Here is a 72,089-nt window from a genome sequence, read left to right as displayed (position 1 = left end):
GTGCATGAGCGATGCACGTGTGAGGTGCATGCGCATGGGTTGGTTCCCACCCAAACTTCTACGTTCAAATCGGACTCAGTGTGGTTCCGCTGTGAGCGAGTCAGCTCAAAATGGACTTGGTGTCTAAGATGGTAGACACGCGCACACATGTTTGGTTGATGAACACTCCAAAGTATCACTGAGGGGGAGTGTTGCGAGGTAGCAATTGCGTTTGTGCAATGCTACATTGATATGGGTGATGGATGATGGGTGAGTTGTGGAACACCTCGATTAAGAGGGGGTGTTGAGAGATGCAATCGCGGTGTTGTGTGTATGTGGGAAAGCACCCTAAAGGTGCAAGATATTGTGGCAAGATAGGAATGCCACATGTAATATTGAATGGTGTGTGAGTGTTGACCAAAAGAGTGGAAAAGGAGTTGCCACATGGATGATGATGTGTAAAGTGGGATAAGGCTAGAAGCTTATATCATTGTATGGTTCATTTGAGATATGCAATAGAATTGAGTGTTGAGTGTGCAATCTCTCTCTCTCTCTTAGGGAGTTCTTAGTGTGGTATAATCCACCTTAATTATGTTGAGTGTTGAGTATGCAATCTCTCTCTCTCTCTCTTAGGGAGTTCTTAGTGTGGTATAATCCACCTTAATTATGTTGCTTAATCTATGTCTATCACCATGATCAATCCCATTTTAGGAATCTTAACATCTCCTTCATTGGGTTTGTTGTAGGAGTCTCTAGCTATACGTCCTGGCTTCCCACAGTCGTTGGCAAGTGAAGGTCCTTCCTCCTCCCCTGCCTCTTCCTCTTCCTTGTCCTCATCCTCGTGAGAATCCTCCTCGCGTGTAGAATGCTCTCTCCTCTCCATTTGTAGGGTATGTTGAGATATCGAGCTCATCTAGTGAGGCGGACACTGATGACCCGCCTGGGGGATAGGCCCCATACTTACACCACTGGCATGGTTGGTGAGATCATTCTACATATGTGGCCAGTGGGATGACAAGCTGTGTGACAACCATTTTAGAGACGGCATAGTTATAGCGCCACCTCAATTAGTTAGGTTCACACTATAGAGAACCCTAGTATATATTTGGTTGAGTACCTTTTCATATGTGTGTACTCTTATCTTTGTATATGGTGTGTTGAGTGTTGAGTGTTGAGTGAAGAAGAAGAAGATTTTTAGCCTCTCACCTTGTGTGTTCTCTTTTAGGGTTTTGTGAGTGTGTGTGTGCTTGCAAGAGCTCAAGATCTCTTCTCCCCTGCATATTTTCATGGTAGTAGAGCCTGGTTTATGCTAAGGGCTGAGCTGCAAGCAAGAGAATCACAAGAAGCGGTACGAGGGTAAGAGCTTCAACTACTCTTTCCTATTTGTGTTGGCAACTACACCCTTGTCGGGAGCTCTACGGGAGGCATTGGAAAACGATCTCTGATTGAGGAGCTTTCTTCACAGGAGTAAAGCTATAAGGCAACTATGACGTCCTATCGGACAAATTTTTTCTAGCCGAAAACGCGTTTCGGGTGCGTTACAACCTCCGTTTTTTTTCAAAAAGCAGGCTATTTCGAGCACTGCGAGACGGGTAAGTAATCAGTTCTCTGCAGAACTCTGTTTTAAGAACTGCAGGAAGACAAATTGGTTGTATAGACAACATTGTGTGTGCTGCAAGGAGGTCAACAGTTGCCATTGGGTGTATGTATGCACATTGAGGTCACTGGTTGTGACATTTGAGTGTACTACAGTACCGCTACAGAAAATACAACAGTTTGTGCTGCAGAACAAAACCAGAGTGCTGTTTCTAGTAAACTTGTGTCTCTGGCAAGATGTCAAATGATGTCATAAACCAGATTTGTGCTGAGAAGCTTGATAAGAACAACTTCCATGCTTGGAGGTTCAGGTTGACGAATTTCCTGATGGTGGGAAAGGGTTATTGGGACTACATAGAAGGTGAGCATGAAGAGACACCGGAGATCAATCCGACTGCTCTGCAGATGTGAAGAAAGAGTTCAAGGATTGGAACCAAGGAGCCAGAAAAGTTATGTATTGGCTCTCTATCAACATACAGGCACCATGATTGGGCACATATAGGATGCCAAGTCCCCCAAGGAGGCGTGGGACACCTTGGTAAAACTCTATGAACGAATACCAAGGCACGAAAGATACAGTTGAAGAATGAACTTCATATTGTGGAGAAAAAGAGTATGTCTGCTCTGTGAATGACTATGCATTGAAGATCAAGGGTATTGTGGAATCCCTTGCATCTATTGGTGTTTCAGTAGATGATGGATGATAAGGTGGAAGTCTGTCTACATGGTCTCGGGCCACAATACAAGGCATTCAAGACTTCTATTCAGACTCGGGAAAACATTCTTAATTTCACAGATTTGGTGTCTATGTTGATTATAGAAGAGAAGAGCTTGGGTGAAGACCAACAGCCTTCACAAAATAAAAACAGTTCAAAGCAGCAGGCCTTCTGCACAAGTTCAGGAAGAGGTCGAGGCAGAGAAGGCCGTGGATGCGGCCAAGGAGGCAGGTAATCAAAATTATGGCCAGCAGCAGTAACAACAACAGACCCAGAATTCATAACAACAACAACACGCAGGTGGAAGAGGCCAATTCAGAGGCAAGGGGAGTCAAAGAGGTTGTGGAAATTGGCAAAGGTAGTATAATGATACATGTGGATGCTTTTATTATGGTAATTCTGGACATGTGCAGGCAGATTGTTATAAGAAGCAGGAGACTAATATGCAAAATAGAAAATTGCAGCAAAACAACTATGCATCCTTGAGTAGAAACAATGAGGATATTGAAAGGTTGTTTGTTATGTAGCATGTCGTTAATGCCATGTCTGAAAATGTTGAAGCAGCACATAAAGATGATGTATGGTACGTTGATCCAGGTGCTTCGAACCACATGACAAGTCATGGGGAGTGGTTCAAGGAGCTGAAAAACCTTAAAAGACCAGGTTTTGTGGAAACAGGGGATGACACTGCTCATCCAATTACCCATGTTGGAGATATGCCATTGTCTATGCAAGATGGCAAAGTGAAGTACCTTGCAGATGTACTTCATGTTCCGAACATAACAAAGAATTTGGTTTTAGTTGGCCAGATGATTGAGCAAGGTTTGCAGGTTATGTTGAAGACTTTAAAGACAAGTGTAGGTTGGTTGCAAAAGGCAACAGAGTGGGTAGAATGTTTCCATTGAATGTAAACATGCCTGAAGTGAGTGCTGTGATGTTTGCAAATGGTTCAGGAATTGTTGCAGACACAGACATTTGGCATAAAAGAATTGGACATATGAATGTGCAGAGAATGAATTCTATGCAGACTAAAGGAATTGTGATAGGGCTGCCAAAGTTTTATTGCCATATATATAGGCAGTGATGTGTGTGAACACACTTAGGACCGTCGGGGCACTTTTTCCCTCTTTAGGAGGTTTTTCCCCGAGCTTGTATATATGCCCACATCATTCTAGGGCTAACTTATCTTTTGTACATTGACACAATCTAACATTTTGTGTTGTGTGCATTCTTGCTTCTTCTTCTTCAAGCTTTGTGTGCTTTCTTGTAACCCTAATTCCAACAATTGGTATTAGAGCAGGCATCGGCTCCCAGGGCTAAGCCGCCAGCATCCTCCGACTCACGTTCTCTGATTGAGCTGAGATTTCATGAGCGCTTGCAGGTCCCTATACTCTGTAAATGAACTCGTAGGGCTTTGCGTTCTCAGAAATTGCATCTGAGGTCGTTTTGGGCTCCGTTTTTGCATTTCAAGTTTTGCACAGGTGTTTTCGTCATTTTGTGTAGAAATTTTGACAGTGCAGTTTTTTGCAAAACAGGCATACGTATTCTATTGTGGACCATGCCACATAGCACGAGTTATTTTCTGTTCAGTCTTTGCTTCATTACAGGTAGCTTTTGCATCAGTTTCAGTCAGTGGCCATGGCTGATAATAGCAATGATGTATTTCGCATGTTGTCTACTGATGACAAACTGGATGGCGACAGCAACCACCCACTTTGGGCATACATGATGCAGCATGTTTTGGTTGCAAAAGGAGTGTGGAACATTGTGCAGGGTATGGATGTACATCCAGGTTCTGTGGATGTGTGATCTGTTGAGGATGTTGCAGATTCTAGCAGCTCTACTGTTGCTGCTATTTTACCCACTGCTGAACAAGCTCGTTGGGATGGTAAAGATGCGCAGGCTCATGTCTTGATTGCACTTTCTGTCAAACGTAACATCACCCCACATATTCGTTCAGCTAAAACAACAAAACAGGCTTGGGATATTCTAGCTGGTTTGTATAACGAGGCAAAAATCTCTTACCTGCGTAAAGAGCTAGAATCGAAGATTATGCAGGAAGATGATGACATGAATGTTTTTCTTTGCTGAGATTAAAGATCTCAAGGAACAGTTGATTTCTGCAGGTGAGATTATTCCTGATCATTCTCTTGTGCAGACTGTTCTTGATGCTTTACCTGAGTCATATCAGACTTTTGCTTCCATGTGGAGACTTGTTATTCTGAGGACAGACCTGATGTTGTCAAGTATGATACTTTAGTCAACAAGCTCTTGCAAGAAGCACAGTCCAGGTAAAACAGGGCTAGGCAGTGTGCAGTTGATCAGGCATTTATTGCTACCAAACAGAGAAGAACTGGTAAGGCAATCCCTTCCACTGTTTCTTCTCCTATTAATAGGTCTACAACTTCTTCACCTTCCACAGGTAGCAATAATAAGTCTAAGCAAGCTCTTGATAAAGGCAAGAAAAAGACCAGGTGCAGCTATTATAAGGTAACTGATCATGTCATTAAGAATTGCCCTAAGCTTAAGACTAAAGAGGCAAAGAAGAAAGAGTCAAATGTAGCCACAATAGCGGATACTTCTACAAATGCAGATTCTGTAAATGTTGTGCAGGATCCAGAATGGGCGTTTAGCGTGTATTGCCAGTGTGACCCATCTGTACATGATGCATGTTTGGTAGTTTCTGTTGACTCTAATGTATGGTATTTTGATAGTGGTGCTACAAAGCACATTACCTCACATCGTGATATGTTCACTTGCTATCCCTAATGGGAATACTGTCACATGTGCCAATAATGCTTCTTACCCAGTGAAGGGCATTGGTAAAATTATGCTTATTGCTGCAAATGGCAGCGCTTTCATACTTTCAGATGCTTTGTATGTGTCAGGGATAAAGAAGAATCTATTGTCTGTCTCTGCGCTTGCTAAGACTTGGACTTGTAATCAAATTTGTGGATGGCAGATATACTATTCATGATTTGACTTCTGGTGATACGATTATTGTATCTGGCACCTTGTCTCGTGGGCTATATAGGCTCAATTCTTATGACAAGTGTGTGGAAGATTCAGCAAATGCAGTTTCTGATGAAAAGGCAGTTTCAGATGCAAAACTATGGCATGCTCGTTTTGGTCATCTGAACTTTGCTAGTTTGCTGCGTTTGCAGAAATTTGATATGGTTGCTTCATTGCCCCCTCTTGAGGCACCATTGAAACATGTTTGTGAAGGCTGTATTTTGGACAAAATGCAGTGTTCTGCATTTCCAAAGGATAGTTCTATGCGGGCCACTCGCAAATTGTAACTTGTACATAGTGATGTATGTGGGCCTATGCAAACTCCGTCATTTGGTAAACACTTGTACTTCATGACTTTCATTGATGATTACTCAAGGCATGCATGGGTATATCCACTGAAGGCAAAGTTCGAAGTGTTTTTGTGCTTCAATGCTTATGGTTGAAAATGTATCCAATTGTACTGTGGGCACCCTCCGTTCTGATTGAGGGGGGGAGTACATGTCTAAAGAGTTTGATGCATTTCTGGCTAGTCGGGATAAAACACCCATGTACAGTGCCGTATACCCCTCAGCAAAATGGTGTTGTTGAGAGGAAAAACAGGTCACTTATGGAGATGGCAGGATGTATGGTCAAGAGCCAAGCTTTGCCACATGCGTTTTGGCTTGAGGTTGTCATGTGTGCTGCATATGTACTCAATAGGTGTCCCACTAAGGCCTTGCAGTCTATTACTCCATACGAAGCTTGGCATGGCAGGAAGCCTTCTATTGGTCACTTGTGTGTCTTTGGTTGCTTGGCCTATTCTTTAGTGCCTGTGCAACAATGCAAAAAATTGGATGATAAGGCTGTCAAATGCATTTTTGTTGGTTACAATGCTAAGAGCAAGGGTTATAGATTGTATCATCCACAGTCAAAGCGTATCTTCATTAGTCGAGATGTTGTTTTTGTGGAAGATGCTGTGCAGCCTTTGTTATCATGTACCAAAGAGACAGGTGTGAGCTCACGGGATGTATTTGATACGTTGTTGCCTCTATTTACAAGTGTGAATTCAAATGTAAGTCCTAATGAGGCAAATACTCAGCCTATGCAGATTTCAATGTACATCATAGATCAGCCTATTTCTGATGCAAATTTACATGATGTAATTCATGAGGATAGGGCTAAAAATGAGCGGGCTAGAGGTATCCCTAAATGGCTGGTGCAAACCTTGTGTGATAGTAAAATTGATGCACCTATGTCTAGTCGTACTCGTTCAGGTTTTCAGCATGCCTCTTATGCATCAGATTGTTATGCTTTGGCTGTGTCTAGTATGTGTGAAGAGGAAGAACCTCTTTCATTTGATGAGGTATGCCTATCAAAAAATTGGTTGGCTGCAATGCAAAGTGAATATGATGCTATAATGAAGAATGGTACATGGTCTTTGTGTGATTTGCCTATTGGTAAGAAGGCCATTGGATGTAAGTGGGTTTTTAAAGCAGAAGGGTGATTTTCAGAATTTCAGAGTTATGGTTGAAAAGCAAACAGGGAAATATGTAAAGTGCCTAAGGTCAGATGGAGGGGGAGAGTACTTCTCCAATGAGTTCTCTGAATTTTTGAAGAAGAATGGTATTCGGAGACAGTTTACATGCAGATACACTCCGCAGCAAAATGGAGTTGCTTAGCAGAAAAACATGCACATTGCTGAGATTGCGTGAGCATTGATGGTGGAAGAAAAGAATATGCCGCATAGCTATTAGGCTGAGGCATTTTCTACAGCAGTTTACATCATGAACAGAACTCCTACTACAGCCATACATGATGTAACTCCAGAGGAGAGGTTTACTGGTAGAAAACCTGATTTGTCTCATCTGAAAGTCTTTGGATGCATTGCATATGTGCATGTGCCAGATGAGCTGAGAACTAAGCTGGATCCAAAAGCTAAAAAATGTGTGTTTATTGGATATTCCCTTGAGCAAACAGGGATACAGGTGTTATAACCTTGCTACACGTAAGTTGAGGGTAAGCAGGGATATTGTTTTTTATGAGATGAGCAGCTGGTATGCTGCTGAAAAAGAAGCTGTTGGGGCTGATGTGAGTGGAAATGTGGTTGCACAAAATGCAAGTCAACAATCACAGTCTTTAAGTGGACCAGGAGAGTCCTCATCTAGTGGTTCACTTGATAGACCATGGAGTGGCAGGATGCATCATAATACCAGTCTTGCAAATGTGATTAGTACATCACATAAAGGCAAAGAGAAAGTGGTTGAGCCCCTTAGTATGCCTGACATTTTTGCAGGGCATCCTCATGTTGATGGTGGAGAGTCTAGAGGCTCAGAGATAAGCCTTGATGAGGAGCTTGGGATACCAGCTATGAGAACACCTAGTGTAAAGAAGGCTATGGAAGCCATGAATGCAAAGCTGCAAAGATCTAGGAGAGTGAAGAATCCTGTGCAGAGGTTTATCTAAGATGGTTATGTGGCACATCACTATGCATACATGGCAAAAGTTGTGCAGGTTATAGAGCCCACATGCATTGATGAGGCTATTGGAAATGTGTGTTGGGAGAAAGCTATGGATGAGAAGAGATGCACTATATGGAAATGAGACTTGGGATTTAGTGCAATTGCCTGAAGGCAAGAAAGCCATTGGATGCAAGTGGGTGTACAAAGTAAAACATAACAGTGATGGAAGCATAAGCAAGTACAAGGCTAGATCGGTAGCCAAAGGATATGCACAAACATATAGCATTGATTATGAGGAAACTTTCAGCCCAGTTGCCAAGATGGCAATAGTGAGAGTTATGATAGCAGTGGCTCTGTCAAAGCAATGGTCTTTACATCAGATGGATGTAAAGAATGCATTCTTGCATGGGGATTTGTAGGAAGAGGTGTATATGTTGCAGTGATAGCAGTGGCTCCATCAAAGCAATGCTCTTTACATCAAATGGATGTAAAGAATGCATTCTTGCATGGGGATTTGTAGGAAGAGGTGTATATGTTGCAGCCACCTGGTTATGAGGATGTGAGTCACCCCGAGCATGTTTGCAGGTTGAAGAAAGCCTTGTATGGCTTAAAACAAGCACCAAGAGCATGGTCTGACAAGATTTCTAAATATCTTGTCACAATTTGCTTTCATGTAGCCAATGCAGATTTCTCGCTGTATGTGAGACACGGTGATAGAGGGGTTGTGCTTGTTGTCATCTATGTAGATGACTTTATCATTACGGGGGACCATGATGCAGAGATCTTTGATGTAAAGATCTTGCTTTCATGTAGCCAATGCAGATTTCTCGCTGTATGTGAGACACGGTGATAGAGGGGTTGTGCTTGTTGTCATCTATGTAGATGACTTGATCATTACGGGGGACCATGATGCAGAGATCTTTGATGTAAAGATCTTGCTTAGACAGAAGTTTGAGATAAAGGATCTAGGGGAGCTTAGATATTTCTTGGGCATTGAGGTGATTAGGTCACCACATGGTACTAGATTACTGCAGAGACAGTATGGCTTCGATATGTTGTCCAAGTATGGTATGATAGGCTGTAAGCCTATCTTAGTGCCATTGGATCAGAATGGCAAGTTAAGTACAGATTCATGAGAGATTTTGGAGGATGGTACTATGTATCTGCGCATAGTAGGAAGCTTGATCTACATGATGATCACTAGGCCAGATTTGAGCTATGCTGTTGGGTTGGTGAGTCAGTTTATGTAGGTTCCACGGAAGCCGCATTTGGATGCATTGAGACGCATATTGAGATATGTGATGTCTACTTTGCATTGTGGACTATTTTATGAAACTAGGACACAGATATGTGTACATGGGTACACAGATTATGCTGATTGGGCTGGTAGTATCTCAGATAGGAGATCTACTAGTGGCTTCATGTTTTCTTTGGGGAGCTACTATGACTTAGAGCAGCAAGATGTACCCTATGGTTGCTCTATCCAACCAGTACTATAGAGGCCGAGTACAGAGGTGCTGCTATGGCAGCATCTGAGGTAGCTTAGTTGAGAAAGCTACTTACACATTTGGGTCTATTCGTGGATAGACAAGTTTCATTTTCTATGACAACATTAGTAGTATACAGTTGGCCAGGAACCCAGTTTTTCATGCTCGCATGAAGCATATAGAGGTCCACTACCATTTTGTCAGAGAGAAGGTTTTGGCAAGAGACGTTGACCTTGTTTATGTCAGCACACAGGATCAGGTCACTGACATCTTCACCAAAGCATTGGGTACAGAGAAGCTTCGCAGATTCAAGGCTTCGCTTGGTGCCTGGGGGATAGGCCCCACACTTACACCACTGGCATGGTTGGTGAGATTATGGGTGATATGCGGCCAGCGGGATGACAGGCTGTGTGACAGCAGCCATTCTAGAGACTGCTGGCATAGTTATAGCACCAACTCATTTAGTTAGGTTCACACTATAGAGAACCCTAGTATGTATTTGGTTGAGTACCTTTTCATATGTGTGTACTCTTATCTTTGTATACTTGGTTGAGTACCTTTTCATATGTGTGTACTCTTATCTTTGTATATGGTGTGTTGAGTGTTGAGTGAAGAAGAAGAAGATTTTCAGCCTCTCACCTTGTGTGTTCTCTTTTAGGGTTTTGTGAGTGTCTGTGTGCTTGCAAGAGCTCAAGCTCTCTTCTCCCTTGCATCTTTTCAGGGTCCAACCCTTTCTTCTCTTTGACCTTGGTCTCTTGCTCTAATAGAGCTCCTTCTATCTCATGCAACTTCAATTAAGGTACATTCTTTAAGGTTGCCATAATGTTTTCATATTCTTCTTTGTCCACACTCTTCAAAAGCACTCCTAGTGCCTCATCATCCTCTACCTTCTTATCAATGGCTGCAAGTTGTTGCTTAATGTTTTTGTATTTGTTCAAGTGTGTGGTTAGAGGTTCACTTTCCTTCATGTCACGTTTGTAGAATTGCAATAGCATATTTATCTTTGAATTTTTTTCTTGAGTGCCAAATAATTTATTGAATTCATCCCATGCATGTTTAGCCCATTGTGTCCCTGTGATGTGGTGAATGATTTCATCATTTAAACTGAGTGCAATGAGTCTTAAAGCTTTCTCATTCATGCTCTTCAACTCATTCTCCCCAATCTCCTCTGGACAGTCATCTCTTCCCTCAACTAACCCCCATAGATTTTCCCTCATGAGCAAATACATAGTCTTTGTTTGCCATGTATGAAACTGCTCTCCATTAAATTTAGTTATTCTTATGACGTGCTCATGAGATGATGTGAAGGGGGTCTTACCTCTTGATCTAATTCAAGATTCAAGGGTAGTGTCTACCCTTTTACAACTCAAATCTGGTGTTAAATGATGATTACAACATATTTATCAGCATAAATTGACCAAAAATTACATAAAGCCAAGTGTAGCTGATCTGTACTGAATGCTTGGAGTATCAAACCATCTCCAAGTTGTAATCTAAAGTGATAGGGATCTATATAAGGTACCCAATGGTAAAATTTAAACATCAATTGCACCAAAAAATAGGGTGATTAGTGTTAAATAATCATTGATTATTAGTGAAATAATCTCCTATTTTGTGTGTAGAAAATAGAGTGTGAGGGGAGGCCAAATCTGGTGCCTTAGAGTTCAAATGAGCTTAGATCCTCTCAAGGGCATCAATAGCAGTTAGTCTAGTAGAGGATTAAGCCAAGAAACAAAATATTGGACAAAACATTGAATGCTTAATCTCTGTTTTACCATACTCACTTGTGAAGATTTGATGTAGAGCTTGATGCCACTTCTCCTTGAGGAAATTCTCAAATCTGAGATCACTAGCATGTAGAGCACCCTTGAAAACCCCTAGGGCTAAGAGGCATTAGACCAATTCTTCTTGTGTAAGAGTAGATCTTCAAATTACCTCAGAAACATGGTGCTGGCGAATTCGCGTTTTTTTGCACTCCTGTGTGTGGCGGTTTGACGGGTTGATGAGGTGGGCTGAAGCGTGGAGAGTTCACCTAACTATGGCTAAGAGCATTGGGCCTATTGTTAAGGCTGGAGTGAGAGGGAGCTCCTCCACCAAATGGGGGTACATTAACTAGTTGAAAATAGACTTAAAAATTGATTATCTCCTAATTATGATTAATAAGGTGATTAGCAAGATAATTAGGCTCAAAAATCAGATGAATCCTAGCTTGGCTCTGATACCATGTTAGATTTGTAGCAATGTGATGAGCTATGGTGGGTCAAAAGCAAGAATCAACATAATTAGCAAGTGATTAGATGATGATTAAGACGAGATTAGTGCACAATTAACTAATAGCTTAATGTAGGCATGGATACTCAAAAACCAGCAAATACTCATAAGTCCAATGCCTCAATTTATAGGGTTTACATCCACAAGATGCCAAGCATCTAATCCCACCACTGATTTCTCCTTGATTTGTGCCACCTCCCCTACATCTGGGGGCACCTTTTCCTAGAATCTTTCCACACCCCTATATTCACTCATGCTACCCTTGATTCTCTTATCAGTAGATACCTCTCACCTTTTCACTACTACCCACTTAATTACAGACTCTCTTTTAGAGCCTCTTACTAAGGGATTATTCCCGCACACACCCATTCACTTGCATATTTCAACACCTCCCCTCAAGTGAATAATCATGGCACACCTGGACCCTGTACCAAGTTTCCCTCTTACTTGGTAGCCCACCTAGTGCCGCAAGTCCCTAACTCATAGTCCTCCACTCTCTCTGTCTCTATGTGTCCAAGACTACTACAAGTGCCCGTGACCTTGACTAAAGTGCTCACACATACATCTACCACATGGCCTACATCATCGCTGGCTCTCAGAGGTCGTTTTACTCTGTTGGGGAAAGTTACATTGGGCTGTGGGGTTTCTCTCTCTTTCTCTCTCAAAAAAGATGTCCTGACTCCTCTTCCTTAGGAGCCTCCATGAAATTTGCCGATGTTGATCCTTCTTCATTGGGTTTGTTGTAGCAGTCTCTAGCTATATGTCCTGGCTTCCCACAGTTGTGGTGGCAAGTGAAGTGAAGGTCCTTCCTCCTCCCCTGCCTCTTCCTCTTCCTCGTCCTCGTCCTCTTCCTGATCCTCGTGAAGAGAATCCTCCTCGTGTTTAGAATGCTCTCTCCTCTCCAGTTGTATCCGAGTCTCTCCTCTTTGTATGTTGGTCTCTTGCTCTAGTAGAGCTCCTTCTATCTCATCATGCAGCTTCAATTCAAGTACATTCTTTAAGGTTGCCACAATGTTTTCATATTCTCCTTTGTCCACACTCTTCAAAAGCATTGCTAGTGCCTCATCATCCTCTACCTTCTTACCAATGGCTGCCAGTTGTTGTTGCTTAATGCTTTTGTATTTGTTCAAGTGTATGGTTAGAGGTTCAGTTTCCTTCATGTTAAGTCTGTAAAATTGCATTAGCATATGTATCTTTGAATTTTTTTCTTGAGTGCCAAATAATTTATTGAATTCATCCCATGCATCTTTAGCCCGTTGTGTCCCTGTGATGTGGTGAATGATTTCATCATTTAAACTGAGTGCAATGAGTCCTAAAGCTTTCTCATTCCTTCTCTCCCACTCATTCTCCCCAATCTCCTTTGGACATTCATCTCTTCCCTCAACTATCCCCCACAGATTTTTCCTCATGAGCAAATACATAGTCTTTGTTTGCCATGTATGAAATTGCTCTCCATTAAATTTAGTCATTAATTGTGCCGTGCTGATGATGATGTGAAGGGGGTCTTACCTCTTGATCTAATTCAAGATTCAAGGGCAGTGTCTACCCTTTTACAACTCAAATCTAGTGTTAAATGATGATTAGAACATATTTATCAGCGTAAATTGACCCCAAAAATTACATAAAGCCAAGTGTAGCTGATCTGTACTGAATGCTTGGAGTATCAAACCATCTCCAACTTGCAATCTGAAGTGATAGGGATCTATATAAGGTACCCAATGGTAAATTTTAAACATCAATTGCACCAAAAAATTAGTGATTAGTGCTAAGTAATCATTGATTAGTGAAATAATCTCCTACTTTGTGTGCAAAAAATAAAGTGTGCGGGGAGGCCAGATCTGGTGCCTTAGAGTTCAAATGAGCTTAGATCCTCTCAAGGGCATCAATAGTAGTTAGTCTATTAGAGGATCAAACCAAGAAACAAAATATTAGACAAAACATTGAATGCTTAATCTCTGTTTTACCAGTCACTTGTGAAGATTTGATGCAGAGCTTGATGCCACTTCTCCTTGAGGAATTTCTCAAATCTGAGATCACCAGCATGTAGAGCACCCTTGAAAACCCCTGGGGCTAAAAGGAATTAGACTAATTCTTCTTGTGTAAGAGTAGATCTTCAAATTACCTCAGAAACATGGCGCCGACAAATTCGTGTTTTTTTGCACTCTTGCCTGTGGCGGTTTGACGGGTTGATGAGCTAGGCTAAAGCGTGGAGAGTTCACCTAACTATGGCTAAGAGCATTGGGCCTATTTTTAAGGCTGGAGTGAGAGGGAGATCCTCCACCACATGGGGGTACATAAACTAGTTGAAAATAGACTTAAAAAGTGATTATCTCCTAATTATGCTTAATAGGGTGATTAGCAAGATAATTAGGCTCAAAAATCAGATGAATCCTAAGCTTGGCTCTGATACCATGTTAGATTTGTAGCAACGTGATGAGCTATGGTGGGTCAAAAGCAAGAATCAACATAATTAGTAAGTGATTAGATGATGATTAAGATGAGATTAGTGCATAATTAACTAATAGCTTAATGTAGGCATGGATACTCAAAAACCAGCGAATACTCATTAGGCAGAATCCTCAATTTATAGGGTTTACATCCACAAGATGACAAGCATCTAATCCCACCACTGATTTCTCCTTGATTTGTGCCACCTCCCCTACATCTGGGGGCACCTTTTCCTATAATCTTTCCATACCCCTATATTCACTCATGCTACCCTTGATTCTCTCATCAGTAGATACCTCTCACCTTTCCACTGCTACCCACTTAATTACAAACTCTCTTTTATAGCCTCTTGCTAAGGGATTGTTCCCGCACACACCCATTCACTTGCATATTTCAACACCTCCCCTCAAGTGAATAATCATGGCACACCTGGACCCTGTACCAAGTTTCCCTCTTACTTGGTATCCTACCCAGTGCCGCAAGTCCCTAACTCATAGTCTTTCAGTCTCTCTCTCTATGTGTCCAAGACTACTACAAGTGCCTGTGACCTTGACTAAAGTGCTCACACATACATCTACCACATGGTCTACATCATCGCTGGCTCTCAAAGGTGGTTTTACTCTGTTGGGGAAAGTTACATTGGGTTGTGGGGTTTATCTCTCGTTCTCTCTCAAAAAAGATGTCCTGACTCCTCTTCCTTACGATTCTCCATGAAATTTGTCGATGTTGATCCTTCTTTATTGGGTTTGTTGTAGCAATCTCTAGCTATGCGTGTTGGCTTCCCACCGTTGTTGCAAGTGAAGGTCCTTCCTCCTCCCCTGCCTCTTCCTTTTCCCTCTTTTTTCAACTAGTCTCTGCACCCCTAGCCAGTGGAGGAGCTCCCTCTCCTTGCACACTTTAAATTAGCCCAAACTCTTCTAGCCCAACATAGCCAGCCTCTCCACAATCCAGCCCATGAAGAAAGAAGCGCAAACCGCCAGTGGATGCAGGAGAAATCGCATCTTTTGCAGGCACCTATTTTTGGGAGAAAAACTCAAATCTCTACTTCATCCAATCAAATGGGTCTAATTCCTCTTAGCCCCAAGTGTTTTAAAGCATGCTCTACAAGCTGGTGAAGTCAGAATTCAATTTGATCAAGTCTACAGTGAGATCCAAACTCTTCATCAAATTTGCAGGTGACTTTGGTAAAACAGAGATTAAGCATTCAATGTTTGGTCAAATCTTGTGTTTCTTGGCTTAATCCTCTACTAGACTGATTGCTTCGTCCTTGTCCTCATCCTCGTGAAGAGAATCCTCCTCACGTGTAGAATGCTCTCTCCTCTCCAGTTGTATCTTGGTCTCTTCTCTCCAGTTGTATCTTGGTCTCTTGCTCTGGTAGAGCTCCTTCAATCTCATCATGCAGCTTTGATTCAAGTACATTCTTTAAGGTTGCCACAATGTTTTCATATTCTCCTTTGTCCACACTCTTCAAAAGCACTACTAGTGCCTCATCATCCTCTACCTTCTTTTACCAATGGCTTCCAGATGTTGCTTAATGCTTTTGTATTTGTTCAAGTGTGTGGTTAGAGGTTCACTTTCCTTCATGTCAAGTTTGTAAAATTGCATTAGCATATTTATCTTTGAATTTTCTTCTTGAGTGCCAAATAATTTATTGAATTCATCCCATGCATCTTTAGCCCATTGTGTCCCTGTGATGTGGTGAATGATTTCATCATTTAAAACTGAGTGCAGTGAGTCCTAAAGCTTTCTCATTCCTTCTCTCCCACTCATTCTCCCCAATCTCCTCTGGACATTCATCTCTTCCCTCAACTATCCCCCACAGATTTTTCCTCATGAGCAAATACATAGTGTTTGTTTGGCATGTATTAAATTTCTCTCCATTAAATTTAGTTATTTATTGTGCCGTGCTCATGATGATGTAAAGGGGGTCTTACCTCTTGATCTAATTCAAGATTCAAGGGTAGTGTCTACCCTTTTACAACTCAAATGTGGTGTTAAATGATGATTACAACATATTTATCAGTATAAATTGACCAAAAATTACATAAAGCCAAGTGTAGCTGATCTGTACTGAATGCTTGGAGTATCAAACCATCTCCAACTTGCAATCTGAAGTCATAGGGACCTATATAAGTACCCAATGGTAAATTTTCAAACATCAATTGCACCAAAAAATTAGTGATTAGTGCTAATTAATCATTGATTATTGAAATAATCTCCTACTTAGTGTGCAAAAAATAGAATGTGCAGGGAGGCCAGATCTGGTGCCTTAGAGTTCAAATGAGCTTAGATCCTCTCAAGGGCATCAATAGCAGTTAGTCTAGTAGAGGATCAAGCCAAGAAACAAAATATTGGACAAAACATTGAATGCTTAATCTCTATTTTACCATAGTCACTTGTGAAGATTTGATGCAGAGCTTGATGCCAATTCTCCTTGAGGAATTTCTCAAATCTGAGATCACCAGCATGTAGAGCACCCTTGAAAACCCCTGGGGCTAAGAGGAATTAGACCAATTCTTCTTGTGTAAGAGTAGATCTTCAAATTACCTCAGAAACATGGAGCCGGCGAATTCACATTTTTTTGCACTCCTGCATGTGGCGGTTTGACGGGTTGATGAGCTAGGCTAAAGCATGGAGAGTTCACCTAACTATGGCTAAGAGCATTGGGCCTATTTTTAAGGCTGGAGTGAGAGGGAGCTCCTCCACCACATGGGGGTACATAAACTAGTTGAAAATAGACTTAAAAAGTGATTATCTCCTAATTATGGTTAATAAGGTGATTAGCAAGATAATTAGGCTCAAAAATCAGATGAATCCTAAGCTTGGTCTTTATACCATGTTAGATTTGTAGCAATGTGATGAGCTATGGTGGGTCAAAAGCAAGAATCAACATAATTAGCAAGTGATTAGATGATGATTAAGATGAGATTAGTGCACAATTAACTAATAGCTTAATGTAGGCATGGATACTCAAAAACCAGCAAATACTCATTATTCCAATGGCACAATTTAAATGGTTTACATCCACAAGATGACAAGCATCTAATCCCACCATTGATTTCTCCTTGATTTGTGCCACCTCCCCTACATCTGGGGGCACCTTTTCCTAGAATCTTTCCACATCCCTATATTCATTTATGCTACCCTTGATTCTCTTATCAGTAGATACCTCTCACCTTTTCACTACTACCCACTTAATTACAGACTCTCTTTTACAACCTCTTGCTAAGGGATTGTTCCCGCACACACCCATTCACTTGCATATTTCAACACCTCCCCTCAAGTGAATAATCATGGTACACCTGGACCCTGTACCAAGTTTCCCTCTTACTTGGTAGCCCGCCGAGTGCCGCAAGTCCCTAACTCATAGTCCTTCACTCTCTCTCTCTATGTGTCCAAGACTACTACAAGTGCCCGTGACCTTGACTAAAGTGCTCACTCACACATACATCTACCACATGGCCTACATCATCACTGGCTCTCAGAGGTGGTTTTACTCTGTTGGGGAAAGTTACATTGGGTTGTGGGGTTTCTCTCTTTCTCTCTCAAAAAAGATGTCCTGACTCCTTTTCCTTAGGAGTCCCCATGAAGTTTGCCGATGTTAATCCTTCTTCATTGGGTTTGTTGTAGCAGTCTCTAGCTATACGTCCTGGCCTCCCATAGTTGTGGGAAGTGAAGGTCCTTCCAACTCCCCTGCCTCTTCCTGTTCCTCGTTCTTGTCCTCGTCCTCGTCTCGTGAAGAGAATCCTCCTAGCGTGTAGAATGCTCTCTCCTCTCCAGTTGTATCTTGGTCTCTCCTCTCGAGTTGTATCTTGGTCTCTCCTCTCCAGTTGTATCTTGGTCTCTTGCTCTAGTAGAGCTCCTTCTATCTCATCATGCAGCTTCAATTCAAGTACATTCTTTAAGGTTGCCACAATGTTTTCATATTCTCCTTTCTCCACACTCTTCAAAAGCACTGCTAGTGCCTCATCATCCTCTACCTTCTTACCAATGGCTGCCAATTGTTGCTTAATGCTTTTGTATTTGTTCAAGTGTGTGGTTAGAGGTTCCTTCATGTCAAGTTTGTAAAATTGCATTAGCATATTTATCTTTGAATTTTCTTCTTGAGTGCCAAATAATTTATTGAATTCATCCCATGCATCTTTAGCCCGTTGTGTCCCTGTGATGTGGTGAATGATTTCATCATTTAAACTGAGTGCAATGAGTCCTAAAGCTTTCTCATTCCTTCTCTCCCACTCATTCTCCCCAATCTCCTCTGGACATTCATCTCTCCCCTCAACTATCCCCCATAGATTTTTCCTCATGAGCAAATACATAGTCTTTGTTTGTCACGTATGAAATTGCTCTCCATTAAATTTAGTTATTTATTGTGCCGTGCTCATGATGATGTGAAGGGGGTCTTACCTCTTGATCTAATTCAAGATTCAAGGGTAGTGTCTACACTTTTACAACTCAAATCTGGTGTTAAATGATGATTACAACATATTTATCAGCATAAATTGACCAAAAATTACATAAACCCAAGTGTAGGTGATCTGTATAGAATGCTTGGAGTATCAAACCATCTCCAACTTGCAATCTGAAGTGATAGGGATCTATATAAGTGCACAATGGTAAATTCTCAAACATCAATTGCACCAAAAAATTAGCGATTAGTGCTAATTAATCATTGATTATTGAAATAATCTCTTACTTAGTGTGCAAAAAATAGAGTGTGTGGGGAGGCCAGATCTGGTGCCTTAGAGTTCAAATGAGCTTAGATCCTCTCAAGGGCATCAATAGCAGTTAGTCTAGTAGAGGATCAAGCCAAGAAACAAAATATTGGACAAAACTTTGAATGCTTAATCTCTGTTTTACCATAGTCACCTGTGAAGATTTGATGCAGAGCTTGATGCTACTTCTCCTTGAGGAATTTCTCAAATCTGAGATCACCAGCATGTAGAGCACCCTTGAAAACCCCTAGGGCTAAGAGGAATTAGACCAATTCTTCTTGTGTAAGAGTAGATCTTCAAATTACCTCAGAAACATGGCGCCGACGAATTCGCATTTTTCTGCACTCCTGCATGTGGCGGTTTGACGGGTTGATGAGCTAGGCTAAAGCGTGGAGAGTTCACCTAACTATGGCTAAGAGCATTGGGCCTATTGTTAAGGCTGGAGTGAGAGGGAGCTCCTCAACTAGATGGGGGTACATAAACTAGTTGAAAATAGACTTAAAAAGTGATAATCTCTTAATTATGATTAATAGGGTGATTAGCAAGATAATTAGGCTCAAAAATCAGATGAATCCTAAGCTTGGCTCTGATATCATGTTAGATTTGTAGCAATGTGATGAGCTATGGTGGGTCAAAAGCAAGAATCAACATAATTAGCAAGTGATTAGATGATGAGACGAGATTAGTGCACAATTAGCTAATAGCTTAATGTAGGCATGGATACTCAAAAACCAGCAAATACTCATTAGTCCAATGCCTCAATTTATAGGGTTTACATCCACAAGATGACAAGCATCTAATCCCACCACTGATTTCTCCTTTATTTGTGCCACCTCCTGGGGGCACCTTTTCCTAGAATCTTTCCACATCCCTATATTCACTCATGCTACCCTTGATTCTCTTATCAGTAGATACCTCTCACCTTTTCACTGCTACCCACTTAATTACAGACTCTCTTTTATAACCTCTTGCTAAGGGATTGTTCCCGCACACACCCATTCACTTGCATACTTCAACACCTCCCCTCAAGTGAATAATCATGGCACACCTGGACCTTGTACCAAGTTTCCCTCTTACTTGGTAGCCCGCCCAGTGCCGCAAGTCCCTAACTTATAGTGCTTCACTCTCTCTCTCTATGTGTCCAAGACTACTACAAGTGCCCATGACCTTGACTAAAGTGCTCACACATACATCCACCACATGGCCTACATCGCTGGCTCTCTTAGAGGTAGTTTTACTCTGTTGGGGAAAGTTACATTGGGCTGTGGGGTTTCTCTCTCTTTCTCTCTCAAAAAAGATGTCCTCACTCTCCATGAAGTTTGCCGATGTTGATTCTTCTTTATTGGGTTTGTTGTAGCAGTCTCTAGTTATACGTCCTGGCTTCCCACAGTTGTGGCAAGTGAAGGTCCTTCCTCCTCCCCTGGCTCTTCCTCTTCCTCGTCCTCGTCCTCATCCTCGTGAAGAGAATCCTCCTCGCGTGTAGAATTCTCTCTCCTCTCCACTTGTATCTTGGTCTCTCCTCTCCAGTTGTATCTTGGTCTCTTGCTCTAGTAGAGATCCTTCAATCTCATCATGCAGCTTCGATTCAAGTACATTCTTTAAGGTTGCCACAATGTTTTCATATTCTCCTTTGTCCACACGCTTCAAAAGCACTGCTAGTGCTTCATCATCCTCTACCTTCTTACCAATGGCTTCCAGATGTTGCTTAATGCTTTTGTATTTGTTCAAGTGTGTGGTTAGAGGTTCACTTTCCTTCATGTCAAGTTTGTAAGATTGCATTAGCATATTTATCTTTGAATTTTTTTCTTGAGTGCCAAATAATTTATTGAATTCATCCCATGCATCTTTAGCCCATTGTGTCCTTGTGATGTGGTGAATGATATCATCATTTAAACTGAGTGCAATGAGTCCTAAAGCTTTCTCATTCCTTCTCTCCCACTCATTCTCCCCAATCTCCTTTGGACATTCATCTCTTCCCTCAACTATCCCCCATAGATTTTTCCTCATGAGCAAATACATAGTCTTTGTTTGCCATGAAATTACCCTCCTTTAAATTTAGTTATTTATTGTGTCGTGCTCATGATGATGTGAAGGGGGTTTTACCTCTTGATCTAATTCAAGATTCAAGGGTAGTGTCTACCCTTTTACAACTCAAATGTGGTGTTAAATGATGATTACAATATATTTATCAGTATAAATTGACCAAAAATTACATAAAGCCAAGTGTAGCTGATGTATATTGAATACTTAGAGTATCAAACCATCTCCAACTTGCAATCTGAAGTGATAGGGATCTATATAAGGTACCCAATGGTAAATTTCAAACATCAATTGCACCAAAAAATAGTGTGATTAGTGCTAATTAATCATTGGTTATTGAAATAATCGCTACTTTGTGTGCAAATAGAGTGTGCGGGGAGGCCAGATCTGGTGCCTTAGAGTTCAAATGAGCTTAGATCCTCTCAAGGGCATCAATAGCAGTTAGTCTAGTAGAGGATCAAGCCAAAAAACAAAATATTGGACAAAACATTGAATGCTTAATCTCTGTTTTACCATAGTCACTTGTAAAGATTTGATGCAGAGCTTGATGCCACTTCTCCTTGAGGAATTTCTCAAATATGAGATCACCAGCATGTAGAGCACCCTTGAAAACCCCTGGGGCTAAGAGGAATTAGACCAATTCTTCTTGTGTAAAAGTAGATCTTCAAATTACCTCAGAAACATGGCACCGACGAATTCGCGTTTTTTTGCACTCCTGCATGTGGCGGTTTGACACGGGTTGATGAGCTAGGCTGAAGCGTGGAGAGATCACCTAACTATGGCTAAGAGCATTGGGCTTGTTGTTAAGGCTGGAGTGAGAGGGAGATCCTCCACCATATGGGGGTACATAAACTAGTTGAAAACAGACTTAAAAAGTGATTCTCTCCTAATTATGATTAATAGGTGATTAGCAAGATAATTAGGCTCAAAAATCAGATGAATCCTAAGCTTGGCTCCGATACCATGTTAGATTTGTAGCAATGTGATGAGCTATGGTGGGTCAAAAGCAAGAATCGACATAATTAGCAATGATGATTAAGATGAGATTAGTGCACAATTAACTAATAGCTTAATGTAGGCATGGATACTCAAAAACCAGCAAATACTCATTAGTCCAAGGCCTCAATTTATAGGGTTTACATCCACAAGATGACAAGCATCTAATCCCACCACTGATTTCTCCTTGATTTGTGCCACCTCCCCTACATCTGGGGGCACCTTTTTCTAGAATCTTTCCACATCCCTATATTCACTCATGCTACCCTTGATTCTCTTATTAGTAGATACCTCTCACCTTTTCACTACTACCCACTTAATTACAGACTCTCTTTTACAACCTCTTGTTAAGGGATTGTTCCCGCACACACCCATTCACTTGCATATTTCAACACCTCCCCTCAAGTGAATAATCGTGGCACACACTTGGACCCTGTACCAAGTTTCCCTCTTACTTGGTAGCCCGCCCAGTGCCGCAAGTCCCTAAGTCATAGTCCTTCACTCTCTCTCTCTCTCTATGTGTCCAAGACTACTACAAGTGCCCGTGACCTTGACTAAAGTGCTCACTCACACATACATCTACCACATGGCCTACATCATCACTGGCTCTCAGAGGTGGTTTTACTCTGTTGGGGAAAGTTACATTGGGTTATGGGGTTTCTCTCTCTTTCTCTCTCAAAAAGATGTCCTGACTCCTCGTCCTTAGGAGTCTCCATGAAGTTTGCCGATGTTGATCCTTCTTCATTGGGTTTGTTGTAGAAGTCTCTAGCTATATGTCTTGGCTTCCCTTAGTTGTGGGAAGTGAAGGTCCTTCCAACTCCCCTGCCTCTTCCTCTTCCTCGTCCTTGTCCTCGTCCTCGTGAAGAGAATCCTCCTCGCGTGTAGAATGCTCTCTCCTCTCCAGTTATATCTTGGTCTCTCCTCTCCAATTGTATCTTGGTCTCTTGCTCTAGTAGAGCTCCTTCTATCTCATCATGCAGCTTCGATTCAAGTACATTCTTTAAGGTTGCCACAATGTTTTCATATTCTCCTTTGTCCACACTCTTCAAAAGCACTGCTAGTGCCTCATCATCCTCTACCTTCTTACCAATGGCTGCCAGTTGTTGCTTAATGCTTTTGTATTTGTTCAAGTGTGTGGTTAGAGGTTCACTTTCCTTCATGTCAAGTTTGTAAGACTGCATTAGCATATTTATCTTTGAATTTTCTTCTTCAGTTCCAAATAATTTATTAAATTCATCCCATGCATCTTTAGCCCGTTGTGTCCCTGTGATGTGGTGAATGATTTCATCATTTAAACTGAGTGTAATGATGAATGATTTCATCATTTAAACTGAGTGCAATGAGTCCTAAAGCTTTCATCATTTAAACTGAGTGCAATGAGTCCTAAAGCTTTCTCATTCCTTCTCTCCCACTCATTCTCCCCAATCTCCTCTGGACATTCATCTCTTCCCTCAACTATCCCCCATAGATTTTCCCTGATGAGCAAATATATAGTCTTTGTTTGCCATGTATGAAATTGCTCTCCATTAAATTTAGTTATTTATTGTGCTGTGCTCATGATGATGTGAAGGGGGTCTTACCTCGATCTAATTCAAGATTCAAGGGTAGTGTACCCTTTTACAACTCAAATCTGGTGTTAAATGATGATTACAACATATTTATCAGCATAAATTGACCAAAAATTACATAAAGCTAAGTGTAGCTGATCTGTACTGAATGCTTGGAGTGTCAAATCATCTCCAACTTGCAATCTGAAGTGATAGGGATCTATATAAGTACCGATGCGAAATTTTCAAACATCAATTGCACCAAAAAATTAGTGATTAGTGCTAATTAATCATTGATTATTAAAATAATCTCCTACTTAGTGTGCAAAAAATAGAGTGTGCGGGGAGGCCAGATCTGGTGCCTTGGAGTTCAAATGAGCTTATATCCTCTCAAGGGCATCAATAGCAGTTAGTCTAGTAGAGGATCAAGCCAAGAAACAAAATATTGGACAAAACATTGAATGCTTAATCTCTGTTTTACCATAGTCACTTGTGAGGATTTGATGCAGAGCTTGATGCCACTTCTCCTTGAGGAATTTCTCAAATCTGAGATCACCAGCATGTAGAGCACCCTTGAAAACCCCTGGGGCTAAAAGGAATTAGACTAATTCTTCTTGTGTAAGAGTAGATCTTCAAATTACCTCAGAAACATGGCGCCGGCGATTTTTTTGCACTCCTGCATGTGGCAGTTTGACGGGTTGATGAGCTAGGCGGAAGCGTGGAGAGTTCACCTAACTATGGCTAAGAGCATTGGGCCTATTGTTAAGGTTGGAGTGAGAGGGAGCTCCTCCACCAGATGGGGGTACATAAACTAGTTGAAAACAAACTTAAAAAGTGATTATCTCCTAATTATAAATAATAGGGTGATTAGCAAGATAATTAGGCTCAAAAATCAGATGAATCCTAAGCTTGGCTCCGATACCATGTTAGATTTGTAGCAATGTGATGAGCTATGGCGGGTCAAAAGCAAGAATCAACATAATTAGCAAGTGATTAGATGATGATTAAGATAAGATTAGTGCACAATTAGCTAATAGCTTAATGTAGGCATGGATACTCAAAAACCAGCAAATACTCATTAGTCCAATTCCTCAATTTATAGGGTTTACATCCACAAGATGACAAGCATCTAATCCCACCACTGATTTCTCCTTGATTTGTGCCACCTCCCCTACATCTGGGGGCACCTTTTCCTAGAATCTTTCCACATCCCTATATTCACTCATGCTACCCTTGATTCTCTTATCAGTAGATACCTCTCACCTTTTCACTGCTACCCACTTAATTACATACTCTCTTTTACAACCTCTTGCTAAGGGATTGTTCCCCCACACACCCATTCACTTGCATATTTCAACACCTCCCCTCAAGGGAATAATCATGGCACACCTGGACCCTGTACCAAGTTTCCCTCTTACTTCGTAGCCTACCCAGTGCCGCAAGTCCCTAATTCATAGTCCTTCACTCTCTCTCTCTCTCTCTCTCTCTCTCTCTCTCTCTCTCTCTCTCTCTCTCTCTCTCTGTCCAAGACTACTACAAGTGCCCGTGACCTTGACTAAAGTGCTCACACATACATCTACGACATGGCCTACATCATCGCTGGCTCTCTCAGAGGTGGTTTTACTCTGTCAGGGAAAGTTACATTGGGTTGTGGGGTTTCTCTCTTTCTGTCTCAAAAAAGATGTCTTGACTCCTCTTCCTTAGGAGTCTCCATGAAGTTTGCCGATGTTGATCCTTCTTTATTGGGTTTGTTGTAGCAGTCTCTAGCTATATGTCCTGGCTTCCCATAGTTGTGGGAAGTGAAGATCCTGCCTCCTCCCCTGGCTCTTCCTCTTCCTCATCCTCGTCCTCGTCCTCGTGAAGAGAATCCTCCTCGCGTGTAGAATGCTCTCTCCTCTCCAGTTGTATCTTGGTCTCTCCTCTCCAGTTGTATCTTGGTCTCTTGCTCTAGTAGAGCTTCTTCTATCACATCATGCAGCTTCGATTCAAGTACATTCTTTAAGGTTGCTTCAATGTTTTCATATTCTCCTTTGTCCACACTCTTCAAAAGCACTGCTAGTGCCTCATCATCCTCTACCTTCTTACCAATGGCTGCCAGTTGTTGCTTCCAGTTGTTGCTTAATGCTTTTGTATTTGTTCATGTGTGGTTAGAGGTTCACTTTCCTTCATGTCAAGTTTGTAAAATTGCATTAGCATATTTATCTTTGAATTTTTTTCTTGAGTGCTAAATTTTGAATTCATCCCATGCATCTTTAGCCCGTTGTGTCCCTGTGATGTGGTGAATGATTTCATCATTTAAACTGAGTGCAATGAGTCCTAAAGCTTTCTCATTCCTTCTCTCCCACTCATTCTCCCCAATCTGAGTGCAATGAGTCCTAAAGCTTTCTCATTCCTTCTCTCCCACTCATTCTCCCCAATCTTCTTTGGACATTCATCTCTTCCCTCAACTATCCCCCACAGATTTTTCCTCATGAGCAAATACATAGTCTTTGTTTGCCACATGTATGAAATTGCTCTCCATTAAATTTAGTCATTTATTGTGCCGTGCTGATGATGATGTGAAGGGGGTCTTACCTCTTGATCTAATTCAAGATTCAAGGGCAGTGTCTACCCTTTTACAACTCAAATCTAGTGTTAAATGATGATTACAACATTTTTATCAGTGTAAATTGACCCCAAAAATTATATAAAGCCAAGTGTAGCTGATCTGTACTGAATGCTTAGAGTATCAAACCATCTCCAACTTGCAATCTGAAGTGATAGGGATCTATATAAGGTACCCAATGGTAAATGTTAAACATCAATTGCACCAAAAAATTAGTGATTAGTGCTAATTAATCATTGATTAGTGAAATAATCTCCTACTTTGTGTGCAAAAAAAAAGGTGTGTGCGGGGAGGCCAGATCTTGTGCCTTAGAGTTCAAATGAGCTTAGATCCTTTCAAGGGCATCAATAGCAGTTAGTCTAGTAGAGGATCAAGCCAAGAAACAAAATATTGGACAAAACATTGAATGCTTAATCTCTATTTTACCATAGTCACTTGTGAAGATTTGATGCAGAGCTTGATGCCACTTCTCCTTGAGGAATTTCTCAAATCTGAGATCACCAACATGTAGAGCACCTTTAAAAACCCATGGGGCTAAGAGGAATTAGACCAATTCTTCTTGTGTACGAGTAGATCTTAAAATTACCTCAGAAACTTTGCACCGGCGAATTTGTGTTTTTCTGCACTCCTACGTGTGGCGGTTTGACGGGTTGATGAGCTAGGCTGAAGCGTGGAGAGTTCACCTAACTATGGCTAAGAGCATTGGGCCTATTGTTAAGGTTGGAGTGAGAGGGAGCTCCTCCACCAAATGGGGGTACATAAACTAGTTGAAAATAGACTTAAAAAGTGATTATCTCTTAATTATGCTTAATAGGGTGATTAGCAAGATAATTAGGCTCAAAATTTAGATGAATCCTAAGCTTGGCTCTGATACCATGTTAGATTTGTAGCAATGTGATGAGCTATGGTGGGTCAAAAGCAAGAATCAACATAATTAGCAAGTGATTAGATGATGATTAAGATGAGATTAGTGCATAATTAACTAATAGCTTAATGTAGGCATGGATACTCAAAAACCAACGAATACTCATAGGCAGAATCCTCAATTTATAGGGTTTACATCCACAAGATGACAAGCATCTAATCCCACCACTGATTTCTCCTTGATTTGTGCCACCTCCCCTACTGGGGGCACCTTTTCCTATAATCTTTCCATACCCCTATATTCACTCATGCTACCCTTGATTCTCTCATCAGTAGATACCTCTCACCTTTTCACTGCTACCCACTTACTTACAGACTCTCTTTTATAGCCTCTTGCTAAGGGATTGTTCTCGCACACACCCATTCACTTGCATATTTCAACACCTCCCCTCAAGTGAATAATCATGGCACACCTGGACCCTGTACCAAGTTTCCCTCTTACTTGGTAGCCCGCAACCAGTGCCACAAGTCCCTAACTCATAGTCCTTGTTGACGCTCTCTCTCTATGTGTCCAAGGCTACTACAAGTGCCCGTGACCTTGACTAAAGTGCTCACACATACATCTACCACATGACCTACATCATTGATTGCTCAGAGGTGGTTTTACTTTGTTGGGGAAAGTTACATTGGGTTGTGGGGTTTCTCTCTCTTTCTCACTCAAAAAAGATGTCCTGACTCCTCTTCCTTAGGAGTCTCCATGAAGTTTGCTGATGTTGATCCTTCTTCATTGGTTTTGTTGTAGCAGTCTCTAGCTATACCTCCTGGCTTCCCATAGTTGTTGCAAGTGAAGGTCCTTCCTCCTCCCCTGCCTCTTCCTCTTCCTCGTCCTCATCCTCGTCCTCATGAGAATCCTCTAGCTATACCTCCTGGCTTCCCATAGTTGTTGCAAGTGAAGGTCCTTCCTCCTCCCCTGCCTCTTCCTCTTCCTCGTCCTCATCCTCGTCCTCATGAGAATCCTCCTCAGGTATAGAATGCTCTCTCCTCTCCAATTGTAGGGTCCAACCCTTTCTTCTCTTTAACCTTGGTCTCTTACTCTAGTAGAGCTCCTTCTATCTCATGCAGCTTCAATTCAGGTACATTCTTTAAGGTGATCCTTTCAAGGGCATCAATAGCAGTTAGTCTAGTAGAGGATCAAGCCAAGAAACAAAAGATTGGATAAAACATTGAATGCTTAATCTCTGTTTTACCATAGTCACTTGTGAAGATTTGATGCAGAGCTTGATGCCACTTCTCCTTGAGGAATTTCTCAAATCTGAGATCACCAACATGTAGAGCACCCTTGAAAACCCCTCGGGCTAAGAGGAATTAGACCAATTCTTCTTGTGTAAGAGTAGATCTTAAAATTACCTCAGAACGTGGCACCGGCGAATTCGCATTTTTCTTCACTCCTGTGTGGCGGTTTGACGAGTTGATGAGCTACGCTCAAGCGTGGAGAGTTCACCTAACTATGGCTAAGAGCATTGGGCCTATTGTTAAGGCTGGAGTGAGAGGGAGCTCCTCCACCATATGGGGGTACATAAACTAGTTGAAAATAGACTTAAAAAGTGATTATCTCCTAATTATGATTAATAGGGTGATTAGCAAGATAATTAGGCTCAAAAATCAGATGAATCCTAAGCATGGCTATAATACCATGTTAGATTTGTAGCAATGTGATGAGCTATGGTGGGTCAAAATCAAGAATCAACATAATTAGCAAGTGATTAGATGATGATTAAGATGAGATTAGTATATAATTAACTAATAGCTTAATGTAGGCACGGATACTCAAAAACTAGGAAATACTTACTAGGCCAATGTCTCAATTTATAGGGTTTACATCCACAAGATGCCAAGCATCTAATCCCATCACTTCTCCTTGATTTGTGCCACCTCCCCTACATCTGCTGGGGGCACATTTTCCTAGAATCTTTCCACACCCCTAGATTCACTCATGCTACCCTTGATTCTCTCGTCAGTAGATACCTCTCATCTTTTCACTACTACCCACTTATTTATAGACTCTAGTTTACAGCCTCTTACTTAATGGATTGTTCTCGCACACACCCATTCACTTGCATATTTCAACACCTCCCCTCCTCAAGTGAATAATCATGGCACACCTGGACCCTGTACCAAGTTTCCCTCTTACTTGGTATCCGCGACCAGTGTCGCAAGTCCCTAACTCATAGTCCTTTATGCTCTCTCTCTCTCTCTATCTGTCCCAAGACTACTACAAGTGCCCGTGACCTTGACTAAAGTGCTCACACATACATCTACCACATGGCCTACATCATCGGTGGCTCAGAGGTGATTTTACTCTGTTGGGGAAAGTTACATTGGGTTGTGGGGTTTCTCTCTTTTTCTCTCTCAAAAAAGATGTCCTGACTCCTCTTCCTTTAGGAGTCTCCATGAAGTTTGCTGATGTTGATCCTTCTTCATTGGGTTGGTTGTAGCACTCTCTAGCTATATGTCCTGGCTTCCCACAGTTGTGGCAAGTGAAGGTCCCTCCTCCTCCCTTGCCTCTTCCTCTTCCTCGTCCTCGTCCTCGCCCTCGTCCTCATGAGAATCTTCCTCGCGTCGGGTAGAATGCTCTCTCCTCTCCAGTTCTAGGGTCCACCACTTTCTTCTCTTTGACCTTGGTCTCTTGCTCTGGTAGAGCTCCTTCTATCTCATGTAGCTTTAATTCATGTACAATCTTTAAGGTTGCCACAATGTTTTCATATTCTCCTTTTTCCACACTCTTCAGAAGCACTGCTAGTGCCTCATCATCCTCTACCTTCTTACCAACGGCTGCCAATTGTTGCTTAATGCTTTTGTATTTGTTCAAGTGTGTGGTTAGAGGTTCGCTTTCCTTCATGTCAAGTTTGTAGAATTGCATTAGCATATTTATCTTTGAATTTTTTTCTTGAGTGCCAAATAATTTATTGAATTCATCCCATGCATCTTTAGCTCGTTGTGTCCCTGTGATGTGGTGAATGATTTCATCATTTAAACTGAGTGCAATGTGTCCTAAAGCTTTCTCATTCCTGCTCTTCCACTCATTCTCCTCAATCTCCTCTGGACATTCATCTCTTCCCTCAACTAACCCCCACAGATTTTTCCTCATGAGCAAATACATAGTCTTTGTTTGCCATGTATGAAACTGCTCTCCATTAAATTTAGTTATTTCTTGTGCCGTGCTCATGAGATGATGTGAAGGGGGTCTTACCTCTTGATCTAATTCAAGATTCAAGGGTAGTGTCTACCGTTTTACAACTCAAATCTGGTGTTAAATGATAATTACAACATATTTATCTCAGCATGAATTGACCCCAAAAATTACATAAAGCCAAGTGTAGCTGATCTGTACTGAATGCTTGGAGTATCAAACCATCTCCAACTTGCAATCTGAAGTGATAGGGATCTATATAAGGTACCCAATGGTAAATTTTAAACATCAATTGCACTAAAAAAATAGTGATTAGTGCTAAATTAATCATTAATTAGTGAAATAATCTCTTATTTTGTGTGCATAAAATAGAGTGTGCGAGGAGGCCAGATCTGGTGCCTTAGAGTTCAAATGAGTTTAGATCCTTTCAAGGGCATCAATAGTATTAGTCTAGGAGAGAATCAAGCCAAGAGTATTAGTCTAGGAGAGAATCAAGCCAAGAAACAAAACATTGGACAAAACATTGAATACTTAATCTCTGTTTTACTATAGTCACTTGTGAAGATTTGATGCAGAGCTTGATGCCACTTCTCCTTGAGGAATTTCTCAAATCTGAGATCACCAGCATGTAGAGCACCCTTGAAAACCCCTGGGGCGAGAGGAATTAGACCAATTCTTCTTGTGTAAGAGTAGATCTTCAAATTACCTCAAAAACTTTGCACCGGCGAATTCGGGTTTTTCTGCACTCCTGCGTGGCGGTTTGACGGGTTGATGAGCTAGGCTGAAGCATGGAGAGTTCACCTAAGTATGGCTAAGAGCATTGGGCCTATTGTTAAGGCTGGAGTGAGAGGGAGCTCCTCCACCAGATGGGGGTACATAAACTAGTTGAAAATAGACTTAAAAAGTGATTATCTTCTAATTATGATTAATAGGATGATTAGCAAGATAATTAGGCTCAAAAATCAGATGAATGCTAAGCTTGGCTCTGATACCATGTTAGATTTGTAGCAATGTGATGAGCTATGGTGGATCAAAAGCAAGAATCAACATAATTAGCAAGTGATTAGATGATGATTAAGACAAGATTAGTGCACAGTTAACTAATAGCTTAATGTAGGCATGGATACTCAAAAACCAGCAAATACTCATTAGGCCAATGCCTCAATTTATAGGGTTTACATCCACAAGATGCCAAGCATCTAATCCCACCACTGATTTCTCCTTGATTTTTGCCACCTCCCCTACATCTTGGGGCACCTTTTCCTAGAATCTTTCCACACCCCTATATTCACTCATGCTACCCTTGATTCTCTCATCAGTAGATGCCTTTCACCTTTTCACTGCTACCCACTTAATTACAGACTCTCTTTTACAGCCTCTTGCTAAGGGCTTGTTCCCGCACACACCCATTCACTTGCATATTTCAACAAGAACGTTCCTCTCCTCCATGAGGCTCCTAAATGGAGATCATACATTTCAATTTCTCATAGTTTCCCTCGACAATCCTTAGTCTTAAACTCAAGATTCCAATTCAAGTTGATCCTTAGCAACACCTTAATTGGTCCGCACACTGACCTAGGATATTTTCTCTTTTTAGTATTGAACTCTATTTATAAGCAGTGGTGGGTGATATTTTTAGCTCTAGGGTCTATTTTTCTAGCAAAGTGGTTATATCTCTAGCATTACACTATATTCACAGAGCACTAATTTTTCACTTTTTTGCATGAGAATAACCTCTAACTATACACATAACTTGAAAATATAAATTTAGAAGTAGAGAGTTAAAATAAGCATAGAAATCATATTTTTAGCATATGGTAAGATAAAATACTAGACAATTAGCTTTTGCATAGGAACAACCCTTAGTAAAATAAATAGCAAAAATTCCCGCATATGAACCATATCCAAGAAAAACTTAGAAAATTCTCGCATATGAACCATATCCAAGGAAAATTTTAAAATTAAAGAATAAATTTTCATAGCCTAAGACTTCACAAATATAAGGAATAAATCTCTAATGACTAAGTACCAAAGAACTAATTAATTATTTTAAATGGGCATGGGTTCTAAGTGTAGGGATAGTTTTGGATAAGTGATCTATCCAAAAATCATTTCTAAGGGTAAAAGGCATGGAACTATAATTCCCATACTTTCAAAGATTAAAGGAAGGCAATTTATTAAATAGAAAGCTCAAGAATTAATTCAAAGGCTATGGGTTTGATTAATGCTTAAATAAATGGAAGACAATCATGAGTAAAAATTCAAATTTGAATTTGTATGAAGGATACAAGTACAAATTGTACCTGAGAAAGATTTATGCAAAAATTTGAATAATAGATTTTTCTAACCTTGTGTAGAGGTGAATTTGGAGTAGATGGATGGCAAGTGGGGTTGATGGAGAGCTCAAGCACCAAGGAGAAGTCCACAAGTTTTCCTTGAGGGGAAAGTGCAACAAACTCCAAAACTACAATACAAGGCAAAAAGAGACCAATCCGGGGAGGACCACTCCAGTGTACCTCCTGATACTTAAAATATGATAAAAAGGACTTATGATGATTGCAAAGCACTCTCAGAGCTACCAAGGATGGGGGCATTAGAAAAAAGAAAGGGGAAGGGACATATTTATAAGGCCAAGGCCCCCCTTGCTTTCCCTAAAACATGGGGCATGCATGCATATTTACCATGCTTTTATGGGCAAAATATAACCCTTCTTATTAATTTTTTAGGGTGCATGCCATCTCTCATCTATATATACCTTACTTTTCCATTTTTCCATCCTTACCCTATTTGTGTTATCTCCTTTATTTTTGGTAAATAAATGGCCAAATATGTGTGCAGGGATTCTTATGCTCCAATTTTGGAGTCCCTTTTTAATAGAACTTATCCTTTTAGCTTTGGCCTTACCCTTTGATCTAAACCATTTAATTTAATCTAACCTTGTATCTTGGCCCTTAGTATTAAATTGATGAAACTTAGACCTTAGCCCTTAGTATTAAATTCATTTGTACACCATGTGCACATCTCCAAGGTTCTAGTTTTATTATTTTATGAACCCATTTATTCCTACCTTAACCCCCGGCCTTATACATAGTTTGGGACCTTAAATTTTATTTTCTCATAATTAAATTATTAATTCCTTTATGCACCTTAGCCTTAATCTAAAATAATTTCAATATCTCTTCCTCCTTCTCCCAAGTGGCATCTTCAATAAAATTCCACTTGATCAAGTACTCTCTCAAAATTCGATTCCTGAGAGCCTTCTCTCAATCTACTAAGATAGTCTTAGGTTCAAGTCTCAACTATCCTTGGATCGGTAAGGTAAAATTCAAGGACATGATTGGATTAGCGAGATCTTTCTTTAGTAACCTGACATGAAATACATTGTGGACTTGAAGGTAAGGAGGTAAAAGAAGTTCATAAGCTTGCTCTCCTATCTTTCAAATAACCATATTGGGTCCACAATATCTCAGTAATAATTTCTTGTATTTTTAAAGGGAGATATAACATCTCTTAGGTCAAAATCTAAGGAAAAACATATCCCCTTTTTCAAATACATGATTAGATCTCATTAAGTCAGCATATTACTTATGTCTATCTTGGGTATCTTTAATATCCTTATGAATGGACTGTATCTAAAAATGACATGGGATCTTGAAATACTTTTTTGAAGAATTATACAAAATCTCATAGTAGATACTACTGCCAAAATTCTAAAAATGAGAAAAACCTTCCCGGCAATTACTCACACCATCTCACTGCCATCACATCCTAGCCATATCGGCTTACAAACACAAAGCCTGTCAATCTCACCAACCTACACAGGTTGTCCATTAAAACACATTCACATTAGCAACACATGACGATATCACATAAGCATTAAATCCAACACTTAGTTCTAGGCATCCCTAATTTCATATGTCCTACACATGGTATATTCGGAATCACCCAAGTGCCATGTTATGAACATAGTGGTAAATACTATGGATAAAATACCAAAATGAGAAAAACCTTCCTAAAAATTACTCACACCAAATCACTACCATCACGTCGCAACACCCATACCGGCTTACGAGCACAAAGCCAGTCAAAACTCACAAACCTACACTAGTTGTCCATTCAAACACATTCACATTAGAACCACATGCTAAAGTTACACAACAACACATAAGCATTAAATCCAACACTTAGTTCCATTCATCCCTAATTTCGTATATCCTACACATGGAATATACGGAATCGCCCAAGTTCCATGCTATGAACATAGTGGTAAATTAATCATAGGGTCAGACCAGTTTAGAGGTGTAAGGTAATCATATCCATAAAGAGCTTTGAACGGGGACATCCCAATGCTATGATGGTGAGATGCATTGTATACAAACTCTACTAGATGTAAATAGCTCATCCATCTCCATGGCTCACGGCTATAGTAGGCTCTTAATATGTCTTCAATAACTTGGTCACGGCTATAGTAGGCTCTTAATATGTCTTCAATAACTTGGTCCACCTATTCTGTCTGTTTGTCGCTCATCCATCTCTGTGGCTCATGGCTATAGTAGGCTCTTAATATGTCATTAACCCATTCTGTGTGTTCATCAGTCTCTAGATGGTACGTAGTATTCAGATCTAGGGATATACCAACTATGTCAAAGAAGGCCGTCAAAAATTAGGAAGTTAAATTCACATCACGATCCTCCTAGGTAAGCCATGTAGCCCGAATATTTCTTTGAGAAATTTCTTGGTAATATCCAAGGCTATATGAGTTTCCTTGAGTGGGATTAAATGAGGGACCTTGGTTAACTAGTCTACAACCACCAGTATGGATCCATGCCCTACATTACCTGAAGATAATCCTGTAATGAAGTCCATACTAATGCATTCCCATCTCATTTACATAATATCAAGAGGTTGTAGCTTTCTTGGTATTGTAACTCTCTCACGCTTAATCTTTTAGCACACTAGCACTTGATGACGTGCAAATTACATCCTAGCCATAAGAAACTCTTCTTCATTGTCATACAAGTCTTTATTTCTCCAGGATGTCTTGATATTATTATCTATTGTCATGTAATTAAATCAAAATCATTTTCTTTAGGTCATCATCCAATACCACAATGGGAATACACAAGTGATCATAGAAATATAAATATCCATCCTACAATCTAAATTCTTGTATCTTATTTAGTTTTTGAGGGTACTTCCTTTCTTGTAAAAGTAGTGATGCAATTCGTGAAAAGAATCTGTCACTTGTACAGTGATCCTTTACCCACTCCAATAATATATTTCAAATCATGAATACTACCATTAAAGAAGCTTTCTTTCTATTCAGGGCATCTGCAAACTGCATTTTGCTTGATTTTGAAGTCAAATTCCTAGAGAGTCTTTATCCATCTCTCCTCTGAAGCACGTTAAGTTCATCCTGAGTAAATATCCACTTTAGGCTGTTATGGTAAGTGACCAATGTGAACCTTTTCCCTAGAAGATACTATCTCCATAACTTTATGATATAATTGCTAGTAATTCAAAATCATGGACTCCATTATTTCTCATGAGATTTGAGCTTTTGAGACTCATAGGCTATTGGCCTTCCATCTTGCATGAGAACTCCTGTAATATCAAATCCACTGGCATATTTTATGACTTCAAATAGTTTCCCAAACTAAGGTACCTTTAAAATGGAACTAGTAGTTTGGGTTAGGGCCCTTCCCCTTGGATTATTCTAGTTTTAAGGTACTTGATCATTCTACACAAGATTGGTAAACAGAGAATCTCTAAGCTGGTGTGTCCAATCTACACTTAACGCATCAATTGGCACGGACCATCTGTGGTCATTTTTCTCCCATATAATCTTGGGGGGTGCACTATTAACAAATCCTATGTATCATGTGCGTTCAAGGAGTGTTTTAAAAACTCCTTACACTTACATACTTTTGTGGATAAAATGACCCCTTTTTCTTCATAAAATTAAGGTTTTTTTCAAATTTGGTTTTAAAAATCCTCTTGTAAATATAATTCTATTACTTTATTAAATTAATAAACCCCTCCTGATGAACTCACGTGCTACACTTACATATTTTTAGGTGAAGCCCCCAGGAATATAGGGTGCCGGGAAGGAAGGCCTTCTGTCAAGTATAATGTATTGGGAGGAAAAGAGTCAATTTGATAAATGTAGGCTTTGTTCTTGAAGGTGAAAGGCGACATGGTGAGGTACATGGTGTTCAAAATAATCAAGAGATGGTAGTTCCTTGCCATGTGTGGCCATTGAGGAGAGATGGATAAGTTGTGCAATAGAGGTCCAAGATTGGAAAAGATTTTAAAGAGCGCACAGAGAGAGGTTTACAATTGCAAGATGAAGTGGTCCATGAGAGTGTAATTATATAAAATAAAGCTCATATATTCCATATAAATACAAGAACTCCATTGCCAAGGGATTCACATGCAATGCACATTACAGAGTACCCAAAGTGTACCTGCATCATGGACTTAACACAAAGAGGGATAAATCACAAGAAGTATATACCATGAAAGCATATTTACTTTGTGTTCTTGGTGAGTGCTAGATTTCATGCACAACTGCTATGACTGTGAGTGCTAGGATTACATGCACAAGTACACAACTTTGTTCATCAACAAGTTGCACTTACCAAGATAGAGTTAAGTCAGGCATTGCACCCCATCTAACTTTCAAGCCTTGAGAATGAGATAAGAAAAACTCATGGATTTTTGTAAACTTGGGATTCTTCTTGTGTTAAAGTGAAAAATCCACTCTCATGGTGATGTAGTCACCAACACCACAAGAAAACATATGGGCACTACTGTCTGAACTAATGGTGAACCTACACCTCCAAAACTATCCACAAATACTACGATCTCATCAATGTATAGGCCAAAGAGTGTAGGTGAGAGTGGGCAACCCTGCTTAACCCCAATAGTGCTACATATATCTCCCGAGGTCCCACCGGGTGCACATACTCGGCCGAGTACTGCCTCATATAGTGTCATCACACCCCATATCATCTCATGTGAGAATTGGAGCTCTTGCAAGTGTCCTATCAGACAAGATTGAGGGATGGAGTCAAAGGCTTTGCAGAAATCCACAAAGCAGCAATACACATTTCTCTTTGAGGACCTCGCCTCCTCTATGATAGCCCGTAAAGTAAAGATATGGTCCAGCATGGAGAAGTTTCTTCTGAAGCCTGCCTGGCATGATGCTCTGTTTCCCATCCTCAGTGCCATAAAGCTCATCACGTCCTCTAGTACTGCCCCATAGATTTTGGCCATTGTGTAACCAATCATGATAGTCTTGTAGTTACCTAGGTCCGTGAGATCTCCTCCTTTGTGGATGGGGACAATGGTGTTGGTAGTCCAGGAGGGTGGGAAGCCTTCACAAATTGCTCTAGTAAAAAGACTGGCAAAGAATGGGAGCCAATACATGGTGCACGTGGGCAAAATGTTCCGTGTGTAGATCCTCATGATCTTTTGCTCTCCCATTATGCAACTTTTTAAGAGCCCTAGTGACATTGGGGGAATCAAAGAGATAATATGATGTAGGCCTAGGGATGTGTGACATTTGTGGTATAGGCTGGTTTGGCACATCATACAGTTGTCATGCATAGGCTTCCCAAAGGCTAGGAGCTGTGATAGGTGTAGGTGCTTTTTTCTAAGTTGTCCTCACTCAAAAAGAGCTGGTATAACTCTTGTTCTCGTCTTGTGAGAAATGCCTGTTTCTTTCGGCGAGTGAATGTACGGAAGATGTGTTACATCTTATGTGCTGAAATCAGCTCACATTCCCTCTTGCCTAAGAGGTGAAGCCTAGTGGTTTTGCACTCTTCATCATACCATTCATTATGGGGTTGGGATCCCACTGGCAAACTTGCTGTTGAGCATGTGGTGTAGGGGAAGCTGGCATGGGCGAAGTCATGGATGATGGAGGAAAGTTGGGATGTGATGGTGGAGATAGGGAGGGATAAGTCGAGAGCTGAAATGTGGCGGGAGAGGTGGTCCTCATAGTAGATGTGGTCAAGATTATGATGGAAATGAATCCGAGTGAAGGTGGTGACAGGGGGTGGGCGGTAAGATGGGTGACAGGGGGTGTGGGTGTGGGCGGTAAGATGGGGCATGAGATCATGAAAGAAAGTAATGCATGGTCAGCTGGTATGGGGGGAGGAGGGATGGTGAAGTCTGAGATGTATGGTATAAGAGCAGGAGATCCCATGAAGTAATCCACCATACTAGTGCCTCCCCCATGGGGAAAAGATGTAAGGTTGTCCAACTGCGGCCATCTAGACAACCCATTATATATAACCAGCTCATGCATAACCCCCATCTCCAAGAAGTGTCTACCATATGATGTTACATTCCCCATATCTTGGTTGGCCCTTTGGAGGCCCATCTCAGCCAAGTCAATTTTTGACGAGAGAGAGAGAGAGAGAGAGAGAGAGAGAGAGAGAGAGAGAGAGCAGAGGAGCCCATGTAGAGATCTCTGCCTATGCATGAGGAGATGCTTCCTCTCTAGGGTTCAAGCAGCTTCTGTCCCCCCTCTCCCCCCCATGGCCTCTCTCTCTTAGAAGAGCCATGCAGAGATCTTAACTTATACATGAAAGCTTCTTCTCTACGGTTCAAGGATGCATGAGAGCGGGGAGGAGGTGACCTACATTGAGTGGTTCCGGGGAGGCAATGGAGTTGGCCTTGCTAGTAGTAGGCTGATAGGAGGTGACATGAGATAGGGTAGGATGACGATGTGGATGGGGAGAGAGGGTGGAGAGGGGGCCTTGACGTATACCTTAGCTGAGAACCTTAAGAAGGATAAGGTAAAGGCATTAAATAATTAATGCCCATGATAAAAAGAGTGACTATATAGACACCCGTGATAAAAAATACACTGTATGGACATCCATGATAAAGAGAGTGAATAAACACTCATGATAAGGCATCTGAATGACTGTTGGGATTGGGAGGCTGTGGGGTGGAAGGATTTGGATCATATTACTTAGGAATTCTAGCTATCAGGCAGAGAGAGAGATCTGATGACCCAGGTTGTTGTTTTAATCCAAAAGGATTGGTACTCCAGTACATTTAATGATTCCACATGGATCAAAGACTGGAATTGGGCCAATGGTGTTAAGATTACCAATGGCAAGACCAGAGACCTCTACTCTATTTGTAATAAGATATGGAAAGTGATCTGGAGCTCCGCATCATGGAAAAAGAGGTGGAAGTAGCTCTGGGAATGCCAGATTTCCAAGAAATTTCAGGTTTTTTTTAATGGAAGGTTGGCATGTGGGTCCCTATTGGGTCTAAACTGCAAAGTAAAAATTATCTTTGGTGGAACCTGCCCCAGGTGCAGATCTCATTTAGAGGATGGAAAACATGTGTTCTGGGAATGCCCAGCCATTAGAGGGACTTGGACTAAGATAATCAAATGGGTTGAGAAGGGGCTGGATATTCAGACCTATTATGGAGACTGGATTATGGGCAAATGGTCTTTTAATGATGAGCATGCTGGATCTTTATTTAACATAACCAGGGCTTGTGTGTTGTGGGAGATTTGGTGTACAGGGAATGCCATTGTATTTCAAAAGGTTTCAGTCAACTGGAATTGATGCTTCAGATGTTATACATAAGTGTATTCACATGTGTTGGGCTGTATGCAATGTAAATAAGATGAGATGTGCTGAGCTGGATTGTCTGTTTGCAGAATTTGCAGAGGAATATCACCTAATTTCTGCCCTGCTTTGGATGTGGTTTCAAACATACTGGGAGCTGGCCTCTAACTTTTGTTTACTTTGCAGGTTAGTATGTTTGGTGGGTTGAAAAAGAGACCACCCAAATTTGGTCCAAGAACTAAAAGGTGGTATCTCAAGGAGAAGCAGATGGACTACACTTTTGTTGCTTTCATAGAGAACCCGCTGGGCACTAGACCCACAGTGAAGATCTGGTCCGGAAAAACAATCACCTAGAGGTTGTACCACAAAAGCTATGATGGAGGCTTGCATAATGCTTGGCTACAAGATATCTTAGGAGCAGTCCAGCTTTCTATTTGAAGATGAGAAATAGGATTTGCTGTGTAAACTGTTAAATGAAGTACAGGTATCTACTGGAGTAACCCAGAGTTATCTTTTGTCATCTTGTGTACCTGATCATTTTCTGCTAATATAAAGATATAATTATTATTGGTCAAAAAAAAGAAAGAAAATACACCAAATAGAAAACACTATGAAGGTAGTAATAAATAAGCTAAAAAATATTTAGGTGGTTTCTTTTAATGCACGACCGCGTGATCGAGATGGAGGTTCTCCTGGCTCTGCCAAGAGTCCTGCCATGGCAATGCCAAGCAAACTCTGGAATCGTCCAACAGCAGCAGCGCTCGTCGTCAACATCTTCATCAGTTATCGTTTCTACATACCCAGTGGCTTCTCCCACTCCAGAGCTCTGCAGAATGGCCTGCGTTGCCGCCCTGGGCGCGGCTCTCCTTTCTTCCTCCGAGAACCTTCCCGCCCACGCCCTGGACACCCCTTACTCGCAGTCGCAGACCCAGAAAATGCAGATGGGTCTCCTCAACGGGTGAGCATGGCCACAGTGTAAACCCACATGTTCCTTGCAGCTGCTGCAATCGCAGGTCTCTGCTTTAGATTTTTCTTGCATGATTGAGCTTCAAAAAGTGGTCTGGCAATGGCAAGCATGCATGCGTGCATGCACGAATGAATGCATTATGTAGACATACATGTATGGTCTGTGTGCATGCGTGCATGTATCTATGATGCATGTATTTGTTCTCTTTGTCTTACTACTATGGTACACATATTAGTTTGCAATGAACTTAATTATCTTGTTTTGTCATGTCAGGTGTTGGTTTGTTCTGCTTTGGCCATGTGAATTGTATTTGTACCATACATATGCATCATTGGACCCGGGTATGAAAAGCTATTGAGGGCTAACACTATTATTTGGATGTAGCAAGATCCGCCCCTGTCCGTCAAATATCAACCCAAATTGCATCTCCACATCCTCAATGAATGCAACCTTTGCCATTCCTTGGATAATTCCACCAGAAGCTCCAGAAAGAGCAGCAAGGGTAAAATTTATTACAATTTTTGCAAAAGCCATTTTTTTAAATAAAAAATTTCATGCCATGTGCTCTTACACCAGGCATGTGAGTATGCAGAAACTTTTAAGCGCCATACAGGCTACTCAAAGGAATCCCAAGGTTATGCAGATGGAAGATACACCAACTGGTAAGAACTTCAAATCTAGACGCTACATTGTGTGTCTTCTTGGATTCTCATACAATGTGTATCTTCATCTCAAGATGAACACAATAATTTGCAATATTTCGTACACACGACTTAGCCCGTGCCTTCATGATTCTCTTTCAAAGAAAATGACCTCTGAGTTGTTAGAAGTCATGTTGTGGGTGTGCCCGCCCTTATGAGGTGTTTTCCCATTTTTCCCCACTCTCCGTATTTTTCCCCTATTTTTTCCCATTTTTCTATGGCTTGGGTGGCTTCCCAGGGTTGGTAGGAGGGCCCATGTGCTGGCCGACTGCTGGAACTGGTCCACAACTCCATGTATGTGATGGCCGACTGCTAACAGCTGGCCGATTGGCTATATATGCTGGTCGTGGAGTTTCAGGGCCAGTTGGCTGCCCTACAGCAGGCCGACTGCTGATGGGGGGCCATATAAAATGACCCCCAGCCCCCATTCCATTTTGTATCAACTCCAGGATCTTCTTGTGTATATAGAGCAGAGTTACATGCCTCTATCTCTCTCTCTCTCTTGTGCTGTGATTTTCTGCATTGCGTTTTGCTCTCGTGTTCCCAGATCTAGTCGTCATCTCCGCTGCGTATTCTGACATGAGTTGCCTGATTCTCATTCAAGTCTCATCCAGAAAGGTCTGAGAATAAGAGGAAGTCTTGAGGGCCTGTGCATGAAGGAATCCTTATGGGCATATGCTCAAACTAGAAATCCTAGAAGACTACATCAGTGAGTGAATTGTGGTCTTATAATCAGGTGTAGCAATTGAGGCGAGCAGGTCCAATGTGTTCATAAGAGTCAAACAAAGTAGGACCCTTAGGAGTGGTCAGCAGTTTGCAACACCAGGCTAAAACATTCAAAACAACACAAATCTGCACCTATCAGGGTTTTGTGTTGTTTTGCTCTGATCTCGCGTATATCTGGTCCTTTCGTCCTTTTACCCTCACACCCATAACCTCATCGAGCCACACATTCTCGAGTGCCCGATCCCACACTACACACACTACACACACCTTGTTGCATGCGCGGAAGCCTTGCTGTAGTGATCCACAACCCTAAGCTTGATTAAGAACAAGATGGCAATTAAACATGATTAAGACAAAGCAGAGAGAGAGTTGGTGTCAGGTTTTCTACAAAAAAGTTACTGAATGATTGTACATGGTATAGGCCCTTGGGCAGCCCCTAGGGGTGACCTTTGGGCCCTTCTACATGCTTGATGATGACTTCTACTTCTGAATGTGCTGAATGACTGAATGTGATTTATGCAACTGATGGATTATGCTTATATACATGTTGAGGTGGCTGGTCGGCCAGCTATAGGGCTTTCAGCCTGGACAAATAATAGGGGCATTAATTGCCCTTTAATATGCTGCGCTTACTTTACTGCTGCCCACACCTGATGGCCTACACCTTGGCGCTTGGCCACCTGCTACCTAGGTGCCTGGCTGGCTGTCGATGGGTGTAAGACAGCCTGGCTGGCTGCCAACATGTCATCCAAACCCTCATGATTATGATCTTGCTCTGCTGGTGATGATGATGATGCCGATGGTAATAATTCTACTGCTGATGATGCTGTTAATGTTGTCCTAATCAAGGATTTATGATGTTCTGAAACATGTAGCGGAAGTATTCGTAATTAAGGATCTTGTCACTCAAGTTTCACACCGCCTTCTATATCCCGAGTTTCAAAGAGTTTAGCAATCCACTTTTATGACTTCAAACTTTAAGAGATTTAGAGAGAGAGAGAGGTAGAAATTGTACACCAGATTGGGTCCTGAATTGCCCACTGAAGGGCCCCCTATCCCATTACCGGAATAGTATTTGCTTTTATTACTTTGAAGAGAATGACTTTGGATGCTGAAAACTGTGTAGTTGCTGAAAACGCTGAATCCTGAAGGGGTTGAATGTTGATTGATGCTGCGTTTTGTTGATGAGGTGTTGAATGGTCCAAGCGTTAATGCTCCTTGTGCTGAAGGATGAAGCGCTTGAAGGCGTGTGGCTGATTGATGATGAATGAATGAATGAATGAGCAAGTGACGCTATTTATATGGGTTTGATGCGAGTCGGCTGGCTATAGAGCTGGCCGACTGCATCATAAATGCTACACGACTAGATATGAGGCGATAAATGTTGAAATAATGATAATAAAATGCTAGAAAATATGCTAAAAATGTAGAATAATGTTGAATAATATTCTGATGCTTTTGCCATGGTCTATGTGGTCTTATGTGCCTATGGGATGGATGATATGCAAAATGCAACCATGAATTGATGCAGACCCTAAGGCTTCTATGGCTTCTATATGCAGTCTGATTAAGAACAAGATGGATTAAACATGATTAAGACAGGAGAGAGAAGAAGAGAGAGATAGTTGGTGTTAGGTTTTCTTTATTATCTGGTACATGGTATAGGCCGTTGGTCAGCCCCTAGGGGTGACCTCTGGCCCTTCTACATGCTTGTGGTTGGTCGGCCAGCTATAGGGCTGTTAGCTTGCTGCTTGGATAAGTAATAGGCATTAATTGCGCTTTAATATATTGCGCTTACTTTATTGCTGCCCACACTTGATGGCCTACACCTTGGTGCGTGGCTGCCTGCTCCCTGGGTGCTTGGCTGGCTGCTAACGGGTGAAAGACAGCTTTGCTGGCTGCCGACATGTGATCCAAACCCTCATGATGATGCTAATACTAATGTTGATGATGATGCTAATACGGATGTTGATGTTGATGATGATGGTAATGATTCTATTGCTGATGATGCTCTAAATGTTGTTCTAATCAAGGATTTATGGTGTTCATGCTGAAGACGTGCACGTGACACACCCCATGGATACTTTGGAGATTGGGGTGCGGATTGCGAGGTTTTTGGGACCCAAATGGAAGGGTTTCCATCGTAGAAGCCTTGAGCTTCTAACATCTTGACGGGGATCCAATGAGGGCTCGGGTTGTGGATAAAACTCTGTTGTTGCTATGGCCTCCCGCTTGACAGATCTCTGCTTATGGAAAGGCTTCTGGCTAAATAATGGCTACCAAGTCTTCCTATCGGGATTATACTTGCCTTGGCTAGCTAGGGTACTCTTGGGTATCCACTTCTTGGTGACCTCCCTAAAAGTTTGTTGAGGATGTTTGGGCGGTGGTTTTCATCTTCATCGGTGAGATTTTGAATCTCCATAATGGTTTGAGGGAGTGGTCAACGTGGTGACACGAGAGGATTGTTTAGTGCTAGAGGTTACCTGAGGTGATGGCTTGTAAGCGGAGGACGAGGCTTGGGATGTAGATAGGTTTGGGTTGTTCTCATCCACCAAGGGTACCATAATCATCCTATGTGGAAGCTCGAGTGTTGTAATTCTTTTCTGCCAATTGATTATATAATCAATGGTTGCAATCCATCCCCTCCCAAGGATGATGCTCTCTTTCATTGTATCTATGGGGGTTACATAAAACTTACCAGATGCAGGTTTAGTCCAATATAAAATTTAGCTTCAAAACAGCCAAAGGTTATGGAGGATAGTTGCAGATGGTGCGAGGGGTGGGTGGCCCGATGAGGTCCATGTTTCCCAAGACAAGACGTGGCTAGTCCCAATGTCAACCAAGGCAAGCCACGTAGCTAGGTGGTCTTTTTGGGGGAGCTCTAGCTCAAGGCAAGCCGATTTCATGGTTGGTTCAAATGTGTCGAGCACAAACATGGATGTGATTTTAGCACCATCCAATTATGCAAACCTTGTTCCAAGCTTTTATGGAAGAGTGTCCATGGTAAGGTGAATTCAATCCTCGGAGTCAGCGGCTCCAGGAGAGGCTCATATTCTTGGTCCTCTTCTTCACCATCCAACATCTTGTTACAAGCTCTACAAATATCAATTGATGTGGTGTGACCTTCTGCATTGCATGCTTCGTAGATATTGACTGAAGTAGTCTGAATGGTCTCGACCCATGGGATGAGTCTTTCTTGTTTTCAAGCTTATTTTCAAGAACTAGTTGCCGTTATGTGTGTAAATATGATTGGTTTTCCAATTGTGAACCAACCTTGGGTCTTTCATGTAAGGTCTCTGAGAATCATGGTGTATAACCCTCTTCTCTGAAAATCCATCCACGAATGTGTGGTGGAAGCTTAGCCCGAAGGTCTTAATCTTTACATCCTAAAGGATGCCTAAAGGTTTAGTTGTGTTCCCATAGGCAAGCTTGACCACGAGGCTTGTGCCTACGAGTGGTGGGTTTCTTTAGGTTACCAAGCAATCCTTGGTGATCATGTTGACACTAATACCACCATCCAAGATTATGGAGATTGTCGTTCCTTTATAAACAACATGTAACACGGCATTCATTTCATTGCAATGTCCCAGCTTGTTTGTGGGCACTTTTGGCTGCCCTTTTGTCTTGGGTATGGAGGGCAATATTGGGTGATTCCAATAGCTTGGAATGGACGGATGAACGGAGTTGTAGCCTAGGCTAGTCCCCATCTGCGGCACCAAATATGTTCAAGTCAAGAGCATACCTTAGCCTTGCCCAATTATGTCGCTGGGCCTTGTCTTAGAGTCACAATGCAACTCCCTAATGTGGGTGCGCTAGCTCGTCCGTCGCTTTGTTGTCACATTGGAATGCTCCTTTGCCAATGGAGTGAAGGAAGAGCTCCCCATGCCTAGATGGATGCAAAAAGAGAGAGCCTTCGTGATGGTTCTCTCTCACAAAAGGTTGGGGAAGAAGAGGAAGCTAATGCAAGAGGGAAATTACAAACAAACCTATCTAGCAAGCATTTATCAAGCAAGCAAGATTCAATAGCATACATGTAAGCAAGAATAGAGAGAAGAGGAGCTCACAAGCATTCTATTGCAAGGGAATGGATGTGTATTGCTTAGTGTCAAAAATAACATATATTCAAGTGACTAGTTTTCACGCTAGGCTGGCCAAACTCAATAATGGTCTCACTACTGTTACTAGTCTTAAGCAAGCATGTACATAAAGTCTTTAGACTTTTCCCTCAAGGTAAGGCTGTTTTGTATGTTCTAGCGCCGTCTTAAGCACCTTACAGTAGGTCGGGTGGGTGAAACCATGTTAACCTACGGAGTGGTTAGCACCATTGTGGGAGTGGTCTGGATTTTTCCCAAGCACAAAGAACCATCCACTAGGGGTGTGGGCTGCTCTTACAGGTTGCCTTGGAGCACTAGTAAACCATCCACACCCAAAGACCAGTGTGGGCTGCTCTTACAGGTATTCTCGTGCTGAATTGGAGATCGTGTCAAAGCTATGGTACCTCTGTTACATGGAGAAGCTTGGAGTGGGATTCGTTATCGTTAACTAGTTGGAGCATTAAATACTTCAGGATTCACACATGAGATGGTGAATGTGAGTGAGAATGAGAATGAGACAGCGCGTACAACAGATTGGGTCCCAATTAACCCTTTGAAGGGCCCCCCACATGTAAAGGGTTTATTTGCTTTATTACTGAATGTGAATCGACTGACCTGTGGGCTGGATTCCAGCCCCCAAAGACTGATCAAGGCTTCGTCCAGACCACCCCGTGAAGGCAGCAAACTGGCTGCCTTCTGTTGTGCTGCTGGACAGCAATTGATGTTTGCGTTTTCCTCCAGATGACCTCCTTGCAGCTTTTGCTTCACTGCTGGTCACCTGGCTCTTCACCTTCCTTGTGTTTTCAGGCCTGTGGGTAGCACTAGGCATGCACATGGGCAGGGAAGGCTTGCAAGGTTGGGAGATGGGAAGAATGACTTGTTGAGGACCTTTATATAGGGGGTAGGAGGTGAGGAGCTGGCTGACTGGAAAAGGACCAAGGCAGAAATCACCTTTTTGCTTGCCTTTTCACACGTGGGCACCTACAGACCTTGGCACCCTTCTTGGCCCTTTGCCCATCCAAATGGTCCCCAATTCGGTGTTGCTAGTTTCCATACCAGAATGGGTTCACACACATCAGTGCTTACTAAACCTAGATGACACTGACTGGCATATTAATGAGTCTAACAAGTGTACAGGACACCCTGACACCATTACATCATTCAAGAGGGTTACATTTGAGCGGGACTTGCATGACTGATGTGTGTGGGACTTGCATGGCTGACCCTGACACACCTGTGATGGCACACATGAGGTAAAAAAGTGTTACATATGTTCCATGTGTAAATTGAAGTTCATAAACTTGGGGAGAGAAGAAGAAGAAGAAGATATATTAACGTCTTGCAAAAGACCCAATGGGTCTATGAGACAAAAGGTGTACAATGTGTCCATGGAATCTCATCATGGAAAAAAAAGACGAGAGAGAGAGAGAGAGAGAGAGAGAGAGAGAGAAAGAAAGCTGCATTAAGGGCCGTAAGGGGCCAAAACAGCCCATGAGACCAATGATGATACAAATGTGTGAGTAGTGTGGTTGGAGATGCACAGGGCATCTCCTGAATTTTAAACAAAGTATAATGTAAATGAAAAGGATTGTGCCTATTACATAGTGATGGTCACCAAAGGTGCCATCATGTGTCAAAGGCTGATGGATCATATAGCAGTCCCAATACATTGTACTGTGGTGGACATGATGGGGATCCAAACTTGTGGATTTCGCAGCGAGTGAGCAAGCGAGCGAGAGAGAGAGAGAGAGAGAGAGAGAGAGAGAGATTCGCTAAGTTTTCTCTTTTTCTTTTTAACACTAGGCCAATTTTTACAAGTTGAAGTTGATGGAATTTTTGGACGAGATATCATGGAGTTTCTTGTGAAAAGTGATGTGGTGACATATAGGTCAATTGCAGAGAAGGTGCTATATGTCTATCCATTCAGTACTCCAATAAGTGACTTTGGAGCTCAAGAAAAGCGGATTAAGGCTTTAGAAGAAGAACTTGGTTGGAGTGTCCCCATGTGGGATTCTGCATATTGACATCATTGATGTGACCATGGATTTATTTGGGTTATGCTCCTCTCTCCTTAATTTTTACGTGATGCATTCGTAAGGACGTGTATATTTATTCAAATTAATGCTTTGCAAAACCCTACCTCTTATCATCATTGACATGTGGGTTGATACCTTGAAGAATTTGTATTTCAAGGTTTTCTTAAGGGTTCGTTCACATCCCACTTGGGTAGGGGAAATGAACACATTTGTTGGCATTGTGACTTCACCTAAAAAGTCCCCACCACTCGCCCACTCGCCTAAAATGAGTGGGCCATCTACTTGCAAGTCCACATCGATGAGTTTTACATGTTTGACGATATAGCATGGCTCCCTTGTCTTAAGTGTGTGCAATAAGATTGCTCTAGATCTTAATTTATGGAAATCATGAGATAACAAGATTCAGGTTTGGTTGTAAAGTTCCTTTGAAAGCTTAATTCATATAAAAATAATTAACATGTTTGTTTATAGTGCAACACAAACCTAAAACATTGAACATATAATATGACATACAAATTTTTGTCTAATTTAATAGCTAAATTTGCTTTAATCATCCTTAGGTAGCTTCCTCACCCTAAAAACACCCAAAGAAACATGTTGAAAACCCTAATTTTTGCATTTTGCCAAAACATGGAGGAGAATCCAAGTTAGCTTACATTGTGAGCTTTTAATAATGTATTATCATATAGTAGGCCAATTTAATGTTATTGATCGACTTGCATGTGACAATCATTATCTAAGTTAGCTAATGCGACGAGCTCTCTCACGTGTCTAGAAGTAGGTTTTTTTATATGAAACCTTATTACAAGTTTAAGTTGAGCATAAGGTAGTGGCAAGGTCAAGTGTGACTCCCATAGTGGTTTCCTTGTCTTCATTGCGTGCAAGGAAATTTCTTGTGATCTTAATTTATGGTAATGAGGAGATAACAAGATCTAGGTGAGGTTGAAAATTTCTTTTAAAAACAAAATTCATTTAAAATTGATTAACATGTGATATGACATGTAAGTTTTTATTTAATTTAGTAGCTAAATTAGGTTTTAATCATCCTTAGGTACCTTTTTGACCCTAAAAATACCCAAAGTAAAACATACATGAGAATCTAAGTTAGGTCATGTGATGTGAATCTAAGTTAGGTCATGAGCTACAACCTGTCAAACAATCGGTGAAAGCGTATGCTCCCATCCAAAATGAGCCTAGGGGTTAGCAACCTATTGATTTTTCAACCTCAAAAGAAGTCAAGGGAAAATAACCAATAGAAGCCCTTGCTCCAAAGGTAGCAAAAGTAAAAACCGATGCAAAACAAAGCTTCAACCTCTAAAGAAGTTTAAATGAAACCAAGCAAAAATGGACAAACTTGCCATTGGTGGAAAAATCAAATAAAACTCCAAAAAATAAAGGCAAGGGTGAAGATACAATCATTATAAAGGATCTCTGCTAATGATCTAGATGCCACATAAAATGCCCCACAAAAACATGTGCTTGATAAGGGAAAAGCACCAACAGATCAACCTTGAGTCCTCAAAGGCTTGGGAGAGTAGCCTAACTCTATGTTAGAGAAAGCTCTAGTTAAGAAGGTACAAAAGTTGGTCAAAAGGGTCTAGTTTTAATTAGAGTTGTGCTTGAGCCAAGTGGTCAAAAAAGTGTAGTTTGAATTAGAGCCGGTGCTTGAGCAAGTGGTCTAATATAAGCCACTGCATGAACATGTGCCATAAAATGAACCCCAACATGACCCTATGATTCCACTAGAACCTAGTGGTGATGAGAACAATTCCTTAGTCAAAGGTGGAAGCATCCAAAACTTGGGCTCAAACTATGAATCTCATTGTGGTGTATAGAGCCATGTTTGATCTCTAATAGAGGATTCTAACAAAACCTCCAATGTAGTAGAATACTATTTCTTTTGTGTGATTGGTGATGATCTAAGAACTCCTTTGACCAAGGAACTCCCCTTGTAAGTCTGCATATATTATTGCATGTCCTAGCCCATCATTGAATGACCGTGAGTACCAACCCAAAGACATTGTATGATTGACTGCTTTTCTATCCTTGCAAGAGTGTGACCCCATAGGCTCTCATTCAAGGAAATAATGAATTATGGAAAACCGTCAAAGATCGAATGGACAAAAATGTACATGCACATGTTGAAGACCTGATTGAGCTTAAATCAAATTTAATCCATCACTCCAATGTTAAAGCTAATAAAAGGGTGATAAATTAAACACTATGATTCCTATAAAATGCACATGGATAGTGGTAATGGTATCCAAATGTTGTTGGGAGGTCTAGGGAAGACCACTCTTTGAAGAGAAGAGCTTAGTGGTAAAAGCTTGCAGATGGCAACACAAGACATTTAGATCAAAACTTTTGGGCTCAGCTACTTAAACACCTTCATGGCCGTGGATTTCCAATAAGCAATATTTTACCACACCATACTTGGATGCCCATACAAGAGAGAAGCCATGCTAGTGTATATGACTGAGATCTAAGCCAAGGAAGGGGAACATTAAATATTAACCTTTGTATAGGAAAATCACACCCCATGGTAGACATGTTCTAGCCAAAGAGTCTAACACCACATCTAGAATCACATCAATCAACATTTTTTGGACTTGTAAGCACTTGGAGGGCGAGCAAGATAACAAGTGTGCAGCACCACTTCCTAATTCAAAAGATGCAAGAAATTGGATAGAGGTATTAGGAGCCATTGACACTCTCTTAACTCACATATGCAATTATTTTGTTGATCTTAACAAGTGTGCACCACTTTCTAATTCAAAAGATGCGAGAAATTGGATAGAGGTATTAAGAGCCATTGATGCTGTATTAAACCATGTTGGCAATCGGTTTGCTCATCTTGATAGCAATGAAATTTCTTCTCTATACACTATGAGTGTCATTTAAAAAGACCATACAAGAAGAAAAATTGCACCTTGTAATGTGTGGCTAGGGCTTCCCACTAAAAATGACATAGATCTAAAACAAGCTCTCATCCATCTCGACTTGGGCCATAGTCTCATGAGGTGCAACACTTGGACCCAAAACTATGTTCTCATAGTTTTGGGTCTAAAACAAGCTCTCATCCATCTCGACTTGGGCGACATAGATCTAAAACAAGCTCTCATCCATCTCGACTTGGGCCATAGTCTCATGAGGTGCAACACTTGGACCCAAAACTATGTTCTCATACGATGTAAAAATCCCATGTATTGGATAATTAGAAAAAGAAATATAAATTGGAAATAAGCCTAAATTGAAAACAATTTACCTCAACCCCAATTTGCTTCTCACATTTGACCTACAGCCAACAAAATCTACCCAAATGCCAACCATGTGAGCTATGACCTCTTGAATCTTCCAATTTTTTTCTAGGTAAAGTGGTCTTCTTTCACACCTCAATAGGGCTACTTCAAACTCATGGTTCCAAGGGTACCATATAATAATTCTAGTCCATCATCAAGTTAACTCAGTAGACACATGCATCTGCACTATCAACCAAGGAACATAGACTTAAGAACATGTTGTTCGTAAGGTTTGAAAAACAAATTTTTTGTTTTTCAAACCTTGTAAGTGGTAGGCCACTCAAACGACTATCACATCAATGTTGACATTAATAAGAGAACTCATCATAATAGCAATAACTCAATGCCACCTTCTTCAACTTCCATCATCATTTCTTTAAGGGCCGAGTAAGAGGTATAGGCATGGAAGAGGTTTTGTTAGGGTTGAATTATAGTCAAAGCAGAGGACATAGGCATGGAAGCTTAAGGGAGGTACCTACAAGGTTGAGGGTTCTCTAGCCAGACGATGGGTTGTAGCATGGGCTAGGCTTGTGCCTGCCATGGTCCCTCCATCCAAAGATGTACATGGAGGGTTTGCATTGATGAGGTTAGTTGTAAGTGCATTTGTTTATGTGTGACATTAGATGCAAGAAGTGAAAAATTAAGATACCCGTGGTGAGATATGTCGGTGACGTGAGTGGGCAATGAGCAGAAGGTGTGCTCATGTGGGTGCACTTCTCCAAACAAAAGCTTCTCCGGCACAACCGCTTTATTCAACTCTCTTTGCTACTTTCTTTGACATTTACTTGACATTCCTATTCTTGGGGAATCATGATCAATAAGGCATGGCAATGGATTTGCGCATGGTTGTGCACATAGTTGCAATGGAGTTGGGTGGTCTCTCTATGTCTCGATGAACTTTGGACTTGGCATTGTCAAGCACTTGGGCTAGAGGTAGGGTGGATTAAATGGTAAAAAACGAGGCAGCAAAGGTCCTTATTGATTGTAGAAAGGTCTAGGAAATGGGTCGTACCATTGGACCAAGCTTTTGCTTGCAATTGCCCCCCATCTAGAAATGTACTTGGATGATTGTTGGTGATGAGGCTTAACATAGGTTCGTGAAAAAAAACAATGCCTACATGTCTATTACATGATGCAGAGCCCATGTATATTGTAAGTGACATCCATGGGAATTGGGCAAAAGGTAGACCTATTAGAAGCTTTGTATGATGAAAACTCTATCATACTACTTTCTTTGACTTTTTTTGTTTACTTTCTTTGACTCTTACACATGGTTTGAAATAGGGAATTGGTGGTGATGTGTATTGAGATTAGTTGACACACTAGGTGGGAATGAGATTGGGGTGTCCATGTGATGATGGAAGAATCGAGGACCCCCTATTTGGTAGGGACATTGGTAAGCCTTGAACGATGGGTGGCTTTCTAGACATGGTCAAATGGATCTGAGAACTTTTTGAGCCTCATTTTAAAGTGGTGGTTTCTATCCAGCCTGCTTGCTAGAAGCATATCGATGTTGGTAGGGACATCAGTAAACTATGAATGATGGGTGGCTAGTGGAAATGGCCAAATGGATCCAGGCACTTTTTGAGCCTCGTTTTAAGTGGTGGTTTCTATTCGTCAGTCTTGCTAGAAGCATATCGATGTTGGTGAGAAGAAAACATTACAAGCATCTACAACTTGGGGGTGGAATTGTGGAACGTGGACATTGCCAACCTTGGGCATGCATTATTGCTTTGACGTTTTGGACATAATTGGAGTTAGATTTAGATAGTTTGACATATTCATTCTTGATGTGCAATGTGGTCACCAATGGTCCAACTGTAATAACAGTGAGAAGAGACAATAGTGGATTTGTTGTAGTTGACTCTACTAAGTTGTGGACAGATCTTTGGGACACATTTATACTACCACAACAATGTGAGCAGGTATTATTTTCTCTAAAACTTAGCTCTTGTTACTTTATCATTGGTAGAGCATGCACTTAGTGAGAGATTAACACTTACTAAAAGAATAACATGTAGTTTTTAGCGAGACCCTTCAAATTCAAAATGGTGGTACATAATTCAAGTTACTCCTCATAGCAAACACATTGTTAAAGATAGAAATTTGGAAGAGGAAACTATTACTATAGAATATCAAAGGGAAGAAGTAGATAATATCCATGATTATAATGAAAAAATTCAAGATGATGTTAAAAATCATGATGTTGAACACCATGATGACGATGATGATGCCTCATTAACTTCCATCAAATCCATTGATATAGTATCTCCTTGGATCCTTCCATGGATGCTAATGAATTTACCTTTTAATCATATGCTGGCCCGCCGCTCGGTCCTCGCCAAAGATATGGGGAATATAGAGATAGCATTAGAAATTGATATCCTTGGAGCAATGAATCTTGTAGAAGATGGATATAGTCATGAAATTTATGTAAATCAATTGTTTATGATTTTTTCTCAAAAAAATTGATGCCAAAATAAATTTTATTTTCTAGTTACTAACACATATACTATTGCTTTTACCAAGGTATATACCGTTGCATATATATATATGTTTTTATTGACATATATATCGACGTATATACCGCGATGGGGGATGGAGAAAAAATCTATCTTTCATTAAACAAAATCGTTGGTACAGAACCAAGTGCTTGGGATGAGGGAATAAAGCATCTTTTTGCTTCTTTGACTAAGAAGGCTGCTAAGGATAGTGAGGGAACTGCCAAGTCATATCTCCTTGATGCTACTTGTTATAGGCTTGTGTACATGTACTTATGTTTTTCCCTTAAGGAACTTTGCTTTTGTTTGCTTATTCTCCAATCCTCGGTATCCTTAAGAGTGAATCTACATTTTCCTATTTGATTCTTATGTGCTTTTCTTGGTATCCTTAAGATTGCTTATGAAAATGCATGCCATTGTTTCTTGCCCATCATCATACAAGCTTCACACACATTTGACATCTTTGGAAGTGTTGGTAGATGTGCCATAATCCCATACCTTTTCTTCTCTTTCAAGACTATAAAGCTCAGGTGCCCAAATCTCTCATGAGTTTGATCTACACGATTATCACCAAGGCCAGATTTGAGCTATATTGTTGGATTGGTGAGTCAATTTTTGCAAGCTTTGAGGAAGCCACACTTGGATGAGGCTAGGATACTCAAGTACATAAAGTCCACACTACACTATGGAATTTTCTATGAGGATGGAGTACATGTACATGTACTGGGGCTGGTAGTGTCATGAGATCTACTAGCGATTTTATGTTTTCTTTTGGGAGTGCTATTGTTAGTTGGAGCAAAAAAAGCAACCAACGTGACTGCTTTATCGAGTACGGAGACCGAGTTGCTATTGCTTCTATGGTAGCATGTGAGGTAACTTAGTTGAAGATACTAGGATTAGCCCATGGATAGGGATGTTGTCATTTATTTATGACAACATGAGCATCATATAGCTAGCGCAAGCAGTTTAGTGTATCATGAAGCACATTAAGGTGCATAATCACTTTGTGAGGGAGAAGGTTCTAATAGGTGATGTGGATTTGGTGTAGCATAGAGGATTAGACAGCTAACATCTTCATAAAAGGCATTGGGTACAGAGAAGCTCCATAGGTTCAAGAGCTTACTTGGAGTGTTTACCCGCAAAGCTAGATTGACCACTATTAGTATAGTACTTGCCTTGGCCACTCATCGGAAGTGGCTAGTACTGCAAATGGATGTAGAGTTAGCATTTCTAAATGGCAATCTCAAGGAGGAGGTTTATGTGGCACAGCCACTCAGATTCGAGATACCTGGTTTAGAAAACAAAGTGTGCAAACTCCATAAGGCATTGTACGGGCTGAAAAAGGCCCTCAAGCATGGTACTAGAGCGATATATGCTTTCTCTTGTAAGTATTGGTCTTTCTAAATGCCTATCAGATGTAATTTTTTTTATTTTCTCTAAGAAAGGTAGGTTCATGATCATTGTCCTATATGTAGATGACCTCATTTGACAAGGAACCATGAAGAGAAGTTCAGGCAGACATAAGAGATGTTGAGTTCAAAGTTTGATATGATAGACCTTGGGCTTATGCATTTCTATTTGGGGATAGAGATCTGAAAAGAGTTAGATAGACCTTGGGCTTATGCATTTCTATTTGGGGATAGAGATCTGAAAAGAGTTAGATAGAATCTTCATTTCTCAATAAAAGTATGTAGGAGAAATTTTTAAGTCATTTAGCATGGCTAAGTGCAAGTCAGTGGTTACACCAATGGAGGTTGATGCGAAGCTTTCTATTGAAGATGCTACTCTACTAGTGGATATGAAGGAGTACAAGAAGTTAGTGGGGAGTTTGATCTTCATATGCAATACATGACGTGACATCAACTCTACATTTGGTGTCCTAAGGAGGTTCTCAAGTTAGCCCAAAGAAAACCATTGGAATGCATGTGTTTGTTGAGATATCGAGATCATCTAGTAAGGCGGTGGACACTGATGACCCGCTTGGGGGATAGGCCCCACACTTACACCACTAGCATGGTTGGTGAGATCATGGGTGATATGCGGCCAGTGGGATGGCAAGCTGTGTGACAGCCATTCTAGAGACTGGCATAGTTATAGCGCCAGCTCATTTAGTTGGGTTCACACTATAGAGAACCCTATTATGTATTTGGTTGAGTACCTTTCATATGCGAGTACTCTTATCTTTGTATATGGTGTGTTGAGTGTTGAGTGAAGAAGAAGAAGATTTTCAGCCTCTCACCTTGTGTGTTCTTTATTAGGGTTTTGTGAGTGTGTGTGTGCTTGCAAGAGCTCAAGCTCTCTTCTCCCCTGCATCTTTTCATGGTATCAAAGCCTGGTTCATGCTAAGGGCTGAGCTGCAAGCAAGAGAAGCACAGGAAGCGGTACGAGGGTAAGAGCTTCAACCACTCTTTCCTATTTGTGTTGGCGACTACACCCTGTCGGGAGCTCTACAGGAGGTGCTGGCAAACGATCTCTGATTGAGGAAATTTCTTCGCGGGAGTAAAGCTATAGGGTAACTATTTTTTTTGGGGCTGAAAAAGCGTTTTAGGCGCGTCTCGACCTCCATTTTTCAGAAAGCAGGCGTTTCGGGCGCGTCTGCACGGGTAAGGCATCGATTCTCTATAGAACTCTGTTTTAAGAACTTCAGGAAGACAGATTGGCTGTACAGACATTGTGTGTGCTGCAACAAGGAGGTCAACAGTTGCCATTGGGTGTATGTATACACATTGAGGTCACTGGGGTTGTGACATTTGAGTGTACTACAGTACCGCTATGGCAGCATGTGAGGTAGCTTGGTTGAGAAAGCTACTTGCAGATTTGGGTCTATCAGTGGATAGACAAATTGTCATTTTTTGTGACAACATATTAGCAGTATACAGTTGGCTAGGAACCCAGTTTTTTCATGCTCGCACGAAGCATATAGAGGTCCACTACCATTTTGTCAGAGAGAAGGTCTTGGCAGGAGATGTTGACCTTGTTTATGTCAGCACACAGGATCAGGTAGCTAACATCTTCACCAAAGCATTGGGTACAGAGAAGCTCCGCAGATTCAGGGCTTCGCTTGGTGTACATGAGATGGAGTTGAGCTCGAGAGGGAGTGTTGAGATATCGAGCTCATCTAGTGAGGCGGTGGACACTGATGACCCGCCTGGGGGATAGGTCCCACACTTACACCACTGACATGGTTGGTGAGATCATGGGTGATATGCGCGGCCAGTGGGATGACAGGTTGTGTGACACCCATTCTAGAGACTGGCATAGTTATAGCGCCAGCTCATTTAGTTGGGTTCACACTATAGAGAACCCTATTATGTATTTGGTTGAGTACCTTTCATATGCGAGTACTCTTATCTTTGTATATGGTGAGTTGAGTGTTGAGTGAAGAAGAAGAAGATTTTCAGCCTCTCACCTTGTGTGTTCTCTATTAGGGTTTTGTGAGTGTGTGTGTGCTTGCAAGAGCTCAAGCTCTCTTCTCCCCTGCATCTTTTCAGTGTTGAAATACATAAAAGGTATCATTGGTATGGCATCACTTACAAATCAGGTAATTCCTTGACTAGATTTTGTGACTCAAATTAGGCAAGAGATTGTGATAGCAGGAAATCAGTTTTTGGTTACTATTTTCCTATTGGGTTTGGAATTACATCTTGGATCAGCAAAACAAGTAGCCTATAGTGGCACTTTCTTCTACAACAAAGGTAGCATGCTTTGCATCATGTAAAGTAGTCTGGTTGAGGAGGATCTTAGGAGACATGGGTGTTGTTACTGTACGACAATCGGAGCCACGTGGCTATTGCCAAGAGAACCTGGTGTTTCATGCTCGCATATTAATGCTCCTCCCTCATGATGTTTCTACGAGTGATGGATGTGCTCTATTTTGTAAGGCCCTCCTTTATGAGGAGTAGCCTTTATGAGGAGTAGCCTTTATGATGAGCACCCAGGCACCTGATAGTTCCTAGTTTAGACATTGGATGGTGGCCAAGCATGGCCAAATGGTTAGGAATGGATTCTGTAGACGTGGCACTCTACCAAGTAGGATGCATGCTTATGCAGACTAAGTGACTACATTATGCAGGCGGCGCTTGATAGTAAATTGAGGACACATTATTCTCGGGTTGCAGAGTCTATGGTTCATATGCCATATATCCCATCAGTGTGGATACATGTGGTCAAGGGTAGGGTCCACTGAGACCGACCTACCATATAGGATCCTATATATGGGGGGATTTGTGGAGCTCCATAATCATCAAGTTCATTGTGTTCAAGCACTCTTGTAAGAAAGATATCCTTCATCCAGAGTCTGTCTCTAGATCAACATGAAAGCTCTTTGCAAGAAGCAGTAATATTGTTTACTTTCCACTTCTTCCTAAAATTTAGTGGTTTGAATTGTGTTGATCCAACTTCCATTGTTGTGTATTCTTATAGATCTACCTTTTCCTTCATTTTACATGATACATATGTACCTACGCTTATCCTTAACCTGCTTGGCCATGGATTAACACTAGATTCACTACTAGAGGACTCTCTAGGTCCATTAAGAGCTTGTTTTTACTGCTACTCTATATGTGGGGGGGTAGCATCATTACGCTCCACTTCTTCCTATAATTCAATGCTTTGTATTGGGTTGGTCCAACTTACACTGTTGTGTATTCTTACAGATCTACCTTTTCCTTCCCTTTGCTTGATATATATATACCTACATCTGTCCTTAACTTGGTTGACCATGGACTAGTTGACCATGGACTAACACTAGATCCACTACTAGAGGACTCTCTAGGTCCACTAAGAACCTATTTTACTACTACTCTACATGTGGGGTAGCATTATTACTTCTGACATCTATATCTTTTGTTGCCTTCATTGGTGCATACCAACTATCTCATCAAAGACAGTATCTTTGGGTACTCGCATCTCAGAAGTAGTAGGTTTACTCACACCTCACGAGTAGTAGGTTTATAACATCTATAACCTTTTTGCTCTAAAGCATAACCAATGAAGATGAATTTCTTCTGCTACTCTACATGTGGGGTAGCATTATTACTTCTGACATCTATATCTTTTGTTGCCTTCATTGGTGCATACCAACTATCTCATCAAAGACAGTATCTTTGGGTACTCGTATCTCACAAGTAGTAGGTTTACTCACACTTCACAAGTAGTAGGTTTATAACATCTATAACCTTTTTTCTCTAAAGCATAACCAATGAAGATGCATTTCTTGCCTTTGGATCCAACTTTGTTCTCACTTCATCGAGAACATGCACATATATTATACATCCAAACACTTTCGACACATTTGGTTTTATACTTGTAAACTTATGTTCAAGCATCATGCCACAAATAGCTATAGTGGGGGTCTTGTTCATGATGTACACAACATTTGCTACTGCGTCAGCCCAAAAAATAATCTTTTCAGAAAACATCAAGACGCAAGTAACTTCTACAATGTGCCCGTTTTTCCTTTCTATAATACCATTCTATTTACAGAGTGTATTTGCATGTGAATTGCCTCTCTTGATTCCCTCCTTAATCAAGAAATCACTAAATTCACTAGAGAAATATTCTCCCCCATCATTCTATCTTAGGCATACATTTTTCCTTTTTGACCAAGGCTTAAAATCTTTGAAAGTGAGTAAATGCCTCACTTTTCTCCTTCACAAAATAAACCCACATTTTCCTAGTGTGATCACTAATGAATGTAACATAATACGTGCAACTTGTAATTGTCAGCTTTGGTCAGTCCCCTGTCCCCATACGTGCGAATGTATAACATCCAATGACCTTGCATTGACATGATTTTCATGTAGGAAAGCATGTTTAACCTACTTTTACCAAGCTCGCATGCTTCACATTGCATACCATCAACCCTAAACTTTGGTAAACCTACAATAATATTTTAGGCCTGCATAGACTTCAACTATATGTTCATATAACCAATGTGCTTGTGCCAAATGTCAATATCTACAATGACACATGTACCATGTGCAAACATGGTTTTTTTCACCTCAGGCATGTTAACATCCAAAGTAAACATCCTGCCATTTTTGTTACCTCAACACTAATTTTTGAAGTCTTCCACCACAAAACACCTTTGAGGATTGAACCTCACTTTAGGCCCTACTCAACCAACTGTTCCAATAGAAACCATGTTCTTTATAATATTTGGAACATGAAGTACATGTGCCAAGTACTTCATTTTTCCATCCTCCATAGACACAATGGCACTTACCAACATATACAATGGGGTGCACAATATCATCATATAATGTTTCCACCTATCTTAGTTTTTCCATTTCTCTACATATCTCTAAACGAGAGAGAGAGAGAGAGAGAGAGAGAGAGAGAGAGAGAGAGAGAGAGAGAGAGAGAGAGAGAGAGAGAGAGAGAGTACGATCGATGGTGCAATGTGCCTCTTATTTTTGTGAGAGCTTGAGTGAGAGAATGAACCATCTTTGTGCTGAAACAACTATGGTGAGTGACATAATATCTAAGCAAATGGAGGAGAGGAACAACCAAATAGAAGGTGCACCTCAAAGAGCATGGCTTAGTGTAGTGTAGGTAGCAGTAGCAAGTAAGCTCTCAATGATAGTTATTATGTCATTACAGCCTAGGTTGTAGTGGGGAGTAATATTGTTATTAGGTTTATTGCTCCTCTTCTTGACACAAGAGTTTTTCCCCTCATTCTTTGAGAGAGAGAGAGAGAGAGAGAGAGAGAGAGAGAGAGAGAGAGATTAATCCTTTCTATAGTTATAGCCTAAGTATGGCCTCTCTAGGTGGTAATGACCAAATCATTGTGAGCATCATCTTTGTGTGGTAACAACATACATCAAGTAGCTACTCAAACAATCGGTGGAGATATGGAATTTACCTTCCATGTTACCCTAGAATCCCTTGAGTATGATGTCATCCTTGGTGGAACTTGGATACATGACTCGTTGTATTATTCAATAGATGAATCCATGCAAATAGTCACCTTGAACACTCCTGGAGGCAATGTACAATTGCTATTATGGGAGAAAGAGACCTTGGAGGAGCTGGAACTTCCAACATATCTTACTGAAAAGATCCCTAGGATTCTGGTTGGATTGGAACTTTCCAATAAAATAACCACAGCTTTATCCAACACGAGAACACAATCTCATGACCTTCAAGTTATGGGATTTGTTAGGTCAACCAACACTCACGGCTCATCCTGAAAGAATTCCCTTTACACAAGACTTGAACATGCCATGTTTGGGGTACTTTGAACATACAATGTATATTGCAACTAAGTCCCTTACTTGCAAGTTTTTTGTGGTTGAGTATGTGTTGGAAGTAGATTTGATCTTGGGGGCATAAATGGACTATTGCTACCCAAGCACCACTGTGCTTTGCTAGTGATAGAATCATCATGATGGTCAATGACAAAAATATGACAATAACATATTGCAAGGAAGAGGATCCAACTTTAATGGATTTCTATGATGCTGAATGCAAAAGGTTGTAAGCCTCTTCCACAGAAGCCCCTCTACACAATGACCTACCATCTGTGTCAATGACCAACTCCGATAAAGCATCTACTCCTTCATCCCCATCCTCACCAACAATGAAGTTCAATGCCAAAACCTTGCAATCAATAGCCATTCCTGAAGAAGTTCCCCCCACACAACCATCTATTTATAACAAGGAATTCAAAGGAAAAACCTCAAAGCCTATGCCTCTTCATCGACAACAAACCTCACCAAAGGAGACAACTGCATGCTCGAAGGCCTCGTCACATTGATAACCACTCCACAAGAGACTCTAGCCTCATCATCATCAAAAATACCTATGAGTCTCAAACCTGCAGCCTCAATGCTACCCAATGTGAAGGAGATTCCAAAACCTTCCACTTTCACCAAAAAGAAAACCCCACCAAGATAACCAAAATCAAGGTCTCAAGCAACTATTTGTAGCTCAAGGCTACTACGAAGGTGCCAATCAAATTTGGGTGCCTCTTCCTCAACGCAACACTCAGAGGCCAAGGAAAAATAAAGTACTACATAACACCGTCCACAAAAACCTATGCGAGTTCCTCAAAGAACTCCACCAAGTTAACAAGTATGGGTACCAAAAAGATTATTGCAAGCACAAGGTTACTACCAAAGTAATAAACGAAGCTTGGATTCCTCAGTGCATCACAAAGTCCCCTAAGCCTATTCAAAGAAACAAACCTCAGCACACCAAAGGCATCAGCCCACCAGTTTATAATGTTAATCAAAGATGGGTGCCTGTACATGTGCTTCAACAACAAAGATACTATGATGGTAATGCCATCATATGGTTGCCAAAATTAAACAACGTGAAGAAAGCCTCACCACCACCGACTTCAACCCCAACAGCTTCACCTAAAGTTCAACAAGAATGGAGGCCCAAACAACACCAAGCAAGTCACTCAACCACTCTCATGCATTCAACACCTACAGAAGAGCTTGTGTGTTCAAACAATCCTAATGGTAACCAACCAGTAATCTTACCTACCGCCTCGATAATATTTGAGCCAACAATTCAAGAATCAATTCCCACGTCTGCAACAACGGAGACTTATGAGTGCACCAAAGACACTCACAATGCTCTTTTCACTCCTCTAGATGTGAAGCATAAGTGCGGAAGCTACATGGCAAACATAAGAACCTATTCTCTCAAAAAGGAGTGTAGCCCCACAAGAACCTGTTTCTCGCAAGGTGGTAGTTAAAAATAAAATTTAAAAAAAGACAAAAACACAAGGAAGTCACACGTATGACCTACCTAGAAGTGATAAAAATCACAAGCAACTCCTAAGAATGTTTAGTAGCCATTATATTTTGTTAAGCTTATAGCTTACTATTCTTTTGGCTATGTTAATAAAGCAGCTGCTCCATGAGTACATATCCATACTCATGCATAGGAGAACATTTATAGCAAATCCTCACCATCGACAACTTCTAGGTACATCTTTGGATGGGGAGAACCCATCATCTAGAATTTTCCTTTAAATTACAAACCTCTCCAAACGATGCTACCATCTTCAAAAATTAATGATCTCCAATCCTTAGTGAAGGTATCTATATCAGCCTCGCATCGTCTAGAATTTTCCTTTAAATTACAAACCTCTCTAAACGATGCTATCATCTTCAAAAATTAATGATCTCCAATCCTTAGTGAAGGTATCTATATTAGCCTCTTAAGTCAACGTAATTCTTTCAACCTTGCCAACAAGTGGCTACTTCAACATAGAGTAGTTCAATAAGAGTTTGTTTCACTCAATTCTTGTACTTCATGTATATTTGCTTCATATAAGAGCACTTAAATATACATAAAAACATAAAAAGCATATGGAAAGAAGCATGCAGGAACATGTCCTACTCAATAACATTTGATAAGAATCCTGCCACACAAAGGGACATCATCGAAGGCCAACTTCTTCAAATGATGAATGTCGTGTCAATGAATCAAATGAGGAACTGAGAAGCACCATCTCATTTTAATGTTCTGTCTACGTTCCTCCAGATCCTTCCCTCTCTTCTCTCCCATTATTAACATCTCGTAGCATGCCCACCAACACAAATCACATGTAACTTTGCTTATGATTGCCAAAAAAGTGCAAAAAAAAAGAAACATGCTCACACAAATATAAAAATGCAATCACTCGCCCCACCCCTCCACCCTGTTAGGAATTCCCAATAAACCACTAACCTTTTCATTCACTAACTATCTTTTCTTATTCCTTCCGGAGGGACAAAGACCATTGAACTTTACTCAACATCAAAGCCATCGACAAAGCTTGTCCATTCTTCCCACACAAATGTGATCACGAGGACGCGATCGCCATCAGGAAGGGGGGAATGTTAACCCATTCCCAGGGTTAACAAGATCTACCACCATTATCTTACATCAAGGAGTTAAGGTAGATACACCAAAGGGTCATACATTCAAGATATGAAGCAATGGTATCCAAAGCTACAACTTGAACGGTGCCCGTAATGGTGTGACAGAATATTTATGGCAATTCCTGCTTCAAGAGTGTGTGGTAGCTAATGTAGGATGAAGTCCCAAGTGATGTACTTCATGGATATATTATGAGAGTAGTCATTGTAATAGCATTAGGCCTCTTATACGCCTAAAGTGCTGGGAGGCCATAGTTTAAGTGAGTGTGAACACTTATGGCCATGTATATAAGTGAACTTCTCTCATAATACAACATACTCTCCCATTGTGCAATTGAGTCTTGCTCTTGCTAATCCGCTAATCTCTCTCTCCCTAATGCATGCTAGTGAGTGTGTGAGAGTGAAGTGAGGTGAGCGGAGGGACAAGTACCTGTAGTGCAACGTGGCGGTGTGACAATGCTCATGGGAAAAAAAAGAGCCATAAGACCTCAAAGAAAATCTCTCTGAAATGATTTCAAATGGTGAGCCCAAACATGAGCACACACCTTCCTAATGGCAAAAGATGCCTGCGAAAACTCCCAAGAACCAATGGATTGCTCACAATCTGATGATTTAAAGGTCGATCAAAGATTCTCTTGAGCTTCAGTGATTTCCTAAACAAGTTGCTAAAAGGGGGAGATCTTATAGTCCTCGAAGTTGTGTCGACTCTTTTCTTATGGCATGCACAGTGTCATTTAAACACAAATGACTACATTGGTGGAGTTGGTGCTCTCATGTTTGCTGAAGGTTTCTAGACTCCAAGCAGTCTTCAAAAAGAAGGGTTCAAATTTAATCCTTTCAAAGCCTTTCTTCATAAGATAGCTTGTGAGCAGGTTGGTATATGTATGCCATGCTAGAGGGATAGCACATCACAATTGAAGTTTGAGAGAAAGATTCTTCATAAAGTAAAAGACCTTGTGCAAAAATTTCTCCTTCCCACCTATGTTAGATTCTATCTATTCTATTAACATGCATTCCTTTTTTTGATATTAAATTAACATCTACAATAGTTTATATATCATTCATTCACATCCTGATTCACATGCTAACACATTCATTCACATTCTATATCATTCATTCACATCCCTTATCATTTATTCACATCCCGATTCACATGTTTACATCCTGATTCACATGCTATCACATTCATTCACATACCTTATCATTCATTCACATCCCTTATCATTTATATCTATCCAATTTGCATCACATCTCATCGCCTCAATTCTCGTTCATATCCATCACATTTACATCCACATGTATTCTCCCACATACATCCACATCCATACTTATCACATACACATCCACATCTATCCTTTGACATACATCCACATCCATACTTATCACATATACATCCACAATACATCCACATCCATCCATCCATTCATTCATATTTTCAGCCTTTCTTTATCCTAAAATGAGAAACAAACAAAATAAGTTAAACTTTTCCTATTGATTGCTATTTAGAAGTGAAAATTAATTAGATTAGAGGGTTTTAATTCATCTTGGGGTAAATTCTAAGTAGATTTAGGATGTAAAAATTGAGAAATGGCCAGCCATACAAAGGAGGTTATGGCAAAATTTTCTTAAATTTTGTGGAAATAAGTTTTATCTTTATGTTATTCAAAAAGAGTAATCCCCTCCGTTTGTGTATTCTAAAAGTGTTCTTTTCATTCTATGTATAGAAAGATGCATAAAGGAATTTATTTTTATTTCAAAAGAGTTATTCTCATTAATTTTGATTTTATGCATAGAAAGATGCATAAAGAAATTTATTTTTATTTCAAAAGAGTTATTCTCATTGATTTTATGCATAGAAAGATGCATAAAGGAATTTATTTTTATTTCAAAAGTGTTATTCTCATTAAAATTAAATTTATGCATAGGAAGATGCATAGAAGATTTTTTTTTATTTCAAAAGTGTTATTCTCATTAAAATTGAATTTATGCATAGGAAGGATGCATAAAAGATTTATTTTTATTTCAAAAGTGTTATTCTCATTAAAATTGAATTTATGCATAGGAAGGTGCATAAAAGATTTATTTTTATTTCAAAAGTGTTATTCTCATTAAAATTAAATTTATGCATAGGAAGGATGCATAAAAGATTTATTTTTATTTCAAGTGTTATTCTCATTAAAATTGAATTTATGCATAGGAAGATGCATAAAAGATTTATTTTTATTTCAAAAGTGTTCAAATTGAATTTATGCATAAGAAGATGCATAAAAGATTTTTTTTATTTCAAAAGTGTTATTCTCATTAAAATTGAATTTATGCATAGAAAGATGCATAAAGGATTTAATTTTATTTCAAAAGTATTATTTTCCTTAAATTTGAATTATGCATAAATAGATGCATAGAGAATCTTTATATCAAAAATTAGATTTCTCTTAAATTCTATGTTTAAATTCTATGAATAGATGTGATGAGATAAGTGAATTAGATGTTTAACATCTATGAATAGATGTTTAAATTCTATGAAAAGATGTGATGAGATAAGTGAATTAGATAGATGTGAATGAATGGATGGATGGATATGATGTGAATCAGATAGATGGGAATGAATGGATGGATGGATATAATGTGAATTAGATAGATGGGAATGAATGGATGGATGGATGGATATAATGTGAATTAGATAGATGGGAATGAATGGATGGATGGATGTGATGTGAATATGGGTAGATGTGAGTGGATGAGATCTGATGAGGTTAAATTGAGGAAAGATGAGATGAGATGAAAATGATGAGATTGGATGAGAATAGGAATACTTAATGAAATGGTTGTGGAATTAATTAATGTGGTTTGATGTGGAGCAATGTGGAAAGACGAGAGTTCGTTATAGAAACTGTATTTTTGAACTGTTTTTAAATGACTGTTTTATGTCAAGAATTTTGGAGAAGCATTTTGATCGTCTTGTGAATGAGGTCGTGGAGACCTAATTTGATAGAGTTGCAACAGCTGACGGAGAGTCATTGGAGGACATCTCGCGTAGCAAGGTCGCGGCCGAGGTCTTGACCCGATTAAAATGGTGAGCTTCCGCCAGTACGGTGGATGAGGGACCAAGGAAGCGGCCTATGAGTGAAGTGCTAGGTCACCTGCGAAGGATCCTAGAGGGTGCTGACCATACGGTGCTCGGGCTCTGGGTCGCCTTGACGATACCCACACGTACGTCGTGGAAGATATTGAAATAAGGAGTAAGAGTTGTTTTATGAATTCGGGCATGGATCTGGTTGATTGACCTTGCTGGTCCTCAATGGATGAGTCCATGGCTCTTTTATATGGATCCGTTGGTTGATCTTGCTGATCTTCAATGGAGATTCCATTTTGTTATGTGAATATATTGCCGATTACTATGAGCTAGAAACTATCGAAAAGGCCCCTGAGTGGATAGGTGGTGAGCGTTTTGGTTGCCCCAATGATGCCATAGGTACACCGATGAAGAATGATTGGAAATAAAGATTCAACCGGAGATTTTGAGGATTATGATCAGTGACACAATGGTTTCATTAAAAGATTTTTTTTAAAAAGATAGCCGATTCTGTGAAAAAGGTAATTTCATATTGGGTGTGTAAGTGGTGTGACTAGTTTTAAGTTTACATGAATATCTGGCTAGGGGACCTGGGAACTCTTTTCCCTAGTACCCAGGACAAAACCTAACCAAATTCTTAATTGGATCCCATCACTACAGTGGTTGGGCAGTTAGCTATGGGCGGTTGGCTAACCCACAGGATTGATGGAGTTAGGTTGGACTGCTGTCTCTATGATCCAAGTGCAATCTTTCCTTGATCTGACTATGGGACTTACGGGTTTGGTCAGATCAGTTCAGTTAGTTAAGGCTTTTAACTACGTTAGAGAAAAGTTATCTTGGAGGAATCGCCCGTGCTTTTTGGGCAAGGGAAGTTTTTTCTGGGGGGTCAGTTTTGGAAGAACCGATGGATTACTCTCTTGTTCGGATATTTGTGGGCGAGGCCCCGAGTGTGGGACCTTGGCCCACGTAAGAAGTGCTACTTCTGCTGCTAGCACCCCTGAATTCGTTGCACGGTGGGGACACGGATCTTACACTCGTTTTACAAGAAGAACAATCTTGTTCCAAGCAGAACAAGATTGTTCCAAGTAGAACAACATGATTGGCGCAGATCAGGCTTTTGCTGCCTCCCATTATGGCAAAGGAAAATCTGGGGTTGATTCTAGTGCTATACCTCATGGCAAAGCACAAGCCCATTTAGATCCTCCTACATCCAAAGAGGAGAAGAATGAGAAGAAGAAGAGATGCAACTATTGCCAAAAACTTGGTCATGTAATTAAGGAATGCCAGAAGTGGGAAGAGAGTGAGAAAAAGAAGAAGTAGCAAGGTCTTGCTACATCTACAACTGAAAATGCCAAGGAGGAAAATTTTGCACATGATGGCTATGCCTCAACAGTCACATGAAGTGATTTTCTTCTTGTTTGTCATCAGATGTTTATTGGTACTTTCATTCATGTGCTACAATGCACATCACTTCATGCAAGTAACTATTTGCTACCTTGAGAAATGCTCTGTCAGGTGGTATAGATTTGTGTGCTAATAATGTATCCTATGCCATTAAAGGCATTGGCAATGCGGAATTAACATCATGTAGTGGGAACCCATGTACTCTTGCTGATACTTTTTTTGTACCAAGCATTCCTACGAATCTTATTTCAATCTCATCACTTGCAAATCTAGTTTTTGATCATCAATCTCATCACTTTTGCAAAATCTTATTTCAATCTCATCACTTGCAAAATCTAGTTTTTGATCATTGTTGCTCCATTTATGAACATAATGATACTACTATACCACTTGCTTTGTCACTTTAGAGAATAATGGCATGGAGCTTGGCTCTAAAACCTTACTCTGATACACCACTTTGATACCAATGTTGGATGAGGTAGATGCACTACACACACACACACACACACACAGAGACACATGCATACACAGTCGTATTGAGCTTAGAGAATGGGAGAGATGAGATGTGATAGCTAGAAGTACTTGATAGAATGATAAGAAATGAGTGGAGTACAAGATACTTGTAGTCCTAGGGCTAACATGCCCAACACATTAGATTGTGTTCACACAGGGAAAAAACCCTGCTACTAGCACATGGTAAAAAGTGCCTTGAATAAGACTTTTCACACCAAGACTTCCCAGAGGCCAGAGGCTAAGAGTCTGAAAGCCAATTAGATGCATTTTTAGCTTTCCATTAATTTCTCCCTATGGCTGAAAATTCTTGCAGCCATAAGCTCCTGACATTGCGTACCGATCGAGGGGGGGAATATTTGTAACATGAGTTTACAACTTTTATACAGTCATGTGGTATTTCTCATTAGTGTACTATGCCTTATACACTACATCAAAATGGTGTGGCTGGATTTTCAGCTCCCATTGCATAAGATTCATGATTGCCTTTGCATTCTAGTAGTGCATTGTATAGGAAATGAATGGATAAGATTTGTGTGAAAGTGAAAAATTGTGAGAGTTTGGTTGTGTTTGTTATGTATTTGTGTGGTGAAGTGGTCTTGGAAGAGAGCTTCACTATTTTTTCTAGTTAATTTTGATGTTTGTATCACTAGAATCATCAATGTGAATGAGCAAGTTGGTGTTCTATTTTTCTTTCTTTTAAAAAATGCACAAAAATCAAAAAAATAAGGAGCCATTGACTGTGCCTTGAACTTGTATTACACTCCTTAGGTGTGGCACAATAATTTTAGAAATAGTTGGATAAGTATTTTACACCCAAAATAACCTTAGTCGACGTGGAAAGTTCCCACGTGAAATTGTAGAAAAATCGTTCACGACATGAACCGTTTTTTGCAACTTCATGCTGTGAACTGCTATCGGTATCAATGCCGTAATTCACGAGATTACCTTGCCAAAAATAGGTAGCCTTATCTTGACACCTTTGACACCACGAGGTCTGACAAAATTAAGACTCGTGAACGTGCAAAAAATTGTTCATGACGTGAAGTATTTTAGAGCACTTCACAGTGTGAAATATTTGAATTTCATGATGTGAACCATTTTAGAACCCTTCATGGCGTGAACCATTTTTAGTTCACGACATTTTCTTTTCACGATGTGACATCTTATCTCTTCACAACATGGACTTTTCTTGCAATTTCACACTTTAATCAAATCAAACTCACGAACTTGGTATAGTCAGATTAAGGCTAAGGAAGTTTTGAGAAAATCGAGAATCATAACAAGGTAACGTGGAATTTTGAGTCCAAAAGGAAAATTTTAAACACGTTAAGGTATAGAAAATCGTTCATGACGTGAATTATTTTTTGACACTTCACATTGTGAATTGTTCTCTGTAATCTCGGCCTCAGAAACAAGTCGACAAAATCTGACCAAAATTTAATCGGGGCAGCAAAATAGCTTATCAAATCATATATACATGCACTTGAGGTCTGGAAGGCTCATCGGAGATGACCTCAATCCTAACGATAGTGCATCAAATCACTCAGGATCTTCCTAAAAAGAGTGTAGTTTCATGCCACTCAGTAAGCACTCAATTGAGTGTCGTCTTAAGGAATCTAACCACTGTTGAAACTAGTAGTGAAGAATCCATGGAAGAAGGGCTGCGATACTCTAGGTTTGGGGAAGAGGAGAAACCACCCTCCCCTACCAGATCCAGTGGTATCATTAATATAGCCTAGGGATTTTTTGGTCTCCAAACTAGCAATGATGAAGAAGCACAATCTTCTGCGGGCATGGGTCCATCAACTAGTGCTGGACTTGGTCCGAGGCAAGAAGTGCCTATCCAAACTTCAAATCAAACATTGGCACCCCCAAATGAGAAGAGACATGGAAAGTGCGGCCACGATGGGTCAAGTATTATTCTTGACCTCAGAGGAAGTAGAGTTAGATCTGAAAAGGATCGAGGTGGAATGACAGCTATGAGAGTTGAGCTTAAGGAAACAAGAGCTCGATATTCAAAGGGAAAGAGCCGAAAAAAAGGAGATGGGAAGTGTAAACTTACTCCAATCACGGGATAAAGAGCCGACAATAGTTATGGGAAGAAGTGAGGGAGAAATTCCAAACTTAGAACCCATTAATGAAGAGCCCAGAGTGGAGGAAGGGTTTGTAACCCTAGAAGAAGAGGATAACCTACCAAGAGTGGTGGGCAAAGTGGAAGACCGCGCCTATAAACTAAAAAGGACACCGAGCAGATGATCAATCATCCTACGTTTCTATAAGACATGGAACTCTTGATTTTGTAAAGGCGTAAAGAGGCCGCTAATGATGAGCCATTCCAAGGTGAAGTGGCAGGACCATCCCATAGACCGGAAATGCCTAGAAGAGCCAACATAGGAAAAGGAAGAGGTCTAGGCAGGGGGACCAATTCCTCAAAGACCAAGGGTGGATCTAACCATTAATCTTAATGCAGCCACAAGGACGGATCTGTTGAATATGGCCACAGAAATGGGCTGAGGAATGGTAAGGGAACTAGGCACTGCTCTAGAATCCTGACCCTCCCAAATGAAGCCACACATCATTTCCAAGCTCGTTCAAAAATTCTCTAGGGATGGGGATCCTATTCAACATGTAGAGATTTTTGAGTCCACATGCGAAACCTGCAGGCTAGTCAGTGATGTAACAATGATTCATGCTTTCTCATTGACCCTAGAATGGAAAGCGCATCAATGGTTCCGAACCCTCAAACCCGAGGATAAGGTTAACTTCACATGACTCAAGAATGTGTTTGTGCCCAGCTTTGCCAGAAGTGGCGACAGATGGAGTCCTCTAGCACAACTGCACAATATCAAAAACAAAAGGAAATGGAGTCGATGAGAGACTATGTGGATCGACTAAAGCACTTAAATTCAAGGTGCAAACTATGAGAAAAGGCTAATTGATGATCAGTTAGCCTTCTGGAAGGTGCAAACTATGAGAAAAGGCTAATACTAGATAATCATGCATCTTGTGGTCTCTAACTCCTCTTTGGAAGCAAGTCAGTTATTGCCTTGCTTCCAAAGAGGAGTTAGAGACCACAAGATGCATGATTATCTAGTATTAGCTCGACCAGCTACTCTAGATGTATGTTGCAAATTGGCAATTGAATATGAAGATAATATGCTAGAATTGCCACAGCTGAAAGATGTCAGAATATCTTTGACAACGACAACTTCGCGTGTTTCAAGCCACCAAGAGATTGGAACTCGGAGCAAGTAAGTCAAAAACAGGAATGTGGACAAGCTTAGTAATGCAATACTGTAGAAATTGAAGGTAAAGGAGGGAAGAGAAACATCTGGGCATGGGCATACCCATCTTTACCTCCGTAGGGAATTGGTGTGGTGCTCTATGTGCA

The 72,089-nt window shown here is 40.7% G+C and overlaps 1 protein-coding gene across 1 annotated transcript; it reads left to right on the top strand.

The window, feature by feature from the left end:
- The first annotated feature begins 40,160 nt into the window (after positions 1–40,160).
- On the top strand, positions 40,161–48,135 carry LOC147605372 (thylakoid lumenal 17.9 kDa protein, chloroplast). The gene is made up of 4 exons (XM_086793529.1): positions 40,161–40,461; positions 40,855–40,972; positions 41,063–41,132; positions 47,795–48,135. Exons 1-4 carry the CDS (start codon positions 40,163–40,165, stop codon positions 48,013–48,015), a joined length of 708 nt encoding a protein of 235 aa, XP_086649655.1. The 5' UTR covers positions 40,161–40,162; the 3' UTR covers positions 48,016–48,135.
- The last annotated feature ends 23,954 nt before the right edge of the window (positions 48,136–72,089 follow it).

The sequence above is a fragment of the Cibotium barometz genome, chromosome 59 (assembly GCF_041138505.1).
Source record: "Cibotium barometz isolate CiBa-2024 chromosome 59, ASM4113850v1, whole genome shotgun sequence".
Taxonomy (NCBI): Eukaryota; Viridiplantae; Streptophyta; class Polypodiopsida; order Cyatheales; family Cibotiaceae; genus Cibotium; species Cibotium barometz.
This window is presented reverse-complemented; position numbering and strand designations above follow the sequence as displayed.

Excerpts from the sequence above, each read along its gene's own strand:
- LOC147605372 (XM_086793529.1), top strand. The coding sequence starts at position 40,163 with ATGCACGACCGCGTGATCGAGATGGAGGTTCTCCTGGCTCTGCCAAGA. Across the intron at positions 40,973-41,062 it reads CTCCAGAAAGAGCAGCAAGG|AAACTTTTAAGCGCCATACA; the intron begins GTAAAATTTATT and ends GTGAGTATGCAG. Across the intron at positions 41,133-47,794 it reads GATGGAAGATACACCAACTG|GCCAATTTTTACAAGTTGAA; the intron begins GTAAGAACTTCA and ends TTTTAACACTAG.